Here is a 72,089-nt window from a genome sequence, read left to right on the forward strand (position 1 = left end):
GATATATGTCCCATGTTACTGAGACAGGGAAACTGAAGGACTCCATAAAAATCTGCTTTTTGCTCCTTTTCTTGTTTCTGTTCTCACTAGGACCTGCACCCCAACCCCACTTTACATATGCCTTGTAATACAGATGGCATGTGTCCTCCCTGTGAGGGACAAGGAGCTAATGATTCTCTAAAATAAATAGCATCTAAGGAAGGACCAGTTGAGAATGATAGGACGAACCTATCATATGCAAATTCCAGACCACCTAAGCTAGACATCTCTACACCAAGGCGCCCTTGGCTCCAAGAAATAGCACCTGGGTCCTCATCTTTGTTCTAACTGGTTCCTGGATGCCTGAGAGGATGCATCCACCAGGCCACCATAAGCCGCAGACCCTAGACAAAGATGAGATCCCTTCCTTTTCCAAATCTCCCAGATCCTCTGAGTGTCTATTTCATATATCTTCAGTAAACTCTGCTTTCACCTCCTGCTGGCTTTCATTTGATTTCCACCCTGCAAGAAAGCCACGTACCCTCTTGGCGGGTCCTGCAGGACCCCCTCTGGGTCCTTGGACCCAGCCTGCTGGCATCATCACCAGAAATGACTTTGCTTCATACTTTGTTTTATGGATGAGAAAGCCAAAACCCTCAGACACTGCCCAAGGCTGCACTGCTTAGTGGTTCCAGGACAGTCTTCCATACTGCCATTCACAAATTCTCACAAGGTATTAGGCAGATAAGAGCAAATCGTTTTTCTACCACATTTCCAGAGGGAACTCTTAACATTGGAATACCATAGAGGATATAGATAAATAAATGTCCACTGATAAAATTCTGAACACAAGTGAGTGAATATTACATGACATTTAATTACAGGCATTATAATGAACCACAAATGCCACATGGCATAAAGAAGAAAACAAAGTCAGGCCAACTTCCTATAATTTTTCTGTTCAGAATCTCAGAGGGACAAAAAAAGTGAGCACACAAACCCAGTTCTGGTTTTCATGTGGCGAAATTTGTGATGGCACATTATAGGAAATACCTATTGTCACTAGGATAGATCTGGGAGGTTTTCTTCTTTCCTTTAGATGAACAACCAATATGGTGGGTATCCTTTGGAGAAGATAGCAATGGCATGGTTTTAAACAGCTGATACCTCAGATGCTACAAATGAGGACAAAAAAGGCTGGTAAGATTTTGGAATTGTGGCTAATCAATAGGCCTGGCCTTGCTAATCATAGTGAGTGTCAAACTGCAAATTTTGCTGATTGCAGGGCCTGTCTGGGAACTACACACCCCATCTCATAATGAGTGGGAACAGCATTAATAATCTTCGGACAAACACCTTCACCCAGCTCTTTGTTTTTCTGTTCAATTCCTATAGCTCTTTTCCCTGGCTTTTCTCTCTGGAGTTGGAGTTAGGAAGCTAGATGATAAACACTGAATACTAATTATTCACTAGTCACTGTGAAACATGTATTATTTCATTTCATTATTAAACAAGCTACAATAAAGCCCATACTCTCATCTACAGATGTGGAGACTGAGGCAAAGTAAGTTTAAATAATTTGTCAGAGATCATAACAACTAGTAAGCACATCGCCACATCTTTGACAAGCCTTTTTTCCCTTAATTTGGAGATACAGGTGTGTAGTGGGTAGGACCTTCAGTTCCCAAACTCAGGTGGGCGAGAAACATAACTTCGGGTTTCCACACAGAACACAATTTCGACTATAAATCCTCCATCTGACCAGTTGATAGAACCTTCGGCTCCATCAATTCTGGATTCCTCCTCTTTGCCCTTTCCTTGGTAGAAATTTATTTTGGTCAATTCTTTCTCTCTTGCCTATTTCTTGGAGTGCTGTCTAATTCCTGGAGGGCTTGTGTCACAATATCAGTGCTTCAAAGGAAACACAGAGGGTGGGCCATCAACTCTCCAAGCTGGCACCCACTAGGATGGCTTCATTCCGGCCTGTCTTTGGGTGCTGATCCAGGCAGGTCCTTCCTGAGTTGGTCTTAATAACCAGGCTCAATACCCATAGCCAGGTTCCTTTGGATCCAGCCCTCTCTCCTTTAACTCTCAGAACCTTCTTGGGATTTGGAGTCATTTCCCAAATCCAGACTACCCTGGGATTAGGAAATTTGGTTTGATCACCTATGGCTCTCCCGTTATTTCCATGTTCGTTTTGGATGCTTGCACACCTCCACAGTGCCTGTGTCACAATGGAGCAGTGGGCAGATTTTGAAGCTGTCAGTGCCTCGTGCCTGGACAGTCCACACAGCCATTTCTATTCAGACATCTTGCTATTACCCTGAGCTTGGTCTGTGAAAGGGAGCATAGGTTTCCCCTGCACTGGAATCTCTAAAATTATCTCAGGTGACTTGCATATCTGTATCCCCCAAACTGATGCCAGAAAAGGGCAGGCTCCAGCCCAACCCATACCTCCATGGCTTATACCACCATTCCACCCCTTGTTAACTCTTTCAATCCTTTCTTCTACCTCACCAGGGTGGTTTTTGTTTGGGGAGGGTAGTGTATCCTGATTCTTATTCAGAGTAAATCCATCTTTTGTCCCAATTCTTCTATATATTTTACACGTATACTTCTTTTCTCTTGAAAAATCTAGATTTTTGAAAGAGAAAATGCAATCTATTCCTTTGTTTTATCTGTTAGCATTTCCACCTTTCCTTGAGGCAATGACCATAGACCTCTCTAAACATCTGCGTGAAAAGAAGGATCGCGAAGTAACAAGAAATCTATAAGATGGGAAGCACATTGGTTAATTTTTCAAAAATATTATTTGACCACATTCCAACACGGAGGAATTAGTCATAAAGAGTTAAGGCTGGACTGTGATTGGAAACGGAAGAGAACACAGGTGGTATAGCACAAATTAAATGAAAGTAGATTCTGGAAAATAATCAATGGTATAATGTAAACCTAGAGAAGCACCTGTTTTGTGTCAGGCTCACTGCTCTGTACTTTTAAGAAATTCCCTTTTATCTTCTTCACAAATCTACTGGCAGGTTTCATGGTCTTCATTTTACAGATGATGAAAATTGAAGTTTAGAGAGAGAAAATGACTTGTACAAACTCATCTTGCATAGCATTTTCCACAGTTAGAAAGGACTAGAAGCACAGATACTAGTCATGTACAAATTCTTCCAAAAAATATGAATAAAAAGTAAATTATCCCTTTCTTTTTAAGATACTAGAATTCCAAAACTGGATGAGGACTATAAAAGAGAGATAAGTATCAGGTCACTTCATTTATGATAATAGATGTAGACATTTTAACTAAAATATTAACTAACTGAATTTAATAAAATATTAAAATACATCATGATCAATTAGGGCTTCTTCAAGGAGTGCAAAGAAAGTTTAGCATTAGAAGATCTGTTTATGTTAATCACCTCCAGGATTGGGCCCAAGTGAGGTATGTGAGGGATCTAGGGTGTACTATTTAAGCACTCCCAGGCTGAGAACTTGCTTACATTTTGTGCCCTACACTCTCGGTTTGCCTTCTTTAGTCCTGGCTCTGATGACCATACGAGGGATTGAAGAAAAAATTCACATCTGCTACATAAACAGCATTAAACAGCATTAAACGTCAACCAATTTGTATCAGAGACTCTCAGAAAATGATTTTGAAAAGGGAACTACTTTCATTCATAAAAGCTGGACATCCAAAACTTAGATAAACATCAAATATGGGAGAAACTTTAGATGCATTTTAAAATCCAGAAAAAGGTGAAGGACCTTGTATCGCCATTATTGTTCAACATAATTTTTAAGAGTCTGTCCAATTAAAGCACTAAATGTTTCAAACTCAGGAAGAGAAAAGATAAAACTGTTATTATTTGTAGATGACTTAATCATCTGCATAGAACCATTAAAAATCACAAATTATTAGAATTAATAAGAGAGTTAGCAGGGTTGCCAAAGATAATATAGATAGAAATTGATAGTGTTCTTTTCACAGTAATAATCCAGGAGAAATTATAAACAAAAATAGGATAACATTCTCAATGTGCTACAATATTTAGCAATAAACTTAACAAAGACAATAAAAGAACCATAGAAAGGAAATATTTAAGCTCTATTATAGGACATTGGTAAGAAATTTGAATAAATGGAGAGCTATACATTGTTTATATTTGCAAAGACCTGTAAAGATGTCAATTCTATAATGTCAACCTATAAAGATGTCAGTTCTCCCAACGTTGGCTTATACATTCAATAAAATTCCAGAAAGATATTTTTGAATAAAATGGCAAACTTATTTTAAAATTCATATTGAAGAATGGAGGTCTAGCCAATTTGAAAAATAAGAACAAAGAAGAAGGGCTCCAGCGATCAAAGTCTTTGAGGCAGTGTGGTGGGAAAGGATTTTATAAATCAACACTACGCCCTCTTTCACGAATCATAAGGCAAAGATTAATGAACTTGACGAGTCAAAATTACTACTACAGCAAGTTTGTGTTTAGTGCAGGTCACACCGAACAAAGCTGACAGATGTCATCCTGGAAGATGATATTTGAAAAAAAAAATGGCAGTTGTTAGTCCGAATATATCAGGAGTATTCTAATCAACAGGACGAAAAGACAAAGGTTAGTAGGAGAGATTAGAATCAGCAATTGCCCAAAGGGTCAATAAGGATACAATATTGGAAGTAGGCACTGAATTTGGAGCAAAAGCCAAGGATAAAAGGAGCTAGAAGCACAAATTTAATTTGTCTTGAAACTCTGACATGGAGCTGGCATGTTGATGTTTAAATGATTAATGTTTGCAGCTGCTTCCCATGGCATGTGCTGCTGTGATAGGATTTGTAGGCAACTCCTACCACATGGGAGGGTCGAATTTGGAATTCACAGATTGGACCGTGATGCACTCAGCACCTCCCCCCACCATGAGGGGCCTACTTCTCTTTTATTTACAATCGTGTTTCCCATTTGTATAAGGGATTTCATTAAGGGTGGGGACTACCGTTTACCATTACAATTGCCCTATGGACACAGCATAGCATTTGGCACATTGGGTGTATGATCAACATTTGAAACACCACAAAATTCAGTATTGGCTAAGGATGACGGTGGAAAGGAGCCCTCTAGAATGGCCTTTGATTCTGCAAGTGTTGTACACCTCTTTTAATAAAAGAACTATTTTTACAATTTACCCTTAAAGAGGATCATTCCCTATCTCATTGCTTTTTTAAATTGACATATGTCAGATTAAAAGCTATATGAAATAGGCATGTAACGCATTCTCAGAAATAATCTGTTACCTGCCTTATATTTATTCAGTTTCCCAAGCTGTAGAAAAGTGTGTTAATTTCTACTTTAAACAGAAATCTAAGCAAGATACACATGCATTTAAAAGAGTTTTACAGGGCACCTGGGTGGCTCAGTCAATTGAACATCCGACTTCAGTCCAGGTCATGATGTCATGGTTCTGGAGTTTGAGCCCTGCATCAGGCTCAGTGTTGCCAGCTCAGAGCCTGCTTCTGATCCTCTGTCTCCCTCTCTCCCTGCCTTTCCCCATTCACTTCCTCTCTCTCAAAAATAAATAAAACATTTTTAAAAAACCCAGTTTTATAGTCTTTTTATTTCATCAGTTTATTTATAGATTTATTTATATATATGTACATATATAATATGTATTATAAATTATAATATTGTATAAAATATCTTACAAAACATTAAACTATATACTTTTTTTTTCCCTTTCAGCATTTCAGCTCCCAATATAGTTACTAGCTTTGAAATGGTGAATATATTGACTATTTCTCTCAGGGGAAAATACTAAGCAATTATCAGCTGCTTTGAGAGTCTGTTTTTATTTTTTAGTGCCTGACATGCTCTATCCATGAAACTATAGAACGTCTACAGTAAAAGGTGATGCTATGCTCATAATGAAATATCTTTATGTTTGAGTCTAAGCCAATTCATGTAGTAAACAATGTGAAGGGAACATAATTAACATTCTTGGTTTACTGTCAAGGCCTGAGTCATGGGAAAGAAGGTGGTGTATATGGCAATGTCTTTAGGGAAGCATGTTTGAAAAGTCAAAAAGACTAACAAGTAAAGCTAAAGGAAGGAAAAAGCAATATTTCATTGGTTAGCAGGTTTTGAGAATAAATTTGTATTCGGCACAGTCTTGCGTGGCTTGCTGAATACTAAACATATGGAGAATGATATTAACACAGATCCCACTTTCCCCTATATGTTAACCAAATAACCTAAAAAATGGAAAGTTATAACTGAAATACTAAAGCCATAACAATGTGTGAAGCAAACAAGCATCCCATTTTTAAAAGAAACTTGTGATTTTTAGGAAGGATGAAAGCTGTCCTAACACTGCAATCTGAAGGGGCTGGAACCCGCCCCAGGTGTGGCTTACTCCTTTCCATGTTAAACAAAAACTGAAAAAAATTGTTTAAAATAAATAGATCATCTTTTCTTCTCACATTTATTTTAGCTACCCTGTTTCACTATGTTTGCAAATGGGTTCACTTTTATTCAAAGACAAGATGCACTTCATGTCGGTTTCAGACATTATGAACAAAGCAAGAAGCATTTCTTAGCAATTCTATATTTTCTGTTCACCAAATAAATGTTTTCCTATTCTTTTATTTGTCAAAGAGGAAGTGTTTTCAGGAAAACTGGGTGTAAACTTGGATGGTCCAATTGACATCGATCTAAGACTTTGGTCTGGAAGACTGCACTGAGTATTTGGAAAGATTCGTACAATTCAAACCCAAACAAGGGGATTCTGACTCCTCACAAATCTGTTCCACTAGAGGACATTTGTCATTTGTTATTCAGATACAATTTTAAACCATGTCTTTGTGTTCACTGAGTTGTCTAAGATAAGGTGAATGGTTTATTTGTTGTGTCTTTATAATGAATATTGTTGCCACAATAATCATGAGGAATCCATTACTGGGTAATACTTTTCTATTAGTAGTAAGGCACTTCAAATTAATTTTTTAAAAATAAATTTCTTAGCAAATAATGCAAATATTTGTTCCACCTTTTCATTCCCTATAAGTAAAAAAGCAATTTGATTGGTAAGTCAAGTATCAGTGCTAGGATATGAGACTTTTCTCGTTGGGGAAAAGAATAGTAACTTGGATAATTAGACTTGAATTTTACCCTGGCCTGGCCCCTTATTAGCTGTGTGAACTGGACCATCACACTTCCCTTCTATGTGCCTCAGTTTCCTTTTCTGTACAATGCCCACCTCTTAGGGCATTTGTGAGGAGTGAATAAAATCACACTTGTAGAAGGCTCCAGTTGTTAATGTGCGAGCTGAATCCTGCCCATCAATATGGTTTGCCTCTTATACAAAGCTTAAAATTTTTTAAATTTGTTGATAATAGTTAAAAATTAGATCATTCAGATTTTTGCCAGTTTGCTTTTAAATCTAAACACTGCAAAACTGACAACTGGCTGGAACTGAGTGTTGGCTTAGACACATTCATACCACCATCTTTTGTGTTCACCCATAGTGCCTAATAGATGTTTCCCCATTATTATTATATATATATAATATATCATACAATATTATAATAATATAATTATATAATATATATATATATACACACACACATGCATACACACACACATACACACACATATATTTATTGGCTACCCTAGTGACATCCTATTAAAGAAAAATTTTTTAGACAAGGAGATCTCGAGCACAACAGGAAAGTAGTGACTATTCCAAAATAGGAGAGGAAAGAGATGTGTACCTAGATGACAGAATGTTCATACAAATCACTGGACGAGAAACACAGATACTGGCTTATTTCATAGAGCTGTAAAACCATCTCTTTTACAATTGGTGTGGATTACATTTTTAGGACATGTGTGATTTGAACCATCCACAGACATGAATTAGCTGTTCATCAGAAAAAAATAAGTCATCTGTGTCAGACATAATAAGTAAATTGATCTGTGGCTAGTAATTAGTAATAGCAAGCAACAAGGATTTATTCCTTATACAGTGAGTGAGCATGTATGCTGCAAAGAGTGTTAAGAACGGTTCAGCTAACAAAAACATGGGGTCCTGATTCCTCTCAACCAGCTATGAAAAGTTTATCCACATTGTGAATTAAATATGTAAGCACAGTTTGATTACTTCTCAATTCAGACATAAATGCATTTTTCAACATCTTCTATCACCCCAGAGATCAATATTTCTTTTTTTTCATATTTTCATCAAAGTATAAAATTATACAGAAAAGTGCACAGGTAAGTGTCCAATTCATTGAATTTTCACAAATTGAACACACCTATGATCAAAAGCCAGGATAGTTGTCCTGAATGTCTGCTACCTCTGTGTTCCCTCTGGACACTACCTGCCCACCCATTGCAAGGGTAACAGCTCTCATGACTTTAAATGCTTTTGCTTGCTTTTGAGCCTCATTTAAATAGAATCGTAAGATCTTTTCAATCTCTACTTTCTCACACATATCATCATATTTATAAGATTCAACCATATTTTCAAGTATAGCTGTAAACCCTCTATTTACATCGCTGACTAGGATTTCATTGTGTAAAACTGCCCCAATTTATTTATGCATCTACTGTTCATGGCCATTTGGGTAGTTTCCAGTATAAGAGCTGTTATCAGTAGTGTGTCTAGGAATATTATTGTATATCGTTTTTGGCGCACACATGAATGCGTATCCGCTGAGCTTTCCCAATTATTCCTACCATCCACTCTAAGAGATTCGCCATATGCAGAGTTCAGCAGAACTCCTGGATGTCATCACAAGGGCTGTCCTCATTATCCTCTCTGAGGTAGAGGCTCCTCTGGGTTTCAAGTGTTCTTAAATTGCTGCTCTTCTGACCCCCTGCCTTCCTGGAGCATCTTCATTGTCCTCCTCTCTGTCATCTGACTGTTTGCTGGTTCTGTTGTTCTGATGACATTTCTTGGGTCTGATCCCTCCTGTGTTTCCCTTCCCTTCTTGTCTTTCCTGTCCTTGTTTGCCATCTTTGTCTGAAGCACTCCTGTGCAGCCAATGATCCTAACACTGTTCTTTAGACTTTGCCATATTAAAAAAAAACACTTGCCCATTAAAATAAGTAGGAAGATTGTAGAGCAGAGAAACGAAGAGCACAGGCCCTGAAGCCAGACTTTCTGGGGGGAAAATTCTGGTTACCATTTACCAGCTGTGGAATAGTGGGGAAATTTGCTCAGTGCCTCACTTTTCATATTGTTACAGTTTGAGAACTTCTATCCAATGATGCTTATAATAAACTTATCTATCTCTCTATCTCTCTTTTTTTTTTTCTAAACTACTTTTATTCTTCTTGGCCCTATCTTGTGTTTCTGATGGTTTCATGTTAATAACTCTTTGTGCATTTTGCTTACCCAGTCCTGTGTTCACCTCATTTCTCTTTACATGCATATCTCAATTAGCATTATCTTGCATAGTGATTAATCTTTATAAAGCTTGTTAACCAGAACCACATCTGTCTTATGAACCAGACCGTGCGGGTCTCAGTTTAAAGCACCATGGCTTCATTCCTTTCCTGTTGTTGCTCCGACCAATTGCCTCACATGCAATGGCTTAAAACTACATAAGTGTATTATCTTACAGTTCTGGAGGTAAGAAGTACAAAATAGTCTTGTGGGTCAGCATTCGATCTGGAAACTCTTGGAAAGAATCTGTTTCCTTGTCTTTTTCAGATTCTAGAGGCATCCTGAATTTCTTGGCTTGTGGCCCCATCCTCCACCTTCAAAGCTCATCACCCCAACCTCTACTTCTGTCCTCTCTTTGATCTTAATCTTCTTGATTCCCTCTTAGACAGACCCCCATGATTAGATAGGCCCATCTGGATAATCCAGGGTAATTTCCCATCTTAAAATCCTTAATTTAGTCACATCCACAAGGTCCTTTTTGCCACACAGGCTAACATAGGTTTGGGGCTCTAGGATGTGGACATCTTTGGGAGGCCATTATTCAGTTTCCACAATGGTCAAACCATTTGTTTTAACTACCTAAGGTAGTCTTTGTTACTTTCTTTCCCTCAGGGAAGACTTATATTCACAGAAAATGATTCGCTTTCCAAAGGAATGAAAAACAAAAAACAGTATTATCCCAGTGACTAATGTGCTTGCTAGATATTAAAATTTAACTTTGTTATGCTCTGGCAGGTAAATATCAGGAGAATGTGGGTTATGCTCTGTGTCTGGCTGTGCCTACACTTGAATAATACCACCTAATCTCCAGATAATAAAGACATCAATCAATGAGCATGTAATTACATATATAATAAATTCAGCATGCGGAAATTCCTCTACATAAGGATTACATCACAATGGCTCTAATAGCCTTTATTCATTTAGCTCAAACAAATCCTCAGGGCTAAATGAGATGGGCCTGTGTCTTTTTGCTTTAACCTATTTACTATATATAGTCCTACCTCTTAGGAACATTTTTTAGGAAATGTGACTGCCCTAGGAGACCCAGAATGGGATAATCTCCACACATTTCCCATTTGTGACATATATTCATCTTTATATTTTAGAGCATCTTTTGGCTGAGGTATCAAAAAAGAGAAATATAATTAACTCCTTCCTAAATTTATCTCTGCTTCAGCTAAGACTAAGCTTCTGCTTTATTCCTACTATTCAGTAAAGCTCCAGAAGATTCCTTAGAGCATTGATCTGACCCAGCACTAGATGTATATCTGGTGGCCTTCAGAGAATTTAGTATCATACATAAAGGGTCTAACAAGTTATTAAAATATAGACTGTGGACACAGAATCGCCTCTTGCTCATTTATCCTCTTTGGGGCCTATTTGTTGCCCAAACAGAAAACTTCTTTCTGAATTTGTGGAGACACATTTTTTTTTAAATTTATATTCTTATATATGGAAGCCAATTGCATGGAGTATGATGCGACATTCTGGATAATAAACTGGTTCTGAGCATGGGGTTTGGACGTGCATTTAGGATATAATAGAATAGCAGGAAATGGATGTATTGGGAAAGGCGTGGGCCTTGTTCATGACAGGGACTGCCATTCTGACCCATGACTTACATGTGAAGCAAGTCCAAGGAGGTCATAGCAACAATTTTTTGAAGTCAAAAATGACTTTTTAGGGGCATCTGGGTGGCTCATTTAAGCATCTGACTTCAGCTCAGGTCATGATCTCGCGGTTTGTGGGTTTGAGTCCCGCATCAGACTCTGGGCTGACAGCTCAGAGCCAGCAACCTGCTTTGGATTCTGTGACTCCCTCTCTCTCTCTGCCCCTCCCCTGCTCGCATTCTGTCTCTCTCTTAGAGATAAATAAACATTAAAAAAATTTTTTTTGAAGGCATTTAAAACTAACACATGAAGGGAAGCAGCAAAATACCTCTTTGCACCAATCCTTTTCTCTCATCCACGTGCAAAGAGCTAAATAGAGACTTTAACAATTACTAAGATAATTCAGTTGCAAAACTTGATAATCAAACATGTTTTAAAGAATTGAACTTACAGATACAGAGAATATATTTGGTGGCTGCCAGAGGTGGGGTATGGGGTGAGTGAAGGGGGTCAAAAGGTATAAACTTCCAGCTGTAACACAAATGATGGGATGAAACGTACAGCATGGTGACTTTAGTTAGCAAAACTGCTGTGTATGTTTGAAAGTTACTAAGAGCAGATAACTAAAAGTTATCAACACAAGAAAAATAGTTTGTAACTGTATGTGGTCATGGATATTAATCAGACTTCCTGTGCTGATTATTTCACAGCATATGTAAATATTGATCTATGTTGGACACCTGAAATTAATATGTCAATTATATCTCAATTAAAAATAATAGCAAAGGAGGTTTTGATTTTTTTTCTGATCTTTTCTATTCAAAAAAATTGTCCTCAGGTTTGAGGTCTGGGCAGTACTGTAAGAAGAATGATATGGGATACTTGTTAAAAATGCAGATTCCTGGCTCATGACACACATATACATCTGGAGGCAGGTTTGGGGAATCCTCAGTTGTTCTGATATAAATTGACATTTGACACTTCCTGATTTAGGGGAAGGTGTAGGATTGTAAAGGTAGAGAAGTGAGTTTGAATTTTTTAAAATTAAATGACAATTTCCTCATTTGTAGTTTCAATGAAATATTTGTGACACTCCTACAGCAAACACAGTGGTTAAGTAATGGTATTGTTTCCACGTTAGACAAAATCTTCAATGGCCACAATTTGTGTCAGCACCAAAAATTGCTTTCCCACTTTGAAATGGCCTCACTAATTATGAACATATCAAGTCAATCTGCTTGTGTCTACTGAATGTGCACCCTATAGGAGGTATGTGATAACCACTGTGGGAATTATAAAAAAAGATAATTTTAAATGCCCTTTGTTATAATTCATTATTGCTAATACAGTACTACCAACAATGCTAATAATGATATTAATAATGATATCTATTTGCCTATGGGCTAATCATTTGCTATCTTTGTCTTATTTAGTTCTTACAAACCCAAAGGTAGGTACTATTAACATCAACACTTAATGATTAAATTAAATCTAAAGGATTGTAACTAAACTTGTAAATGTCACATAAGTGGTAATTCATGGAGCTGGTATTTATTTATTTTTATTTTTTATATTTTAATTTATGTTTTCATGGAGCTGATATTTAAATCTAAGTATGTCTAACTCTAGATTCCACAATCTTAACCAGGGTGTTATATTATTTCCAGATAAATTTCCACTTTAAGGATTGCCTGAGACATACTAAGGCTCTCTCCTTGACTGAGGCAGTCTTAGGAACAGAGTCCTTGGGGTCAAACAATGAGTACTCTAAGCAGCCTGAGGCCACAAACTTTGGAACCTAGAACCACATATTTGATAGTCATAAGGCCAAATCTATAGCTATGATTAAATTGTAATCAATCAAGTTGAAATCTTGGGGAAAGGGTGAAAAAATAGCAAAAAATGAGAACAGATGTGATAAAAATAAATATCAGAGAAGGAGTAAAAGGTGAGGACTGGGTTGGAGCTCAGGACTCAGGTCAAAGACTGTGGTCTGGGAGCAACCATGGAAGAGAATGTAGAGGACTCGCACTGGGCTAGACTGTGTGCCCTTCCCTGTGCCCCCCAACTGGGAAATCTTGCACTTCAGAGTTATTACAGGAGGATGTTTCCATCCGGGTGGTTACTGATTCTCACTCTGCTTGCCTGGGTGGGGGATGGGAAAAGAGAGAGATTTTGAAAACCCTGATGATTATCTTTAGAGTTAAACTGTATCCTTCCTTCTCATTGAAAACCTTCCTTCTTTTATGATGATCCACAAAGCATTGATGTCTGCAGTTTGGAGGGCTGTCTCTGTATAACTGGTGTTAGGAACAAGCCAGTTTGGAGCATTTTTATTAAGTATAGCATGAAGGTGGAGAATCTATTTTTCTGTACAGAAGTGATTGAACTGTGCGGAAAACAGAGCCCAGTTCAATCAGGCAGTGTTTGAAAAGTGAAGGCAATTAGCAAACTGGCCATTGTTCACACTACTAACAAATGTGTTTGTTATTCAGGACACTATCCAGAGATGAAAGTTAAAATAGCTTTGTGGCTTTTTCAGGGAAAATGCTAAGCTGTTAGAAGTGAGAGCTAAGTGTTCTGGGCATGGAGTCTGCTTCAAGAGCTTGGTTCAAGGCACACCTTAGATCATTGGCGAGCGTCAGGTTGATCTGAAAAGAAAAAAAATTACCTGAAATGAAGAGGGATAAAATTAGTTTTTCCTGGGTTGTATAAATAGGTCAAAACAGGCAAAAAGGATGTAATATTGTGAAGGCACATATCCACGTAAAGAAAAATAAAGATGTATGGAGCAAATACCCAATAACCCATTCTAAATTACTTGCCACTTTTGTATAAAGAGTTAGGAATTTGTCTCCACTATCTTAAATTTGTATGCAAACAGGTAGAAAAGCCAATAATGGATCAACAACAACCACAACGATGACAACAACAACATTGAACTTAAAAAGGGGAATTCATCTATTTTGTTCTCTCTCCACCACCCCCCCCCAACTTCTCCCCAGCTGTTGTGCATCTCACTGACTCTTGATTTAGATTTCTTTGACTCCAGGAAGGCTTCTGGACACTTTAAGCATAGATAGGTTCTTTCCTCATTTATAATTCATAGAAATATGAATGTATGTTTGAGTATACATATTACAGAATATGCATTATTATATACTATTATTTTATGTAAGTATCAGTTGGGCTTATCTCCCACTAGACTATGTGGGGCCAGGTGGCCTCTGGGGTTCTGTCAGTGAGTTTGGGTCTGTTTGTTGACTCTTACACTTTTTAATACCCTGTACAGAACCCAGAACTTAAGAGATGTTCCAGAAATATCTGACGAATACCAGAATGAAAGCAGATTATCTCCCTCTTTCATCAACAGAAGAAAATACGATTAAGAAGTCAGGTGCTTTGTCTGAAGACAGCAGGAAAGACAGAAAAAATAAAGGAATGTACATAGACATTCTTAGGAAAGAGTAAAAGAGAAACGACTCGAAAGAAAAGGTGTTGGTGCAATTAACTCTCTTCAACTTCTATTTCCCATTCTATGAAACTGGCCAGTGTACTCACTGGCATTCGCTGCCTCCAGTCCTGCCACCCCACATATTACCCTGGTTCTAGGGAACAGTCTCCAGGGAGGCTCTGTCCTCACTGAGCCAGCCATTCTTCGACAAGAAGGGGCTGTGAGAGAAACTTTCCAGGGCTCCTCAGGCTGCTGACATCTGAGACACAGGTTGCCATCCAGCAATGCTATTCCCCTCCTGGAGCTCTGGGGTTTAAAAATGTGTTCTACATTTCAGGCAGGTTGGCTTGAAGTTACGTTTAAATATATCCACACTAATGTCTAAAAATAGCATTCATCTAAAGCTGGACAATATTGGAATGAGTGAAAAGAAGTAGAAACATGAAAATCAAGAGCAAATAATGTCTTGAGGGCATCAAATTATAGAACTGGTATCTGGGCCTCGGCTTTCCTGTTTGGCCGTGTGACTTTATCTAGGAATTGACATTCACATTTAGTTTTACAGGGTTTTGAAACCATTACAGCTTTCTTCTCTCTTTTTAGAATCTACTGCCAATGATGGGGCGCCTGGGTGGCGCAGTCGGTTAAGTGTCCGACTTCAGCCAGGTCACGATCTTGCGGTCTGTGAGTTCGAGCCCTGCGTCAGGCTCTGGGCTGATGGCTCAGAGCCTGGAACCTGTTTCCGATTCTGTGTCTCCCTCTCTCTCTGCCCCTCCCCTGTTCATGCTCTGTCTCTCTCTGTCCCAAAAATAAATAAACGTTGAAAAAAAAAATTAAAAAAAAAAAAAAAGAATCTACCGCCAATGAATTAAGTGACTAGAAAACTTGGTCTCTCTGTTAGAGAAAAAATGTAAATTGTTGGCTTTGTGGCAGTTTTTAAAACTGTCCACAGAGTATTTTGACTCTTGTCTCATTGAGAATCAGGATCTGTGTTCCCTCTCCTTCACTCTGGCAGGCTGTGGCTGCCCCCGCCAATGAAGCAGGGTTTCTCAACCTTGACACCATTGGCACTTGGGGTGACAGCTTCTTTACTCTTGGGGGCTATCGTAACAGACAGGATCGTGCACTGTAGAATGTTTGGCGGCAGCTGGGGCTTGAGGCACCAGATGCCTCTGGTCTTGTCCCCTACCACTCCCAACTTGTACAAACCAAAACGTCCTGTGGGGGGCAAAATTGCCCCTGACTGAGAGCCACTGCAATAGGGTATAGTGGAAATGAGGTTACAGGATGTCTAAAGATAGATCGTAAAAGGCCACTCAGCATTCTGGTTCTCTTGGGACACTTGTTCTGGGAGAAACCAATTGCTATGGAAACCTTACTGCCCTGAAACTGCCATGCTGGAGAGGCAATATTCTGGGGGACCATTCCAGCTGAGCCCAGGTGATAGTCTCCCCTGCGTCCTAGCCAAACTGTTAACCCACAAAACCTGCGAAATGACGAAATTGTTGTTTTACCCCACTCTGGGAAGGGCAGTGCATTAATACAGCAATGGCAATTGAAAGAGAGTTATGGGGAAAAGGAAAAGAATACACAGTCAACTGCAGAGCCAGCTTTGACTTGCATCACATGTGTAGCTTATCAAATGAGGAACAGATACACCAGTACCCACAGACACGGATTCTGCGCCCTCGGTTATGTGGGTGTGTACTTGTGGTATGCTGAGAAAATAAGAATTGGCATCCGAAACTTGTTCTATTCCCTTTTTTTCCCTCTCTCAAGAGAAAATATTTTAAAGATGTAAGAGTTAAAGAAAACATCTGGTTTATGGGAAAATCGTAAGAACATGTTCTCCCCTCCCCCACTTCCTACTATTCCCTCAGTGGAGCATTAGCAGAGTCTCAGACCTTAGCAACAGAATCAATAACAACAGGCTAACATAATTACACTGTAGAGGGCAGATTGTGTCGGCTATTACTTTATTAAGAAAGAACAACATGTGTGAAAGAACAGCATCCTGCAAGGACGGAAGACTCGAGAGAATGCAGGAAAGAGGGCAAGGCGGTTCACAAATATGCTGAATTGAAAGAATCAGGATCACACCCTGAAATAGCAGGAAAATGAATGTTTGCTTTCTCTGGCTTATTATTTGCTTAGTGATACTTCAGCGTTTCTAAAAGATAAATGCCTTGGCTGTTGTTCTATCAGTCTCTCTGCTTTATTTAATTTTACAAAGAGGAATGCTCAGATGTTAAAATATTTGTTCTCTTTTCACTTAGGATTTGCTTCATTTTCTACTCAAAATGGAATGACCCTCCGAGGTAAGATTTCAAGCACAGAGATTACTTCGTGTTCATCTGGCGCTGTGATAAGTTCCTGGCATATTTTCACTATTTTACAAAACACCCCTGGGAGGTGTTTTGAAAGGAAATGATTTGTCCCCTTTCTCCTTGCTCGAGAAGGTCAAGATAAAATATTTAGAACCTCAAACCTTCCATACTAGCCCATTTTCCCTTCCGTTTTTTTCAACACCAAAGGTGAAGAAGCAATTCATATTGGGAGTGGACTGGTCATTTGCCCGTTTGCCCTCAAACCCTTTTCCTTGCTTTCCCCTGCTTTCCCTGCTGCTGTAGGGGCTGCACCCACCACGCCGCCTCTCCTGGACTCCTCTGCCCCCTGCTTCCACTACACTCAGCCACCAGGAGACACGGGAAGGACTGAGGTGGGGGGAGAAGGGAGACACAGCCATCCCTGCATGGTCCCAATCTCTCCAGACAACTCTAGTCTTGGAAGAGGTTTTAATCTAGCTCTGCTACAACATCTCCTCTGACTGTCCTTCCAGGCCTGGGGCAGGGAGTAGCTAATAGGTCCAGTATTAAATTTCATCTGCAGGACAACATGGCATAGGTTCTGTGTTTTTCTCCCCAGGCTCACTAATACCGGGAGAATCTCATTCCAAATGAAGTCCGGCTTGAGACGTAGATATTATATGTTGTGTTTTGAGAGAATGTAAAAAAAAGAAAAGCTTTGTGGGTTTTTAAAACTGTTTATTTATTTACTTTGAGAGAGAGAAGGAGAGAGAGCTTGACCAGGGGAGGAACAGAGAGAGGGAGAGGGAGAGAGAGAATCCCAAGCAGTCTCCTCACTCAGTGGCTCAGTGTGGAGCCTGACTTGGGTCTCCATCCCATGAACTGTGAGATCACGACCTGAGCCTAAATCAAGTCTCTTGCTTAACCAATTGAGCCACCCAGGGGCCCCAAGAAAACCTTTGTATTATCTCTTTGAGTTTATTCATTGAGTTTACAATTTAGGTCAGAATGCTTTTTAGAGTAACATAAATTAAAATTCTAGAGAAAGCCAAACTAATGCACAGTGACAGAGAATAGATTGGTGGTTGTCGTGACCCAGGGATAGGACAGATGAACTGCAACGTGCAGGCTGGGAACTTCTTCGCACGATAGAGATATTCCAAATCATGATTTTTGTGATAGCTCCATAGGTGTGTATATTAGTCAAAATTCATCAAGCTGTACACATAAAATGGGGCATTTTATTGTATGCAAATTATACTGGGGCGAGTAGCAACCAATATTCCCCAAATCTTGTCTGCATCATTTATTTCTACGGTCCTTTCTCCATTTATTATTAATTTGGACACTCCTGTGAGGAAAAGCTGTGTCTTCTCCCATATTTATTTATTTGTTTCATTATCTGTCTACCATTACGGACTCATGGATGTTTATTCACGGATTAAAATCCAGATTTGTTCCTAAAATTTTGTTGTCAATATTTTCCCAGTTGGGGCCATTAAGGCCTCCTTCAAGTGGGCTCCTGTGTGCTATTATCAAGACTCCACTGACTTTCTGAGCATATTGGCACCACACGATGTCACTGGGTCACTTGATACTTACGAGGCTCCACCCCTAGGATTAATCACTCTTGAAGGAGCTCTGGTTCTTTTTATTTGAATGTAGTGTTTAGAGCCAGTATCTGGGTGTTAGGTATTCTCATTGTTATTGGGGAGTCATTGCTCTGACCTTCAGGCAGACAGAGCTAGATTTTTTATGTATGTATACCTAATCCATATGTACATATTATATATTATGAATCTATATGAACATACATTAAAAATCTATATGGACATACATTAATACTGCTATCTCTGATTCTAAGTTTATACCATGAGGTTTATTTTTTTTAATCCTTTTTTAAAAAATTTATTTATTTTTGAGAGATAGAGCACAAACAGGGGAGGAACAGAGAGAAAGGGAGACACAGAATCCAAAGCAAGTTCCAGGCTCTGAGCTGTCAGCACAGAGCCCAATGCAGGGCTCGAACTCACAAACCGTGAGATCATGACCTGAGCCAAAGTCGGATGCTTAACTGACTTGAGCCACCCATGCACCCCCCGTAGGGTTTATGTTAGCTTCCCTTTTTCCTTATTTATAAATTCTTTTTCTGACATTAAGAAACCCTGGCTCTCATTATCTATGATCTATTCACTTTTTTTCCCCACTATAATCATGAAGTAATTTCAGAATTGCTAGACATTACTGCTGTTTAAAAACAAAAGCAAAAACTTAGTTCCTGACTAGGTTATAATTTTTATGTACAGTTATTTTTGTCTTTAGCCTTACAGTATCATCAAGGTATAGGTTTCCATAGCTACTTTGGATGGTTCTTTTCTTCCCATGCCCTTAGGTGTGGGTATGTTATTTGTTTGTAATATACTCAGGTTCATTTGCTAGTGTTTGCACTCCACTCTGAGTTACCCACATGTCCTGATTGCTTTTAATTATGTGTTTAATTTGGGGGTATGTAAAGGATAAATGAAACATTACTATGGTCTTAAGAGTCTAAGTTCTACCAAAAGTTATGTTCAAGGAAGCGTAACTCCTTCTTCAACCCTGATACCCTATTCCGTCATCTCTTTATTCCCAAACTTTTCACACAAACTCCTCTCGCTAACCATTTTCTTAGTCTCCAGTTTATCTTCCCAAAATTCCTTCAGAAATGTAGCAAACAGAAAATCACTGCTAGACAAATGAGGAGATACGGGTGTATTATCTTGCATGCCTTTCTTACATAAAGTGTTAACATACTGCAGACAATTTTTGAAGGTTTAGCATTTTTTTCTCTTGAAGCTATGTCTTGGAAATCCCTCGCTATTAGTTCAAAGAGATTTCCCTCGTCTTTACATTTTTTCATACCCGCATAATGTTCCATCAGGTTATGCCTGGAATTTTTTATTGACCTTGAGCTGCTGTAAAACTTATGTTATTAGAGCTGGATACTTTTGTATTCCTATATATATATATATATATATATATATATATATATATATATATCTGTAAGCTTTGTACTGAGATTGCAATGAAGTTCCTTGGAAACAGTCTGATCTTTTAGAGTCTGGCTCTCAAGTTTTGCTGGGCAGGAAGATGAAAGGCACTAGTGGGGCAAGACCCATTGGCCATCTACCCAAAGCCCCAGGAATCAGGAACGTTTCCACTCTGGCCAGTGGGAAATGGCACAGTTTCTAGACCTGTGTGAGTGCTGGGAACTACTACCTCTAATTCTTTGTGTGACTCTTTCCTGGCTTCTGGTAGTTTCCTCGCATGCACTGAGCAGTATTCTATTATATACCCTGCATAAATCCTATGTTCTCTCTTTATGCAGTTGTCTCCACTCCAGTAGGCTGTCCAGTAAATTCTGTCTGCCATGGTTCTTCTGGACGTCTAACTCCGTCTCCTTAACTCAGGGAGTCCTTTCCCTGGGCTCCCTGCAACCCGCCCCGTCTCTTCAGTACAGCCTGGAAACGCTCTTCTGACGACAGTAAGATGAAGCCATTATGACTCATCTCATTTTCTTCTGTCTCTCGGGGATCACCGCCCTTCTTTATCTGATTTCAAATATCTTGAACACTTTGGTTTTATGTACTTTGTCGTTTTAAAAAAAATTGTTTCGGGAGGAAGGGTAAATCTGGTCTGTCTCATTCTGCTAAAAGTGGATGTCTTTGCTGTTGTAAATAAAATTTATTTCTCAATTTCAATCTCCACTTGTTCACTGCTAATATATAAAAGCACAGTAGGTTTTTGTGAGTTGACTATTTATTTTGCAAAATAGCGAAATAGTTATAGTAGCTTCCTTTTGGTAGATCATGTTAGGGCTTTTTCTATGATCATGTTGTCAGTGAATAAAGACAGTTTTACTTCATCCTTTTATTTATTTTTGTCGCCTTATCTATGATCTGTAGCACAATGATGAATAGAAATGGAAAGTGGATATCCTTGCCTTGTTCTTGATTTTAGGAATAAAGCATTCAGGATTTCACCTTCAAGGATGATGCTATCTGTAGTTTCTTTGTTAGATCTTATCAGGTTGAGCTTCTAATTGTAGTTTTTTTTCTGAGTTTTTATCATGAATAGGGGATGAATTTTGCTAAATACTTCTCAGTCCTCTTTTAAGATAATCATGAGTCTTCTTTCTTTTTCTGTTAATTTGGTGATTTACACTAATTGAAAGTTTTATAATAGCTTTATTGAGATATAATTCACACGCCATTAAAGTTCATCATTTTTAAGTATACAATTCAGTGATTTTTAGTGTATTCATTAGGTTTTGCAACCATTACCAATATCTAATTTCAGAACATTTTCTATTAATTGATTTTTGAATGTTAATCCAATTTTGCATTCCTGACAAAAATTCACTTGGCCATGATGCATTATCCTATTTATAAATGGATTCAATTTGTTAATATTTTCTTAGGGATATTTGAATTTATGTTCTTGAGGGACATTAGTCTGGCTTTCTTTTCTTTTAATGTATTTCCTGGATATGGTATCTGAGCTATTCTGACCTTGTAAAATGAGTTTGGATATGTTTTTTCCTCCTCTATTTTCTGGAGGAGTTTGTATGGAATTTATATAATTTTCTCTTAACACTTTGATAGAATTCACCAGTGAAGTAAATCATCAGACCCTGGAATTTCTTTGTGTGAACACTTTAATTACAAATTCCATTTCTTTAATAGATATGAAGCTATTCACATATTCTATTTTTTCTTGTGACAGTTGTGATTATTTGTATGGCTGGAGGAATTTGTAATTTTTTCATTTAGGTTGTCAAATATATTGTCACTGAATAATTCCCAATTGCCTTAGTTATTTGATATTGTGTTTCTTAAAATGTCCTCAAACGTAGGGGCTGAAAGCAGCAAAAAATATATTTTTATACTGCTAACAGTGTCTGTGATCCAGGAATTCAGGAGTAGCTTGACCGGTCCTGGTTCAGAGTTTTTCATCAGCTTGTGGTTAGAAGTCCCTCATGCTGCAGTTAACCGAGAGTGTGACTGGGGTCAGCGGATCTGTTTCAACATAGCCCAACCACATGACCCGCAAGTTGGTGCTGGGTTTTGGTGGCCCGAGGGTGGGGGAGGTCTCAGTTTCCCCAACACGGCAGGCTTCTCTTAATGAGGTCTAAGAGACTAAGGTGGAGGCTCCAATGCTTTCCTGATCTAGCCTTAGAGGTCAAACCCTGTTACCTCCACAGTCTGCTAGTTGTCACACAGGGGAGCCGTGATCGACTATTTTGTTGTCTTTTCCAAAAGAGTGTTAGACTTTGTTCTCAAAGGAAATTAAATGACTTCAGAATCAGTCTGATCCTTCTGAAGCTTGTTTTCAAGTTTTGTGATGTTGCTATAGTGAGTCTAAGGTTGTGGCTAACGGGTAGAAGCTATGAGCCACATTCGGCTATTTAAATTTGTTAATACGGGGCACCTGGGTGGCTCAGTCGGTTAAGCATCCAACTTCAGCTCAGGTCATGATCTCACAGCTCGTGAGTTCAAGCCCCAAGTTGGGCTCTGTGCTGACAGCTCAGAGCCTGGAGCCTGCTTCAGATTCTGTGTCTCCCTCTCTCTCTCTGCCCCAACCCACTCGCATTCTATCTCTCTCTCTCAAAAATGAACGTTAAAAAATAAATAAATAAATAAATAAATAATAAATAAATAAATTTGTTAATACTAAATATGATTAAAAGTTAATTTCCTTAGTCACACGAGCCACATTTTGAGTACTCAAGGAGCCACCAATGTCTTTTGGCAAGTGCTTTGAGCAACACAAATGCAACCCATTTCCATAAATGTAGCAAGTTCTACAGGACAGAGCTGGCCTCAAGTAGCCTTTACTCTAGGACTGGTTTAGTCCTATTACTATACCGTTTACTCTTCTTCGGTCTCCACGGAATGCCCCGGCTTCAACCTTCACTAAGGACCCTCCCCACTGGTTTCGCAGAATTGCAGACTTCTGCCAGCTCTGTGAGATCTCCAGAGAAGCGTCAGTTTCCAGATCTCCAATCATTTTTGCCCAGCTTCATAGATTTTCGCCGTATATTATGTGGCTTAGAATTCAGCAACGCATTCAAGACCCCTATGTAGACCTCTGGAGCTATTTCTCTGCACGGCTTCCTCCTTTCCATTCTGCTCCGCAGATCCCAGCTGCCCCAGCCTCCCCCATCTCCGTTTCCTTAGCTCAGTCCAAATGCCGTAATATACTTGGATTGCCCTCCCTGCACGGTGGTCTGGAATATGCTATGAGGCAGAGAGCTGTGGTAATTCTAGGGCTCCCATCATTAGTCTCTTTGTCTCAAGGAGAATGTCCTGCTTTTTCCTGTAGCCCAATGTTTAAAAGATGTTACATGTATTTTTTCCAGCTTTCTAGTTTTTATGGTGGTAGTCTGGTTCTGCTTGCTCCATAAGGGCTGGCAGCAAGTTCGTTCCCTTCCCTTTGAAGATATATATAGATATGTGTGTGTGTGTGTGTGTGTGTGTGTGTGTGTGTGTAATTTTACTCTATTATTTGGCATGTTGACATAATTATCCCTGATCTACTTCTCAACTCTCATGATTGTTACTATATAAAAACACTGCTTCATAAAAATATGCTGTTTTGTGACAATTGTTTTGGTTTTTTTGGGGTAGAGGTGCTTTCATTTTGTGTATGATTTTTTTGTTGTTGTTTATTTAAGTTTTTGAATTTATCAAACCTGCCAAACATGCCAACCTATGCCAAAACCCAATAAATATGAGGAAAAAGTCAGTGAAAACTTTCACCTTTATCTGTTCTTTCATTTACTCAGTCACCAACCCCCAAACAGGTAACTATTCTTATTAGTTACTAGTGTATCTTCTTAGAAATACTTTTTGCTTATTCAAGGCAATAAAAATATAGGGTCATATTTTTCTTTTCTTTTTTTAATTTTTTTTAAAAATTAAAAGAATTTTATGTTTATGTATTTTTGAGGGAGAGAGACAAAGACAGAGCACAAGCAGGGGAGGGGTAGAGAGAGGGAGACACAGAATGTGAAGCAGGCTCCAGGCTCCGAGCTGTCAGCACAGAGCCCAACACGGGGCTTGAACTTATGAACTATGAGATCATGGCCTGAGATGAAGTTGGGTGCTCAACCAACTGAGCCGCCCAGGTGTCCCCTATTTTTCTTGTTTAAATAGAATATCTTAAAGATCTTTCTGTAACAGACAATAATATGGAATGAGAGGCAGAAGCATTAAAATGTTCAGAAAAACCTACTTTTTAGTAATTTTTCTCCTAAGTTATCAAGTAATCCCTAAATGGGGAAAAAAATGGAATTTTAAAACTTGAAAGATTGTGATAGATTGAGAAAATAACATCTTTTAAACCCAAAAGACTATGATAAATTTGCAAATAGAATATGGCTTCTCCATTCCTCACACCTGTGTCCTGGTCAAGATGGTGGTGCTTCTGAATCATAAGAACATTCGGTAACCAAACCAGTAATAGAGGCGATTCATGCCCTAGTAACTGTATACTCTACTTTCTTCCAGATATATATTTCAGAAGTTCAATGTGTGGCAATGCCACACATCATTGCAAGTTAAAATTAGGGCAAAAGGAGAGAGGTAGAACATAAAATTGGAATTAAGATGTAGGTGGAGATAAGATGAAAAATGCACTCTGGAGTCATAAATCTGGCTTTGCGTATTCTGAAAACCACATTTAAGCGTTTTTGTTTTTTTTGTTTTTTTTTGTTTTTTTTTTTTTTTTTACCTCCTTAGGGTAAAGACAGACAACTGCCCAGGGAAAGGATAGCTGATTTTGGAACAAGGCTCTGACGGGGACTTTTCCTCAGGGTGCTTCATAAAGAAGACACTGGGAGGTCGTGCTCAACTTCGTTGGCAGCAGGTATCCTAAATCCACTCCTGTGGCCTTAGCAGGCATGGCTGCCCAGTGACCAGCCTGTGTTTAATCATCAGCCTGCTGAGGTGATTTATTTTGTATCTTGTATTTTTTATTTTATTTGTTTGCTTTCTGCTGAGTTCTGACCAGGCAGCGATCCATGTAACAAAAAGATGATAACATTATGAGAAGAGAACACGTGTAGAATGTCAGCGGTCACTCAACAAGAGCTGGAGATTTCTAAAAGACAGGGTGAGAATACGTGATGTTTAGAAACCACAAATGAGACCCCTCTTCAGGTGGAAGCATATTTCCAATCAATCTGAACTATGTGCTGTTGCATGGGAATAGACTTTTGACAAGTATGGGATGAGGTGATGAAGAAAATTTACTGTGCTTAGGGAAGGCAAATGATTGGTAAAGCATCTTATCTAGGGTAGTTAAAATACATACACACGCCACACTGTGATGAATTCAGCCTAGGCACAGGGGCATAATTGACATACCAGAGTCAACGAGGTGAAGAGTAGAATAGGGGAATCAATTGTGGCATATTCATACAATGGCATACAGCCACGTGCCATAACATGAGTTAATCTCACAAGCATGTTGAGACCAAGAAAGAAGCCAGACATAAAGGACTATAGATTTTTGAATTCCATTTATATGGAGTTCCAAACGAAGTAAAACTTAACAAGAGTATTAGAAACTAGGATCATGGTTAACTTTGGGGAGAAGGGTGGGTGTTTTGACTCATAAAAGACATAAGCAATATTTCTGGGGGTGTCAGTAATATTCTCTCTCTACATCTTAGTGATGGTAACATTGGCATTTTCTCTGAGAAATTCATTGTGTGATTCACTGAACTTCACAGTTACGTTCTGTGTACTTTTCTATATGTGTGTTTTATTAAAAAACCAGCAAGAAAACTTTATTTAAAATTTTGAATAGTGAAAAATATTTTAAAGCTCAGTTTTTAAAATCAAAACATGTTTATTTTTAAAATTAAAAGTGTATAGAATTATCCTACAGACAATGGAAAGCAATGTTAACTATTTAACTAGAATTTTGGAGAACATTCTGCAAACACTCCCTTCACCTAAATATATATGTATAAAATGAATAGAATGTCAACTATAAGTAGTTTCTGGCTATTAATGGAACGACTTCAGGTTAATGGTATAACTTAGTGTATTTTTTTAGTGTTATAATGGGGAACTAAATGTGTTTCAGAGAGTAAAACACTGAAAGATTCATTCGGGACCCTTGGTGAATGAAGGGGTTTGCTTTGTGTTCAGTTCTATATCTCCAGTTCTCAGAACAATGTTTACGACATAATAGGTGCCAGGTAAATAGCTGTTGAAAAAGAGTAAATGTGTATTTGAGTATTTTGCTCTCTGAGAGGAGAAGATGGTGACCATACTAGGGTGTGGCTGACAATCTTACTTCATGTCTATTAAATGCAGTGTTGCAATTGTAAATAAGTCTTAGCCTACTGGACATTTTTGTCATTCTCGTTGCCTTGGGAACAGAGATGAGGCAGAAGAAAACAACACTGGCCAAAGGCAAGGGTGTGGAACAGCCTGGCTCTGTGTGGGGAAGAGTGAGTAAGGAATTCCTTTTGGCTGAAGGGTAAGGTTTGGGGGGAAGGGAGGGAGTTAAGGATGGAAGACGGTAGAAATCGTAAAGTTAGGATAAGGCCACTGTGTGACATTCAACATCAAATGATAGCTCCACCCTTTTCATTTGCGCTCACACATGCCTGCATGCCATCATTCCGGCCCCTAATGACACAGTGAAGGCCAATGAGATGAACGGGCCCCATGGTAGTTTATGTTCAATTTTCCTGAAACCTGCAAAGCTTTTTCTAGAATGTATCTGGGTGTCTAGAGAACATCAAGATAACTGGGAGAAAAAGGATCTGATTGCTGCTGTGTGGCACTAAATGCTTGATTCACTCTTTCATTCATTCAAAATGGGTCTACTTTTCAATGAGTAAATGTCTGAAGGTTGCAGGCATCTCCAAGACTCAGTCTTACCTCTGGCCATCGCTCAAAACCACAAGACTTTTGGGGCACCTGGGTGGCTCAGTTGGTTAAGCATCAAACTTCGGCTCAGGTCATGATCTCATGGCTCGTAGGTTCGAGCCCCGTGTCAGGCTCTGTGCTGACAGCTCAGCCTGGAGCCTGCTTCTGATTCTGTGTCTCCCTCTCTCTCTTTGCCCCTCCCTCGCCTACGCTCTGTCTCTGTCTCTCTCTCTCAAAAATGAATAAATGTTAAAATATAAACAAACAAACAAAAATACTGCAAGACTTTTGAGTCAGCCTGGTGGTATTCTAACTGGTTTGGCAAGGTCTTCTCTATGTGTCTTAACAACTATCAGAAATAACGCATAACCACAAGAGTGCCTCCTGGAATGCCTTGATTTCATGCATTGTAATAAAATGAATCATATACGCTTAAGGAAAGGATTTAAAAAATGTAAAGCAAGCAAGCAGTACAAGCCCAAATGACGCTGCTACCATTGAGCAGTGCTGAATACGCAATTACATGCTGAACAATAGGTATTAACAAATCAGGCCGAATGCTCGTGAGAAAATGGTCCTCTAATTAAATAAAAGGAGAATCCGAGTTTCTTGTTGCAGGGATTGTTGGTGGGATTAAAGGATTGTTCTGGAGCCCAGTTCACAGAATGAGAGACCTGGCGGCCTGCCTCAGAGCTCTGCAGCCCCCACCTGCTGAGATGCCCCAAGCCCTGAGACCAACTTGGTTTCACTAAGTGGGAGGATTAAGACAGATCTTGACCATCGCTCCCCCTTTGGTGAGGCTTTCATCATCCGGGCCACTTCGTGGCACAGTCCGAGCACTATACAAGAGTGCTGGGCAGGGGTCTGGGGGTGGGGCAGGAGTCTGGTCCACAGGCTGGTGCCAAGCCGTGTGCCTTGGGGCAGGGCTGTCTGCCAAAGTAGTACCTTGTTCGAATTCACTTAAGGATGCTCTGAATCCACAGGGCCTACCCATCTCTCATACTTGTTCTCTGGGGTTAGGGACTCTCCAGCTCTACACCAGGCCCAGCTTCACAGCTTCGCATACCCAGTGCTGGACCTTCTGAACTGATGACCTACATCATCCCTCGTAGCATGAGCCCAGCACCCATCACTGGTTATCTCCTGTCCTCAGCACCCTGCTTCTCCAGCTTTTGGAACCTATCAGACTGTGAAGGTTCTGCCCAGTCTCAGGGGCCCCCGGACACATTTCCAGTTGATTCTGTGTACTGACCCCATTTAGGCTGGATGTTAGGTTTCCTATAGGTACAGGGGAGTGCCATAATGTATACATTTAACATAAACCCCAACTCTTACAGGTCAGCAAAGAAAAAGAAAAAGAAAATGAGGAAAACAGCTCATTTTTCACTTGTCATTTCACGGAATGAGTCTAAGACCCAGGGTAAGCATACATCCCATAGTGAGAATATATTGTTTAACTGAGTATGATTCTGCTTTTCATTTTTCACGTTTTTAAAGTTTATTTATTTTGAGAGAGAGAACGCACAAGAAAGGGGAAGGGGCAGAGAGAAAGAGAGAGAAAGAATCTCAAGCAGGATCTGCGCTGAGCCAGACGCAAGGCTCAATCTCACGACCATGCTGAGATCATGACCTGAGAGGAAATCAAGAGTCGGACACTTAACCAACTGAAACACCCAGATGCCCCTAATTGTGCTTTTTAAAATAATATGCATATTTTTACATAACCCATCCCCTAAATGCAAGCCAATTGTCCACTCTGGAATTCAACTAAAGAATGATTTTTTTTTTCAGTGCTGAGAATTAAAGGGCTGGGGGTGGAAGGCATCTGTTGAATTTATACCATACTAGAAGCTATGGGAAGTCTTGGATATTCTCTAATGTTATTTTGACTATCCATGATTTTTGCCTTATTGCTTAGAGCCTACCCTGCAGTATAAAATATGAATCTGTTGCAAATATTTTTAGGTTTTTACTTACGTATTCTCCCAAAGGCTCATATGAAAGCCTTGCCTCTGACACTCTTGGCATGATGTGGGAAAGAATGATGCTTCTCCCATTCTCCAATCAGGGTCCTCCTGTTCCCAGTGGTTTGTGCGATAAAGCTTCACTCAGCAGGATGCAGAATGTGTATAGAATCCTTGTAAAACACCAGGAAATGTTTTCCTCAAAACGCTTTATTTGGGCTCAAGATTGTGGCCTTGTCTGAAATCCTGCAGCTGGAATGGGTCAGAAACCTGGTGAGCTGGGACTGCAGTAAACCACAGAGGGGCAATTAAGACACAGAAGCAGAAAGACAAGAGTCGAGTCCAGCAGGCAAGCCATGCACAACAGTCAACTGAAAGAAAAATCAAGCTTAGCCTAAAGTACTCTGGACTCAAGACCAGCCATAGAAGATTAGAGCTGGATTAACTTCAGTGAATCAAATTAACAATAAATTAAGTTTAATAATTGAGTACCTTCTGTATACCAAGCACTTGTCTAGCCTTCAAAAATTCATAGACAAGCAGCCTCATCCTACCTTGTCATTTTAGAAATAAGGACACTAAAGCCCAAGGTGGCCAAAACTTATTCAGTTATACATGAGACACCAATGTATAATTGAAGGCGAAGGCTTTGTTTCCTAGAAAGATATTGTTTTGGGGGACGTGGGTGGCTCCATCATTTAAGCATCCGACTTCAGCCCAGGTCACCATCTCACAGTTTGTGAGTTCAAGCCCCATGTCAGCTCTGTGTGGACATCTGGGAGCCTGGAGCCTGCTTCGGTTTCTGTGTCTCCCTCTCTCTCTCTCCCCCTCCCCCGCTCATGCTCTGTCTCTCTCTCTCTCTCTCTCTCTCTCTCTCTCAAAAATAAATAAACATTTTAAAAGCTTTTTGTTTTTTAAACAAAGATGTTGTTTTATTTCTACATGGAAACCTCTTTTTACATTTCTTCAGTTCGCTTTCATCCAGTGTTCTGTGTTACCACCATTTTTTTTTTAAAGACTTCTTTACTGTTATTTTTTTAGAGCAGTTTTGGGTTCACAGCATAATGGGGAGGAAAGCATAGAGATTTCCTATCTACTCCCTCCCCACCCACAGGCACAGCCTCCTCTACCTCCCCCACCACAGTGGCACTTTTGTTATAATTGATGGACCTCCATTGACACATCATTATCACCCAAAGTCCAGAGTTTACATGGAGATTCCCTCTTGGTGTTGTACATTCTATGGGTTTGGACAAATGTACAATGGCATCTATCCACCATTATACTATCATGCAAATTTTTTTCACTACCCTAAAACTCCTCTGTGCTCTGCCTATTCATCGCTCCCTCCTCCCTAACCCCTGGAAACCACTGATCTTCTCTCTCTCTCTCTCTCTCTCTCTCTCTCGCTCCCTCTTTTTAAGAGAGAGAAGGGGTGGGGAGAGGCAGAGAACGAGGGAGAGAGAATCCTAAGCAGGCTCCACGATGTCAGTGCAGAGCCCAACTCAGGGTTCGATCTGATGACCGTGAGATCATGACCTGAGCCGAAACCCAGAGGCAGACGCTTAACCGACTGAGCCATTCGTGTGCTCCAACCACCGGTCTTTTTATTGTCTCCGTAGTTTTGCCTTTTCCAGAATGTCATGACTATAATTTTCTTTAAATTATGAAATAATAAGATAAGTTGCTTTCAGTGTATTCAAGTGACAGAATTCCTCCTCCAGTTCACATAGGAATACGGCTTTCGTGCATCTTTAGAGCAGAACTGAGTAAATAATGATGTGTGTGTCATGGCCAAAAATGGCAGAGTAATCACAGAGCATGTATGTGTGCTCTACCCCATGCTGCCTCATACCAAAGTACTTTTAAAAACACTGTTTCTTAGAGTCAGTATTGAGAACATTTTATCATATACACAGAGTGTGGTCAAGTGGCTGTTTCAGAGAGACCCCTGACCATGCCCAGTCAGTCCTATCAGAAAGGAAGAAGCCCAGTGCTCTTAAAGCGCATAAATAAATCAAGCCCCAGCTTCATAGTCCAAGGTCCTCTAAGACTCCTGAGGAATATGCACATTTAGACAGATCGGAAGAACACGTGGTTGTCCCAAACTAGCTTCTGAGAGGCAGACTGTGCAGAGGAGGCCTCCCGGAGCCCAGGCCCTGCAGAGGCTTGGCTTGGGGGCACATACCCTGGGAGAGGCTTGCATGACTCCAGCCACTCATGCTCTCTAGCTGCCATGAGAGGTCAGGCTCGTCTCGGGAAGGGGAGCCAAGAATAGTTAGATGCTGTTCCACTGGGAGCCCAGGTCCCCAGAGAGGGCTATTCTGGGAGGGAATGCATAGTTTACAGCATCCAGGTCATGGGGGCTGGAGCGCTAGTTGGTCATACCCCCGGTGCCAGGGCGGGGGCTGCGTCCTGTGTGTTCAACTACCCTTAGCATCTCCCCCAGAATCTAGTCCACAATAGGCTTGCAGTGGATGCCTTCTGAGTAAATAAACAGCATTTTAGCTAATCCCCGAATACCAGATATCCTCTAAATGCTCAAAATCTTTCTTTGTCTGGAGTTCTTAATATAGTCAGCCACAGAGACTGCTTCTGTGTTCTAGCTGTCAGCAAAATTGGTCCTATTATTACTGTGGCTGTGTATCGTTTCACCTGGCACAGAGCTGGCACACTGTGGACCTTTAATTCAGCTCAGATAATAACTGCAGGAAGCAGTGTGCCTGCTAATGTGTACGGAAGGACGTGCTCAGGGCGGTGGCTTCTCCATGTGTGCGCTTTTTTTTTTTCCAAGTAGGATTTTTAAATTCAAAACATATGACTTGAATTAGAAACTTAATAAATAATATTACTTCTCTTTCTTTCTCGGTCATCTGTAAGAATAATGCCCTGAGATTATTTTCTTCTGGAATAGTTACCGTATTGCTATTTGGGTTAAACCCATATAAGTTATTTTGTCCTTTTTGTAGGTGATTCAATAAATAGATCATGGGACATTAACCATGGAGAGCTCTTTGGATTGCACATGGGAGTGCAATTACATTCACAATTATGAGAACATAAGTAGGCGTGTGTAAATTGTAGTAGCTTTTACCATAATTTTTGAGCAATTATAGCCCTATCGCATTTTGCTGAGAATGTTGCATTTTGCTTCTTGATTCAGATACACTAAATGGGCTTCCTTAGACCAGAGATTGGCAAACCTTTTCTGAAAGGCCTGGTGGTAAATATTTTATGGTTTGCAGGCCATGTGGTCTCTGTTGCTTGAGAGCAGACGTAGATAATCCATAATGAATGGCTGTGGCCGTGTTCCAATAAAACTTTATTTATGGTCACTGATATCGGGATTTCATATAATTTGCATGTGTCATGAAATATCATTCTTCCTTTGACTTTTTTTTTAACCATTCAAAAGCTGTCAAGTCATTTTTAGCTCATGGACTATACACAAACAAATGGCAGGGCACATTGGGCCTATTGGCCATAGTTGGTTGACGCCCACCTTAGACTCTCTCAACATCACTATCCAATGCCTCTCATTCACTCGCTTTTCCTCAGTGGCTGACTGATTCCATTCGGATCCGTCCATGGTGAGTTCTACCACCTGGGGCCAAGCACCTACTTGCACTGCCTTTGGCTACTACTGTAGAGCTAGCCTCACCAGTCACACACCTGGAACTCTTGTCTCCTCCTCCCATTTTTAGAATAGGGTTAAAAAACCTGCACTTCAGAGAATAAATCTGGCATGATAGAAGCCATGGAAGGAGCCAGATCATATAACTCAGAAGCATAGAGAGGTTAACTTCCAATGGGACAAACTTGGACCAGTGGGACCCAGTAGGTGGGAAAGAGTCAATCCCTCTCTTTCTTCCACCTGTGATAACACAGTTTCTTATAAAAATTGGCCTGTGACATCTCACAGGGCTGAGGGTTTGCACCTGCCAAGGTCAGTGCTATGCCCAGTGACATGATACATCTCCTAGCAGCTGATTCCTGTGATTTCCTCTCTCACTTTCCTCTTTCTGTACTCTTGTTGCCCTAGGTTTGCACCTCTCAAATAAAGCATCAGCACTTAATCCTTGCCTCAGGCTCTAATCTCTAGGGAACACAGCTAAGACATTCTTAAGAATATATATAAACATTTACTAAAAGTTTCCCAGTCAAAAAGAAAAATGTCTACCAGTGTGTTCAAAATACATGGCAAGGATTGCAAATTAAGCAAAGGCCAGGTAGCTAACATAAATGCACTAGACAGTCAGGGGTGGTGGTAAACTGGAGACCCAAGTTTCATATAAAGAGGGGAAATAAAATTTGGCTTTGGTCATGACAATGCCACACAGGAAAGAGGGCTCAGTAGTCCCAGATCTTTCTATTTTTCAAGACTAACTGTCAGGCATTTTTGTGTGAATTTTCCTTATTTTTATTTTATTGTTTTAAGTTAATTTATTTATTTTGAGAGAGAGGGAGGAGAGAATGTGAGAGAGGGAGGGGCAGAGAGAGAGAAAGAGAGAGAGAATCCCAAGCAGGCTCCTTGCTGTCAGCACAGAGCCTGATGCGGGGCTGGAACTCATGAACCATGAGACCCTGACCTGAGCTGAAACCAAGAGTTGAGTACTAAACTGACTGAGCCACCCAGGTGCCCCATTTTTTCTTGTTTTTAAATGTTGGAAACTGATTTTAAAACTATTAGTTCCAGGTAGGGTTAAGCATATCTATCTGTGGTTTGGAACTGGTTTGGGTAACCTCTAGTGGATAATCTAGGGAGGGAGATTGGAAGGATTATAAAATGTAGAAGCAGCCATCAAGGAGAATTGGGAGGGTGTCACTGAGTAAATGTGTCCCAGTAGGTGACTTTTTGCTTGTCAGCTCCCCAGACAAATGAACAAAGCGCCCAAGTATTCACATTTTGGGGCTCTGTCCTGTTTCTTAAGCCGTAAGGACTTGACCTCTGATTTTTGGAAAGAGCATGTACTACCAGTCCTGGGATGGTGTTTATGATATGGATTAAGACAGGAAATGACTGTTGACATCATCTCTTTTCAGCTTCATGCCCAGTGTTTGCCTCTTCTTGGTGACATCCCCAGAAAGGAGGAGCCTGACTTCCTTGAAGACCGCTGCTCAAAACCTCTCAAAACATTTTATTTCATGTTTACATTTTTTTGGATATCAATACTATATTCAGAATATACTTATTTCCTCTACCTTTAACTCTTTCACTTTATAATTCATCCCCAGGCAATTCATTTCAAATTTGCCCTATTCTATGTAGGAGCTCTTTATATTGAAAACAGTTATTCTGTCTCATAAAATCTCTCTTCTTTAGGTTGAAACCATTCAGCTTTTTCAGCCATTCTTCCCGAGGCACTATTTTAAGTCTTTTCACTATTTTGGTAATCTTCACTGAACGTTTTCCTGATTGCCTGGATCTTTTAGGACCTAGAACCATAAATGGAATAAATATTATAGAAAGGACCTGATTAATATACAGTAAAATTAAATGATCAATTTCCACATACAGGATACTAAATCTTTATTAATTTAGTCTAACCCTACATTTGTTTTTCAGGCCTTCATGCTGCTGTTATACCCAATAGCACAGGAATTAATTGCTTGTATTGTTTTAAATTTGTACATTATTTAAATTTTGCTTCAGACTAGCTCTGTTTTATATTTTGAGTCATATTTTTCCTCTGTTCTGCTTTCATCATCTGTTTTTATTTTATTTTATTTTGTTTTGTTTTATTTTATGTTATTTTATTTTAGTGTACTTATTTTGCAAGCTCCCTCAAAGACTTTTGGAAATGAAATGGAGTATAAACAAGTAATATATGAAACACTGTAGCCAATCATTCTTATTTCTCAAAGTTACAGAGAGCAATGTTATTTTCTTCAAGCCAGCCTGGATTAAAGGTTCACATTTCAGTATTCCTGTGGCGGCCTACCAATTCATATTTATTTACAGAAATGAGTCCCATGGAGATGTTTGCTCGTGAACATGTTGTTTTTCTAACTTTCTGTGTGTGTATATACACTCATATGTGTGTTTATAAATATATAGAGGTCTATACATATTAAATGAACATGCATTCCTTGCAACGTTATCTAATCCAGAATTCTCAAGGTTTTCAGCTGTCAGTTTCATTGCTTTAGAATAGAGTTTATTGCCATCTGCTCCTGTCCCATTCTTCAACTCTGTAATTATGTTTTCATGAGTTAATTTTATCCGAAAGCTCAAGAGCTCCATTTTGCCTTATATCAAATCATCTGGTAAATAACCAGGTCAATCCCAGCACCAAGAACACTGGTAAATTCTCTTCTGGAATTTAGATGGCGTCAGGCAGAGTCTGACCAGAGAAAAAGAACCACTAAGAGTGATATAGAAGAAACTGTCTTTTTACAGAAATTTAACCATTCACAGTTATGGGAGGAGATTAAGAGGTTTATGGGCAGCTGTTGTTTCTAACATTGTGGCCGGAGTCTGAAGCCAGCGAGGCGGGCAGTCAAGAAGGAAAGACAGACGTGAAGCAGGAGAGGGGGAAAAAAAGACCAACAAATGCAAGAGGATGAGTTGGAATCCCCAACGACAAACTGAAGGGCCCAGCAGCCTGTGTCTCGAGCCTCCAGCTTCAATGATGTGAACAACCCACCGGAGAAACCTGTGCTTCCTCGCGGTGCTAAGCACACATTGGCTTGGGAGCTGGGAAGCTAAAAGGGGCTGTGTTTGGGGACCTGAAGGGCCCATGTGCCTGGCTTCTGCCCAAACCCACTTGTGTATGTGCTGACCTTCAGAGCTTTAAAAGAATATGGTTTATGCTTAATTTCCAAATGCCACTATATGTATTTCTTGTGGCCCATGCTAACATGGAATTATGCAATGGAAACAATCCTGATAAACACAGTTCCTGCTCAGTTCAATTGACACAGCATCAATGTGCCACATAGATTATCCACCCAAGCCCATTTCTCCCTAGAGACAGTCTGAATTAAGAGTCTTAGAGTTTTGTCTTATTTATTTATTTTTTCCCCATCCTAAATCCTTGTCAGGTTCTTCTGGCCCAATTCCCAGCTGTGTCCTGGGGAGGACAGGCATGGTGGCTTCTTCCTGAGCACCGCAGTCCCAAGTTCAGAAAGAGATCATGTTGCGGAGGATGGGAGAAAGCCCTGGTGGGATCACAGCCTTTCCCAGATTGGGTTGTTTCTGCCCCCCTTGAGGTTGGGGCTGCCGCCTGGTTCTCATGGCAGTTCCCAAGTAAACAGCCCTTACTTCCTGGCTTTCTCTACTCAGGGTGGCAGGGGGATGTTTCCACCTCTGCAGCAGCCTTCCTGTGTTGACAACACTGTTTGTTCTTCCCGTCTCCCCAGGGAGAAGCTGCCTTATCTTTTCTGTGCAACATATTTGGGAAAAACACATTTTTCTCTCTTAAAGGAATTGATTATTGTTTCTTAAGACTAAAACGAAAAGCCTTTCTGGATCCAAACACTGACTTAAAAAGATAACCTAAATTCCACTTACAGAGCAAGAGAAAAATTTGTACTAGTGGTGACTGGTGGTACATTTTGGATCATGCTGTGCACTTAAAATATACTGTGTGTGTGTGTGTGTGTGTGTGTGTGTGAGAGAGAGAGAGAGAGAGAGAGAGAGAGAGAGAGAAAATTTGAAATATTTTTCAAACACCAGACCTACAGTTTTGGGTTTAAATAAACTGGGAATTTGTAGGTGTTCGTTGAGGTGTTTGTAACGATAACCTTTGTGAGACAAAAGTTTAAAAAATATATTTAATATAAACATATGTTAAAATATGTACATTTGCAATTATAAGAAAATTCATCACTACCTTTGTGTTTCAACTGTTTTTTTTTTCAGGTGGATTCCCATCTTTCATTTATTACAGAGAGCTACAGGAATTTCCTCTCCGCAATAGGATTCTATGTGCAGGACTATTGGTCTGTTTTCCTTCCTTGATGTTTTCTGTGAGGTTAATTAAGGCTACAGATTTGGGAAGAGGGTGGAGTTGCCTCTGTGTCTTTCATTGATTAGAATAATACATTGTTCCCTTCAAAATATTGCATTGTCCAGTGAAGCTATGTGTACATTTTCACTTTTGAGACAAGTTTGCTGAACTACAATAAGTTACCTGTGTGTGTGTGTGTGTGTGTGTGTTCAGTGTCTTATTGTCCAAGAAAAAAAATATTTTCTGGTCTCAGTATTAATTACATAGGCACAGTTAACATTATTTGCTGTGCTGAAAGCATTAGGCTCTATTTGGAATCAGAGATGAGTCCTCAAGAATTCCCTAAATTAGCTGTTGTTTCTAACAGCTAACTGGGGAGATGGTCAATGCAATTAACCACAGTACCAAGCAGAAAGAACTAAGTGATGCAAGTAGGGACAGAAACAATGCATTTTGGGAATTTAGAGAAAGGAGGAACGATTTCTCTGATTTTAGGTGCTGGAGCTTTATTAAGGTCAAGGTGAATTGAGCTCAGCCTTGAAAATAAATAGAAAGGAGATAGGAGATGGATAAACTGATTTAAAGGAACGCATAGCATTGGCTGGACCAAGACCTCTTGTTTCATTTTCTTATAGATATTTCTTCATCATCTTTTTCTTGTTTTGGAACATGTTGGAACACTGCTTAGGGGTGTTTTTTTAAACCAAGCTATAGTTCAGAGCAAAGATTCAGGTAATGAGCAGGATGTAATATTGAGAGCTAACGAACATTGAGTACCTACTCTTTGCCAAGCACTTGGCACGGACTTTTTAACCCCTGCCATCAACCTGCAAGAGAGGCCATTTGAGGCTTTGATGGATCAGGTAACTTTCAAAAGACATGGTCAGCAGGTGATGGGACAAGGATTCAAATCCTGGCCGTCTAAATCTGGGACTGAACTCTTCAATATGCTAAAATGCTGCCTTAACAGAGAACTTGATGGCCTACGATTCTAACGCAGGTGGATCTGAAATTTGCACTGGCCCAGCCTTGACTGCTCATTTTTGTCACCTAGCAGACTCATGTCCTGGGTGTGGCTGTGTACTAGAGTGAGTCACCATCCTCTCTCCTTCCATGCTCCACATTATCCCTGGAGCCCTTTTCTCCCCATCTTGCTACCATGCAGTAAGAACTTGATTCTTGTCCCAGCTCTTACCCTCAAAGCCATCTGCTTTTTTTTTCTGACTCACATTAGGAATCACTTGAGATTAATATCTCAGTGATTTTTATTTCAAATTTTATTTTCCAGCTAATAGACATATAATAGAAACATACAACTTCAACGAGCCAGAAATCCTCATCATAATAAACATTCTTTATGTTGTATCTGAGAATGACATCTTCAGGATACACTGTAATCCCAGAAAGATCTTCTAAGATGTTTTTTCAAAATAACACAACCTGCCTTTATAAACCTGTGTTTTTTAAAGGGTTAAATGAAACTGGCCAAGGCCTTAATTATTAATTTCCTAGGACGTGACATTCATTCATTTGATTTTATGCCCTGGATCCTGGGTACGTTAAGAAAAAAGTATGAGACTAGCATAAAGCAATCTGATTCTGCTGCTCATCATTAAGCTAACATCTTCAAGATATGATCAGAACATAGGTCAGTCTTACTACAAACAAAGCCTGTGTTCCCCCCACTAAACTGTAAACATCTTACTTTGAGAGGACCACACACTGTACTTTTCAAAATTCCAGGCAGGAACAGGAGTTTCTTTTTCTGTTGAGAAAGACCTCTGTTGATGAGCCTCAGATGATCCAACTCCATGTAAACATAAGGGACTGAGGCTTGAATACTTGTCCTTACAAAATAGCCCTGGGTACATGGCCTAGACACCTGGCCATATATTTCACTTCCTTTGGCGTAAGCTGTCCATTTTTCTTGCAGGTGGAAAATTACTAGTATTAATACAGTCTTGGCCCAGTTAATGAGGTGTACTTGAGCCCTCCCAGTGGGAGCAGGGCCTAATTGCATTTGCAAGCAGCCACCTGCAGGCATAAATTGTCAGTTCAGAGCTGCACATGGTGCTTCCAGTGCTGTTCAGTTGTCCCTATGGACACGCAGTTTGGTTCAGAATGCTGAATGTGTGTAGGGGTGTGTGTGAGCATTCGATTTGTATGTGCAAGAAGGGGCGTGTGGAGGAGTAGGCAAAGAACAGCAGAGAAAGGCAATTGTCTTTGATGTAGAATTTAACCTACTCAAAAAATCCAAGCCTTTTGAAAATACCTCTTTAAAAACATCACAAATGTTCGCTTCCACTGAGGAAGCATTGATGACCACTCCAGGGACCATCTCTTCCTTAGAGAAGTTCAGAACCAAGTTATTTACCCAAGGATTGCCATTGACCCATACAGAACTGGACTTCTGGGGACTGGTCTAGGCCATGTGCCCGCTTGCTTAGTTTCTTGGGAAGTCTTTCAAAATGAAGCTCATTTAGTAAATATAGTGTGAGAATAAATAAAGGAAGGTGAGATCTTTCCTTTATTTGGATATTTTCCTGTGCTCTACCATTTAAAAGGAATTTGCCCCAATTTAAAAAAAAAAAAAGCAAACTTGATTTTATTTTTATAGACTGGATTGTAATATTAACCAGAGATTTTAGTATGAGTTTTGGTAAAACATCTTGGGAAAGATCAAAACTGGAATTAAGTTGAACAAGGGTAAAATCGTGGTGACTCAATCAGCTGAACACGTTAGAAGTGGTCTGTAACACTAGGATGGAAACTCATCTCCTGTCAGAATTGATGTCCTTTAAATAATAAAAAAAAAATATTGTCTAGCAATTTGAAATTGGCAGTAGAGGTCATTTATTACAATGCAGGAAAAAAGAGAGAGCCTGTTTCAGTGCCAATCTTTTCTACCTGTACCCTTGACTTCATCTCTTGGTCTATCTTTTAAAAACTTTTCTCGGGGCGCCTGGGTGGCGCAGTCGGTTAAGCGTCCGACTTCAGCCAGGTCACGATCTCGCGGTCCGGGAGTTCGAGCCCCGCGTCGGGCTCTGGGCTGACGGCTCGGAGCCTGGAGCCTGTTTCCGATTCTGTGTCTCCCTCTCTCTCTGCCCCTCGCCCGTTCATGCTCTGTCTCTCTCTGTCCCAAAAATAAATAAAAACGTTGAAAAAAAAATTAAAAAAAAAAAACAAAACAAAAAACTTTTCTCTAACAGTTTCCTCCTCTTGCTTTCAGTAGCATTGGAGTCACGTGGAGCTGTGATGATGGCACTAAGAAAAACCCGGAGTTAAAAAAACTCACCTGGATCTAATGAACTACACTGCCACCTGCTAGGCTGTGACATTGGGAAAAATACTCAACCTCTCTGGTGTCGATTTCATCATGATAAACTGGGAATAATGGTCAATCTAATGTCATGAAGTTGTTGGGAGAATTCAGTGATTCGAATTATATAGGGCAATTAGCTACTGTAACACCTGCTCCATTGGAACTGCTTAGTACAGGACAAGAATTACTGTTAGTACTTTCAAGAGACCAAATGAATATTTTCTTCCTTAATAAAATGGTAACCTCTAAGCTATCCAGAGGTTTTAGTCAGGGAAGAGATAGGTGTTATGTCATTTGTAATTTTTTATCACAGTATCATTACCTGTCTATTTAAATATTCAGCATATAATATGTATATGTATATGTATATGTATATGTATATGTATATGTATACTTATGTGCACCTGTATATGTATGTGTGTGTATTGTTATGGCTGCAATGCTTGTACCCCCCAACCCCAAATTCAATTCTTTGGGGAAATCCTAACCCCAAAGATGATGATATTTGTAGGCAAAGCCTGTTGGGTGATTAGGTCATGAGTGGGGAACCCTCACAAATGGGATTAGTGCTAAAGAGACCCCACAGAGTTCCCTAGCCTCTTGAGTCTTCCAGGATACTACAAGAAGTCTACAACACAGAAGCTGGCTTTTTGACCTCTGACTTCCAGCCTCCAAAACTGTGAGCAATACAGTTGTTGTTTATAAGCTGCCCGGTCTGTGGTATTGTTATATACATCGCATATTTCTATAGCAGCCTGAATGGACTCACATATATGCATATGTGGATAGGTACTTAGGTAGCTAGCTAGCTAGCTAGTCAGACAGGTAGATAGATATCCATGTAACTAACACTCCGATCAAGATATGGAATATTGCCATCACCCCAATATTTCTTTCCAGTGTATTTCTTTCCAGTCTGTCATCCTCTCCTCTGGAGTCAAACCCTATTCTGACTTTTATCCCTGTGAACCAGTTTGTCTGTTCTTGAACTTCCATATAGATGGACTCATACAGAAAACACTTTTTGCTTTTGGCTTTTTTAGTTCTATGTAGTGTTTTTGAGATTCATCCATGTTGTTGCAGGCATTAGTCATCTGGTTTTTTTCATTCCTGGACTATTCCACTCTGTGAATATAACACGTTGTCTCTTGTTCATGGGCATTTGCGTTATTTCCAGTGTTGTTTGTAATTCGAAGTGCTTCAGTTGAGATGGCATGGTATATATGCGTTTGCATTAGATGACTTTATTCTACATCTTAGGATATGTCACATTTTATAGGCCTTTCCAAGCTTAAATGAATAGGGTTTAAGAATCCATTAAACCTAGATTGTATGCTTCAGAATGGAACTTTAGATTCTAAAGGAAAGATAGATGATAGACAGATAGATAGATAGATAGATAGACAGAGGTGTAGATAGATTCCAAAATAGCCCATTTACAGTTGTAGATTCCTAGGTTTTTTGTTTGCCTGACTCCTGCCAGTGAAATATTGTTGCATTTATCCTAAGGGGATCTTGCTGTCAGAGCATTTAGGACAGCGGGCTGACCCTTTTTGAGTTTACTTATTAGTTTATAAACTGTTACACCTGTTTGATAATAAATGCTTATATGTGTGAAAGAATTGGTTCTTAGACTTGTTTCCATTGCAACCTGGTCATGATAGTTGGGAAAGAGGCCAATGGCCCTCCTGTGTCACCAACAATTGGAAGTTCCTGATACTGCCCCCCAAAAAGCATGATGGTTTTGAATGGCTTGATACAAAACAATATATTTTAAGAAATTTAACTGTAAAACAGAATCATTATAAAGCAAATGCCATTTTGTTTTTCATTGAACTAACCATCTTTCCAATGGCACCAGGTGAGGGTTTTTGTTTATCAAGGGTTTAGAGTTTATACAAACTAATGCACCTTAGACATTAATTTCCCATTTCCAAGTCAAAAGAAGTTATGGTCAATGTGGACCAAGGGAGGCTCACATTTGGCTGATGCCCTTGTAGATATGATCTTTTAGGCCTCCGACTCCTCACCTACCACCATGGTCCGTTTCTTCATTGCCTGCCAAGGACTGTCTTGGGGATTATTTTGATCCTACTATTATGTTTAGAACCATGCCTTTACACGGTTTTCTGGTTTTTGTATGTCTGTTTGCTGGATATTTTGCTTGCTTATTTTTATTTGTTTTGCCCTCCTTTTTTTTTTTTTTTTTTTTTTGATACTTCAATACCAAATGGGACTGTTGGTTGAATTATATGCCTTTACCCATCTTATCATTACCTTTCCTTCAAATGAAAGTTTGCCATTCACATGCCCTTACTTCCTAATGATCTCATTCATGCAAAAAAAAAAAAAAAAAAAAGAAACCCACAAAAAAAAAAAAACCTGAAACTTGGAATCTGAGGCACAGATTTTTCTCTGACTCAGTTTCCTGTGTTCTGAAAGAAACTCCTTTTTCCTAAGTGAGTTGTCATTCTTCCTTTGTTAAGACTTAAGTGGTGTTAAGGTAAATTCTCATGTTATCCTCTAATGCCAATTTGAGCCTTTAAAAATATTGGAAGCACTCCCACCAATGAATTATGTTCCCACAATTTCCTAGCATCATTCGTTGCTCTCATTTCACAGATGCAAACACAAAAACACATCCTTTTGCACATAACAATCATAAATACTTTCCCAAGGTCAAGAATATTTGTGTCAGGAAAGCCTTATTTTACCAAAGAACAGGATGTCCTGATAAATTCAATATTCTGAGAATTATCATATGTGCCTATCAAGGTTCCCATTGTGAAACCTTCTGCTCTCTTCGCTGAGAAAGGGGTAAACCCTTGGTCCGTCCTCACTACCTTCCAAGGGATCCAAGTTTTAACTCAAGGGTTCACAAATTATGAGAGACAGATATTTATATCACAAGGGAAAAGAAGGAAGCTTTGATGATTGAGCATTTTTAAGGTTATCCCGATATATTAATCCTGGTACTATTTTTGCTTTGACCCTAATTTTATTTTGTTTGGTTTTGAGGGTTTTTTGTTTTTTTTTTTTTTGCTTTTGACTTTCATCTTGATGTTTATTTTTGTCAGCTCTAGAATTTCTGTTTTTCACTGTTGGCTGGACTCCTGTGCTAGTCAGTTTTTGGTTGCTTTTATTTTTGTTCCTTCTTTTGGTGGTTGGCAAGGCATAACTCCTTACCTCAGCCAAAAGCTGATCCTGACCCAAAGGATTGATCACTGGAGTCTAGGTCACTTTGTTATCATATCTCATGCATGTACTTAAGAGTGCTCTTGCTTTAGGGGCGCCTGGGTGGCTTAGTCAGTTAAGTGTCCGACTTCGGCTCAGGTCATGATCTCATGGTTTATGGGTTCGAGCCCTGCGTCAGGCTCTGTGCTGACAACTCAGAGCCTGCAGCCTGCTTCAGATTCTGTCTCCAGCCCTCTCTGCCACTCCCCTGCTTGTGCTCTCTCTCTGTGTGTTTGAAATAAAAATAAACATTAAAGGAATAATAAAACAAAAGAGTGCTCTTACTTTGTGAGAAGTTAATGGGTGTTTTGTAAACAAACAAAAACAATGCCAGCTGTTTTTTGCTTTAATAATCTAAATATATATTAACTATGAGAAAAAGAGAGCACACATAAATAGCTGTTATTACTCACAATAATTTACCTTTCAAAATGATAAGAAAACCAGGAAATTGCAAGTAGGTAATGTGATTGTGACATTATTATTCAGACAAGATTGCCTGACAAAGTGTGGATTTTCCCTAATTTGGAATCAGGCTTAGATAACTGATCTGTCCCTCCCAAGAGTGACTTGTTAGTGACTCTTAGAAGACACTAGCATGGAAAGGTTGGACCCCAGGGACTTTGGAGTCAAACGTATTAGCCCAAGTTTTTCGTCCAGCTGTGATATCCTGAGCGTATTCCTTACATGTTTGAGATTTGGTTATTTCTCTTGTAAACGAGGATCCAAAATCCATCTCGCAACATAGTTGTAAAGACCTAATAGCCTAATGTATACACACATGCATACAGCAGATAAAATGGAGTAAAATTGGCAGCTCTGATTATCCTGATAATGATCATAAGGCAGAATTTATAGGAAAAAAAAACATATCTGCTAAGAGGCTGAGAAATTTATAACTTGTAACTCACGTGAGTTAAATTTTATTTAGAACCTTTGTTGTGCAAACATTAAAGGGCAGAGGCAATCAAATCCAGTATGTAACTTTTACATGAGGCAGGTTATGATGACCCAAGGTTCCCATCTCACAGGATGAGGGTATCTGCATCCAGGACCACACAGGTGGAGACACAGAGAAGGGGCATTCTTGATTTGAGTGAGCATTGACAGCGTTTCCTTTCCGATCTCTCTGCACCCCTGTGCCAGGACACGTTCTTGCATTCGTGAAGACCTTCAGTCTAGGTCTAGGCACACTTTGCTGGTCTTTGATAAGCTCTCTCACTAAAATAGTGCTACATTCCTTTTCTGATCTATTTTGGGAAAGTACACCTCTCTTTACACTTACGTGCTTAATAGTTGGGAGACTCAAGGTGGCAATTAGGTTTCTTATTGAATAATAAGAAAAAGTGCAGTGACTAAGGAGGGTGTGGGAAGGTTCTCACATCACATCCACTCAAGAGGGAAGGGAGTAGCATGGCTGATAAGTGATGGGTGGGTGAAGGGCTGGGCAGGGTTCAGGGTGGTGGCTGAATGCAGAACATTTGTTGACACTGCTTTAGATCCTACACTACAGCCTGGGCCCTTTGCATGTCTGATAATTATTTGCCTAAACCCTTTTCTTATGAAAGTGGGAGGCAGAATATGCACTATCATCTTTCATTTTGGCGGCCTCCATCTTCCCTCTCAGCTTACCCCTTGTCAACTTTCTTTGTACTTCCAGATGCAAGCCAACTTCCAGAAGCCGATTCACTGAATGCCCAAGTCAAATACATTCAGTGTGACCGATCCACAAAACTTCCACTTTCTAAAGCTATTTTTGATGGACTACTTTTCATTTTTGCCTTCGTAACGGTGGGCTAAGGCATCTTCAATACGTTTCTGCCCTGCTTTCTGCTGCTACTAGCTGGAGAATGAGAGAGACAGAGACAGAGACATGGAGATGGGAGACATAAGGAAGATATTTCACCGGGGTAATTATTGAATATGAAAATGGCTACGCATATATCATTATGCACGAGGAGATTATATTGGTAGGGATTCTTTACATTAAAAAGATACACATTCTGGAATATTTTCTTGAATATCAGGAACGATTACCATTGTCTGCTTGTATGAGTAAGGATATATTCTTGAAAAATATATTCATAGGAATGCTTCATATTTGAGAATATAGTCTTATAATATGTCCCTCTTACCTCTGTAGTGTTTCTCTTCTGCCCCGGGGCTTCCTTTTCCCAGTTCTCATTCCTCCCCTGTTCCTTTGGGTTCTTCCTCTCTTTGCCCTTTGGCTCCAGCGAGAGCAGTGGTGACTATGACAAAAACAAGTTAAGCATTCCTTAAAATGCTGTAACGAGGACAAAAACAAAACCCATGAGCCACGGCTAAATAGTTGAAAAGTCTAAGTAAATTCGATGTATCAGCCCTTTGGCGAATTCTCTTTTCTACTAACTGGCTTTAGGCGAATTGTCCACTCAGCAAATGGACTTCTAGTGACTTCATCCAGATGCTGGGTTTTGTGAAAAGAGGTCGCCTGGTGAACACACGGAGCTTGGAAGAGATCAGTTTTTTGTTTTGTTTTTTTTTTAACATAAATTGCCGTGGGAACCTACAGTAAAATGTAGTTCTGTCTAAGCAATAGTGGCATGGCTCAGCTGATCCCCGGCCTGGATATGTAGGTGCTCTAGTCATGTCCAGCGCTGATGATTGAACATGACTTAGTATCTCTGTGTTCACTGGGAACCTCATCAATTGTATCGAATTCAGGAAATAAGGAGAATGAGCACAGCAAAGTTTCTGTGATGTGTATAACCAAAATTGCTTTAAAAATAATTGGCAACACGGGGCACCTGGGCGGCTTAGTTGGTTAAGTGTCCGACTCTTGTTTTCAGCTCAGGTCATGGTCTCCTGGTTCGTGGGATCAAGCCCCAAGTCCAGCTCTCTGCCGACAGTGCTTGGGATTCCCTCTCTCCTCCCCCTGCCCCTCTACGGCTCACACTTCCACTCCTACTCTCTCGATAAATAAATAAACTGTTTAAAAAAATGGCAACAAAATTACTAAAGTGCCTAATTACTTCATTTGGCATAATTTAAAAATACAAAGCGTCAAATGATTTTTGTTTGGTGGTCCTTGTTGAAATGCCCATACTATAGCTCAACTTCAAAGAGTCATCATGGTAACTCTAGGAAGAAAACACTTTTACTATTCCCCGTTTGCAAGGGAAAACTGAACTCGGCGAATTTGATCTGATCACAATCTTTTTGCCAGTAAATAGGGATTCAGAATCTGAACAAAGTAGCATTACTCAACCTAGACCAGCACTCTCCAATAAAAATAGAATACGAGCCACATATGTAATTTTACATTTAAAAAGTAAAAAGAGGGGCGCCTGGGTGGCTCAGTCGGTTAGGCGTCCGAATTCGGCTCAGGTCATGATCTCGCAGTTTGTGTGTTTGAGCCCCGCGTGGGGCTCTGTGCTGACAGCTGGGAGCCTGGAGCCTGCTGCCGATTCTGTGTCTCCCTCTCTGCCCCTCCCCCACTTGTGCTCTGTCTCTCTCTATCAAAAATAAATAAAATATAAAAAATAAATTAAAAAAAGTAAAAAGAAATAAGTGAAATTAATTTAATTTTAATAGCATATCTTGTTTAATCCAGTATAACCAAAATGCTATAAAAATATTAATGAGATATTTTATATTCTTTTTTTCATACTAACTCTTTGAAATCCCTTGTGGATTGTACATTTACTGCACAGTATGGGTCAATTCAGAGTAGCCACCTTTCTTGTTTTTTTTTTTTTTCCAACGTGTATTTATTTTGGGGACAGAGAGAGACAGAGCATGAACGGGGGAGGGGCAGAGAGAGAGGGAGACACAGAATCGGAAACAGGCTCTAGGCTCTGAGCCATCAGCCCAGAGCCCGACGCGGGGGTCGAACTCACAGACCGTGAGATCGTGACCTGGCTGAAGTCGGACGCTTAACCGACTGCGCCACCCAGGTGCCCCGTGACCTTTCAAGTATACTGGATAGTGCAAGTCTGTTTCTCAGAGTGTTCCATGGACCAGCAGCTTAGCTATTACCTACAAGCTTGTTAGAAATACAGGCTCTCAGACTTACCCCATTTCTACTGAATCGGAATCTTCATTTTAACGAGATGCGGAGGTCATGTGCACATTGGAGTTTGACAAGAACAGCTCACGAGACGGTGCTTTTCACCATTTTGCTGCTGGTGGTCCAAGGCGCTCACTGCTACCTCACTGCACAAACGGGTACTGAATATCTACTACCTGGCAACTGTTTGCAAGGTAACATTGATGACAGTGTGTTACACTGTGAAAAGTGCTTTGGCTTAGGAATAACTGGACCACTGGCTGTAATATCTTATGATATGCACAACTTTTTAACCACAACAAACCTTAATGTCTGCATCTGTAACATGGAGGTGACATTGACATCAGTTGCCTATTAAATATCATTCTTCTCTTCTTTGGCTACAGGCTCTCAATTTTTTAAGCCAGCACACGGTCTCCAGGAATACATGTGTTTCTCAGTGTCCTTGTAACTAAGTTCTCACCAATAAGATGTTAGCTTAAGTGTTCCTTCCGAACTTCTGAAAAAGGTTCTTTAAAGTTTCTGACACAGTTGAGAGTTGTATCCCCTTTCCCTTCTTCTTTTCTCTTTCGTTCTGGAACAAGAATGTAATAGCTGGAGCTCCAGCAGCCATACTGAACCCTGGGACGGTCTGGAGGCTGGAAGTCACACACCAGGATGGTAAAGCAGAAAGATAGAATGCTCCCAGATTCCTGGCATCCTCACAGTGGAACATCCGTACAAGCCTAACTGCCTTCTTTGTACTTCTTTTCTGTGTTGCACAGGTAAAATAAGTTACTGTATGTACATAGCCTTAGTAAGCGGTAAATAAATGTCTTATAGACACGAGAGACATGGTACTGGCCCTCAAGGAGCTCAAAACAGAGGGTGGACAATAAAGTAAATAAAAATTTACAATAAATGCTTATCTGGCATGCTGTGAACTATTTCTTGCCCTGGACATGTAAATGTAAGTGCATATCTAGTGACCTACTAAAATTGATAATAGTTTAATGTTGTCGCTGATGCCAAACATATCTGTGTCTAGGTAAGCGTCCTTCCTCGAATTAATAATGAGATATTGCCAGTAGCAATGATGCATCTTAGTTAAATCTGTCTCTATTGAATTGCTTTAACGTTTTTATGTGGTATCTGCTACCTTAGCAACATTGCAAAGATTACAAGACTCTGGAATCACATACTCTGGATTGCTCCTGGTCATCTATGAGGAAATAGATCTATATTTTATGATCAGTTGCCATAGAACAAGGAAACAGAGCCTTTATTTAGGTGTACTTATCATCCATTGTTTGAGGTTGACGGATATACTTGGGAGAGAATGGACACTTGGATTTACGGAAACCTTAGAAAAAGTTTTTAGGTCACGAAGAAACCTTGTAGTAAGCTCATCCAACCATGTTACAATATAGGTGAGGAAATTGCAATCCACAGATGGAAAAGGGCTTATGTGTGTTCATGGCAAGCTGCTTATAAGGAGCAGAGCTGGCACCAGAGCGCAGCATCCCTGCTTCCTAGTGCAACGTGCCTTCTAGAGCGCTAGTCCATGTGCACATACGTACAAATGTTCCTGTGCACATATATGTGGTGGCCGATGTTTATTATACACGGGCAGTGCATTACAGCTTAACAAAGTGCTTTTACAAACATGGTAACATGGGTTCTGAGAAGTAGAAATTCTTTTCCTATTCTACAGATGAGGAAACTGAGATATAAAAACTTAAGTCACTGCGAAAGGCCATCACACCCTGTGGCAGACCTGGCCTTGCAAGGGGCTCTCCGATGTTAAGAGAATAAAGCCCTGAGTATTTTGCAGCACATAGCATGGTTTTTGAAGACATCTCCAAAATCATCAAATTTTGGTTTTTGTATATACACATGGATCATCATACTGCCTAATTTTCTCTCATTATGACTCACATAAGACAGTTACTAAAGGAAATCTTAGAGTATATCCTGGGATAGAAAACAGGATCTGTCTACTCCATCAAGTCTCAGAAATATTAGGAGAGGATACATATACGTATTTCAGGGGTAAAAGTTTATAGTTTTAGAATATATATTCAAAATATGTGAAAAAACATCCAAAATGTTTTTATGATATGAAACTCAAAATAACATAAAACCTTGGTTTGCGAGCATAGCTTGTTCCAGAAACATGCTTGTAATCCAAAGCACTCGTATGTCAAAGTGAGTTTCCCCATACGAAATAATGGAAATTCAGACAATTCATTCCACAGTCCAAAAGTACTCATATAAAAATGATTACAATACTGTAATATAATACAAAATAATAAAGAAAATACAAAATATAAAGACAAACAAATTAACCTGCACTTACCTTTGAAAACCTTTATGGCTAGTGTGAGAGGGCAAGACAGAAGAGGGTTATTGAGTAGGACGGCTTTCACAATCACCAAGGGAATCACCACTGTCTATTGGCTCAATGGAATGTTTTTCTTTTCATGCAAACAGGAAACTATCCAATGATACTTGCCTTTGCCTCCTTTCGAGGATTTCGCAGAAATGTGACATTGGATTGAGGATCACCCACAATCCCACAGTGAGGAACAGAGAACCATTGGCTCAGTTGGGATCATGTGATGTTCGGCATCACCTACTAGTCATATTGCAAGACGTTGCTTGTTTATCAACTTACAATTTATTAGAAATATTTGCTCATCTTGTGGAATACTCGCAGAACAAGTTACTCACAATGCAAAGTTTTACTGTACCTTCTTAATGGAGAGTCAGAGAAGATACGATGATTTTGTAACAAGAATATAGTCCCTTTAGGAGGCCAAACCGTAATATTTGAAGAGGGAGGTCTGAGGTTTTCGAATTAGGGAAATAGGTGAAAACAACTGAAGTATCGATCAAGATGTTGCATGGCTTGAAAGATCTAAGTAGCACCAAAGAACTGAAAGTTCACCTTTCTTCTTCCCAAAGAAACTTCAACATTGACGCTGGCACTTTTGGAGTGGGGGGTAAATGCGTGGAGTTAGACCCCTTGAGGGAGGGCCGCGCACCGCGTAGTCTGGGTGAATGAATGGTGCCTCCAGGAAGGGTACAGAACCCAGCTGGCACGTGTAGGGGGCATCCCCAGGCACCTTAGATGTCTCTTTTCAACACAAAGACTGAGAACACAAGGAAGGAACAAGGATGGACTTTGTAGCAGGTTTTCACATGTGAGACTTGACTTCTTTCAGTGGTAAAGGAGAATAATAAAACTTATCGCTCAAGGCTCCTCCAGGTTGCTCTGTAGAGATTAAGGCTTTTAAGAACAGCAAACATTTCAATGTAGAGGCAAAATCATTCACAGAAATGATGTTACTTGGTCACTGAAAATGAGAAAACAAAAGAGACATTTGTGGTCACTGAAGTGAGGTCAGGTCCTTCGTCCTCTGGGGCGAGCTGTGACACAGAGTTAAAACAAGGAAGTATCGTGGTCACTGTAGCAGACCCTTCATGCTCACCCATATCCCCAGGGTCCCTTTTACTCAGCATCCTTCCTCCAGCTTCTGTGTGCCTTTGCTTCCAGTGTGGGGGAGGAGGGGCTCCTACAGCTCCCTTCAGAGGATGCCCCTTAGGCTAATGGTGCCACTTTTCCACTTTGCGTGGAAATCTGGAGGTGCTTGGGAGAGGACAATCTCTAGGGAAGACCCCCACGCTAGGACTGACTCCCGCAGTTGTGCGAAAGCCTAACTCTTGTGCCTTGAGGCCAGACAATGGTGAGACGTAAGTTGGTCTCCAGAGTTCCTGTAGTCTCAGTTTGACTGGGACTTTGCCTGAAGTCACACTCTCTTTTAGACTCTTCCTTTCCCTGTCCTGTTTCCCCATGCCATTACAGGATTCTCCTGGAAGCTTCCTTGATAAACTGCTAGCACACAAGCTCATGTCTCCAAGGCTGCATCTAGAGAACTGGACTGGACACAAACATCCACTAGGGAGAGGTATGATTAGAATGGACACGTGGGTGATGTGATGACTATGGAATGTTCCCACTTGCTAAGAATCCAGTGTTGGAGATCACTGGATAAATCATTGTCAATTTCAAAATAAAGTCCATTCTGCCACAAAATCTGGATGCTCTTGCACAATTAGATTCTTTTTTAGGTTACTGGTTTGGGGATTTCTATATAAAGTTATAGGCTAGGGAGAAAAGTTAATTGCTCATGCAATCCAGATGTCACCTGGAGCCCTGCTGTGCAGGGAAATTAGGTTCAACTTGGCTGAACCCCAAGTCTGAGTCCTGAGAAAATGAAGTCCAGCCAACCATCTCTGCGTGAGTCAGGCTCCACTTCCATGGGCTTCTCTTCTTTTCCTTCCACCCACATCACTTGCCTCATCCTGCTGATAATTTCAACACTCTCAGTGGCTTTTGAATTATTGGAGAAAATGGAATCATAAGCTTTGTAGAATACCTCAGAAAGAAACACAACCGTAGCAGAACTCCTGCAGGCTAAAAAAAAAGAAGGAAAGGAAAGGAAAGGAAAGGAAAGGAAAGGAGGAAGGAAGGAAGGAAGGAAAATGGAAGGAAAGAAAGAAAGAAAAAAATAAAGAAAAAGAGACAACGAAATAGAAAAAGAAAAAGAGAGAAAGGAAAGGAATAGAAAAAAAGAAAGAAAAGAGAAAGGAAAAGGAAAAGAAAACAAAAAAAAGGCCTTCTTGAATAGAATCATGACTCAAGAGAGCTAACAGCTCTCAGTGAGAGCAGAGGTGGTAGCCATTCATTCTGCACAGAGCTTTGTTTTATCTATGAATATTTTCAAGTTGAAAGTTATTGAGTATGCAGATATATTTTAGGTAAAAATAGAAGAATTCCAGACCAAGTGCATGAGTGCATGCTATATGTCATACACACACACACACACACACACACACACACACACAGGCAGATATGAAGGAAATATTCCAAAATGTAAAGGTAGCGCTGAGTTTTGAGGTGATGAATGATTTTAAAAGCTCAGTATTTATTGAGGTACAGTGTAAAGTGTTTAAACTATATCATTTAATTAATTTTTTAAACATGTGTTCCCTATGTCGTCATCACCCACAGGTTGAGCTACCTGGAAGTCTCCATTGTGTCTCTTTTAGTCAACATAACCCCCTACATTCCTCTATACCCTTTCTGAGAGACTTACTCTCTGACTTTTATCATGCAAGGCAATTTTTAACGTCTATATACTTGTGGTAATATTTTCAGGATTTTCTACCGTAGACGTGGGTTGTTTTAATAATTACTACATAGAGCAAAGTGGATAAAAGGATAGCTTTATCTAACAGTCTAGGTGTCTCATATTAGGGAGGAAAGTGATTTCCAGAATTCCGAAACACGGGCCGCTAGCAAGGAGGAGCATAGGACAGTAGGATGTATTTGCCAATGGGGTAAAGGGAGCAGAAGACGGTTCACAGCCAGAGGGATCTTGTCGAATGAGGCCTGCGTTTCCACCCCTGTGCTTTTGTTGTGAGGAGAGGCTCTCGGTGCTCATGGCGTCATCACTCTTACGGACCTTTTGCTTTCTAAGCAGTAAAATGGGATTACAGGTTTCAAGGATCCGGTTCTTACTGATCTACCTCAGACCCATGTATTTGCAGCCTGTCATTATTCAGTCGAAGAGTCTGATGTTCCTGAGGAGAGGCAAATGATTGCCTCTGAAGAGCTTTGCTGGCAGAAAGGAGCACATCACTGCTAGGGTGGGCCACTAATTATCTTCAGGTCTGTGCTGAGGTCTACAGCGGCAAGACCGAGAGAAAACTTCATTACACCTGTAAAGCCCTTCATTTTGGAAGGGGTCTGATGACGGGGAAGTGACCATCCTGCCACAATTGAAAAGCTATTGCTCTGCTTCAGAGCGCCTTCTCTGGAAGCTTTCAAAGTTGGGAAGAATTTCTGAGACTCTGAGATGAGATTTTTCAAAGAATCGCATTCGGCCAGCCTGCCGCCATTTTCAAACTCGGACAATTCTTAAATAGGAGTTTTTGTGCTGATTCCTGAGGGCATTTTCTATTAAGATTGTTCATTTGTCCCCAAATTTTAGAGGCAGAAGGGGAAAAGTGTGTGTTCTGGTACAGTGAGAAAATAAATTATTCATTCAGTAAAGTCCCATGTTAGCACCTTGGCCTGGGAAATTACATGTCCTTAAAATTTTGTGACACCCTTCTTAACATAATGAAACAATATTTAATAGAATAAACAAGAGATTTGGAGTCAAGCAAGGTCCAATTCAAACCACATGGAAAATTATCTCGGACAAACTGCGTTTAGTCAGCACCTAAGCCTAACAGATTTATTATTTTTTTCAGCTGTAAGTCAGAAGTAATACAATTTTCTCACAAAATTATTGTGGGGATTAAATTTAAAAAAACAGAAAAAGAATCTAAAGCATCAAACGGAGACTCTAGAAGTGTTGGTTTCATCTCTCTCTATCTTTAATGAGATATCCTCAGAAAGAGATATTAAGGGAAGTAGAAGACTGACAAAGCTGGTAACACATTTTTTATTTAGGCACAAATAGTTTGAAAAATTATCTTCCAAATTCTCGCTGTACAAACTTGGACAGGTTACTTATCCTCTCTGATCTTTGGTATCCTCATTTGAAAAAGGGGATTGGGATTAACTACTAATTTGTAGGTTAAGAGAATACATAAGATAAACATCTATGAAGTTCTTAGTGCAATGCCTCACACTTGGAAAAAATCAATAAAAAACAGTTTTGTTATTTAGATTAGACTTTAGCTGCTACCTATTGTTCACACAAGTGGAGAGGGATACTAATATTTTCATGTTACATTAAATGAAACTTCTTATATATAAATATGATGATTTCTGTAAATATGAGAACATTTCTTAAGGGTGGTATTAGAACCTGAGCCACAGTACTCAAAACCTCTGCTCAGTGTTTACCCCATTGACTCCTTAGATTTACATTTCCTTCTTAATTTGGCATTGTCTTATTAAGAATCTCTTAATTGGAGGGCGTCTGGGTGTCTCCTTTGGTTGAGCGTCCGACTTTGGCTCAGGTCATGATCTCACAGTTTGGGAGTTTGCGAGTTTGAGCCCTGCATTGGGGTCTGTGCTGACAGCTCGGAGCCTGGAGCCAGCTTCAGATTCTGTGTCTCCCTCTCTCTCTGTCCCTCCTCTGCTTGTGCTCACTTACTCTCTCAAAAACAATTAAACATTTATATTTTTTAAAAAAAGAATCTCTTATTTCAGTAAGGACATAGAATTCTTAACATTAGCTGGAAATAATAGATATTCCTATATAGAACGGAACTCCTTAGAATTATGTGTACATGTGTAAGTCTGTAACCAGTCCAGTCTCAAGGAGAGGAAACCTCTATTTGTTAAACCATGAAGGGAAATTAAAGGTTCAGTGAGAAGGACAGTGATGACAACATCCAATTCCAAAGGCAAATGCTGTGCCCTTTAATCTTGAAATGCCTTTATTAAAAGAAGAGTTCATTCCTACATCCATTATCACTCCTTGGAATCCATTTGTCTCGTGGTGACCTATGTAATACATCATATTCTACAATTCATAAAAATACTTCATTCTCTCTTTTGGCACATATCAGTTCGTGATCTGAAAGGATGAATACTTCAATAATATGTCTATGCTGATAATTTTGTTTTGTTTTATTTTGTTTTAAGTACACTATTTTTAGAGCAGTTTTAGGCTCATGGCAACATTGAGCAGAAGACATAGCCTGCCCCATTATCGACATTGTGTTCTATGGCGATACACTTGTTACAGTCTATGAACCTGCACTGACACATCATTATCACCCACAGTCCGTAGATTACATCAGCGTTCACTCTTGGTGTTATATAAACTGTGGGTTTTGACAAATACATAATGACAGGTTTCCATTCTTGTAGTATCATACAGACCAGTCTCACTAAAAATCCCCTGAGTTCTACCTATTCATCCTTCCCTCCACTTTAATTCTTGGCAATAACCGTATTTTCACAGGCAACGTAGTTTATCTTCTCCAGAATATCATATGGTTGGAATCACATAGTAAGTAGCCTTTTCAGATTGTTTTTTTTTTTTCACTTAGTAATATGTATTTAAGTTTCTTCCATGTCTTTTCATGCCTTGACAGCTCAGTTCTTTTTAGCTCTGAATAATGTTTCATTGTCTGGACATTCCACAGTTTATCAACTCACCTACTGAAGGATATCTTTGTTGCTTCCAAGTTTTGGTAACTCTGAATAAATTGCAGGTGCAGGATTTTGTACGGACATAAGTTCTCAACTCATTTGGGTAAATACTGAGAAGTGAAATTGCTGGATTGTGTAAGAATATTTTTAGTTTTGTGAGAAACCACAACTGTCTTCCAAAGTATCTGTACCATTTTTTATTCCCACCAGCACTGACTGAGAGTTCTTGTTGCTCCATATCCACACCAGCATTTGTCAGTATTTGTCTAGAACACGTCTTCGTGTAGTGACATATCGGTTCCTATCAGTTTTCCTTTTAATTTGTGTAGTTTTCCATTCATTTTAGGAATATATTCTATTTTGACTATTTTTTAAATTTTATTTTTTATTTTTTAAAATTTACATCCAAATTAACATATACTGCAACAATGATTTCAGGAGTAGATTCCTTTGTACCCCTTATCCATTTAGCCCATCCCCCCCCACAACCCCTCCAGTAGCTCTCAGTTTGTTCTCCATATTTATGAGTCTCTTCTGTTTTGTCCCCCTCCCTGTTTTTATATTATTTTTGTTTCCCTTCCCTTATGTTCATCTGTTTTGTCTCTTAAAGTCCTCATATGAGTGAAGTCATATGATTTTTGTCAGACTAATTTCACTTAGCATAATGCCCTTCAGTTCCATCCACGCAGTTGCAAATGCCAAGATTTCATTCTTTTTGATTGCTGAGTAATACTCCATTGTATATATATACCACTTCTTCTTTATCCATTCATCCGTTGATGGACATTTGGGCTCTTTCCATACTTTGGCTATTGTTGATAGTGCTGCTAGAAACATGGAGGTGCATGTGTCCCTTCGAAACAACAAACCTGTATCCCTTGGATAAATACCTAGTAGTGCAATTGCTGGGTCGTAGGGTAGTTCTATTTTTAGTTTTTTGAGGAACCTCCATACTATTTTCCAGAGTGGCCGCACCAGCTTCCATTGCCACCAACAATGCAAAAGAGATCCTCTTTCTCCACATCCTCGCCAACATCTGTTGTTGCCTGAGTTGTTAATGTCAGCCACTCTGACAGGTGTGAGGTGGTATCTCATTGTGGTTTTGATTTGTATTTCCCTGATGATGAGAGATGGTGAGCATTTTTTCATGTGTTGGTTGGCCATCTGGATGTCTTCCTTGCAGAAGTGTCTATTCATGTCTTTTGCCCATTTCTTCACTGGATTTTTTGGTTGGGAGGTGTTGAGTTTGGTAAGTTCTTTATAGATCTTGGATACTAACCCTTTATCTGATATGTCATTTGTAAATATCTTCTCCCATTCTGTCGGTTGCCTTTTAGTTTTGCTGATTGTTTCCTTCGCTGTGCAGAAGCTTTTTATTTTGATGAGGTCCCAGTAGTTCATTTTTGGGTTTTTTTCCCTCCCTCCAGAGACGTGTTGAGTAAGAAGTTGCTGTGGCCAAGATCAAAGAGGTTTTTGTCTGCTTTCTCCTTGAGGATTTTGATGGCTTTCTGTCTTACATTGAGGTCTTTGATCCATTTGAGTTTATTTTTGTGGATGGTGTAAGAAAGTGGTCCAGGTTCATTCTTCTGCATGTTGCTGTCCAGTTTTCCCAGCACCACTTGCTGAAGAGACTGTCTTTATTCCACTGGATATTCTTTCCTGCTTTGTCAAAGATTAGTTGGCCATACGTTTGTGGGTCCATTTCTGGGTTCTCTATATTCTTCCACTGATCTGAGTGCCTGTTTTTGTGCCAGTAGCATACTGTCTTGATGATTACAGCTTTGTAGTACAGTTTGAAGTCCAGGTTTGTGATGCCTCCTGTTTTGGTTTTCTTTTTCAAGATTGCTTTGGCTATTCGGGGTCTTTTCTGGTTCCATACAAATTTTAGGATTATTTGTTCTAGCTCTGTGAAGAATGCTGGTGTTATTTTGATAGGGATTGCATTGAATATGTAAATTGCTTTGGGTAGTATCGACATTTTAACAATATTTGTTCTTCCCATCCAGGAACATAGAATATTTTTCCTTTTTTGTGTGTGTGTCTTCTTCAGTTTCTTTCATAAGCTTTCTGTAGTTTTCAGTGTATAGATTTTTTTTTACCTCTTTGGTTAGATTTAGCCCTAGGTATTTTATGGTTTTTGGTACAACTGTAAATGGGACTGATTCCTTGATTTCTCTTTCTGTCACTTCATTGTTGGTGTACAGGAATGCAACCAATTTCTATGCATTGATTTTATATCCTGCAACATTGCTGAATTCATGAATAAGTTCTAGCAGTTTTTGGTGGAATCTTTTGGGTTTTCCATATAGAGTATCATGTCATCTGTGAAGAGTGAAAGTTTGACCTCCTCCTGGCCGATTTGGATGCCTTTAATTTCTTTGTGTTGTCTGATTACAAAGGCTAAGACTTCCAATACTACGTTGAATAACAGTGGCAAGAGTGGACATCCCTGCCTTGTTCCTGACCTTAGGGGGAACGCTCTCAGTGTTTCCCCATCGAGGATGATATCAGCATGGGGTCCTTCATTGATGGCTTTTATGATCTCGAGGTATGCTCCTTCTATCCCTACTTTCTTGAGGGTTTTTATCAAGAAAGGATGCTGTATTTTTGTCAAATGCTTTCTCTGCATCTATTGAGAGGACCATATGGTTCTTGTCCTTTCTTTCATTGATGTGATGAATCACGTTAATTGTTTTGCAAATATTGAACCAGCCCTGCATTCTACTTGGTCGTGGTGAATAATTTTTTTCGTGTGTTGTTGGATCTGGTTGGCTAATATCTTGCTGAGGATTTTTGCATCCATGTTCATCAGGGAAATTGGTCTATAGTTCTCCTTTTTAGTGGGGTCTCTGTCTGGTTTTGGAATCAAGGTAATGCTGGCTTCATAGAAAGACTTTGGAAGTTTTCCTTACATTTGTATTTTTTGGAACAGCTTCAAGAGAATAGGTGTTAACTCTTCCTTAAATGTTTGGTAGAATTCCCCCGGAAAGCTATCTGGCCCTGGACTCTTGTTTTTTGGCAGATTTTTGATTACTAATTCTATTTCCTTACTGGTTATGGGTCTATTCAAATTTTGTATTTCTTCCTGTTTCAGTTTTGGTAGTGTATGTGTTTCTAGGAATTTGTCCATTTCTTCCAGATTGACCATTTTATTGGCATATAATTGCTCGTAATATTCTCTTATTATTGTTTTTATTTCTGCTGTGTTGGTTGTGATCTCTCCTCTTTCATTCTTGATTTTGGTTTTTTGGTGTCCTTTCCTTTTTCTTTTTGATCAAACTGGCTAGTGGTTTATCAATTTTGTTAATTCTTTCCAAGAACCGGCTTCTGGTTACATTGATCTGTTTTGTTTTTTTGGTTTTGATAGCATTGATTTCTGCTTTAATCTTTATTATTTCCTGTTTTCTGATGTTTTGGGGTTTTATTTGCTCTTATTTTTCCAGCTCCTTAAGGCATAAGGTTAGGTTGTATATCTGAGATCTTTCTCCTGGATTGCTATATACTTACTCTTATGACTGCCTTTGCTGCGTCCCAGAGGTTTTGGGCTGTGGTGTTATCATTTTAATTGACTTCCATATACTTTTTAATGTCCTCTTTAACTGCTTGGTTAGCCCATTCATTCTTTAGTAGGAAGTTCTTCAGTCTCCAAGTATTTGTTACATTTCCAAATTTTTTCTTGTAGTTGATTTTGAGTTTCATAGCGTTGTGGTCTGAAAATATGCACGGTATGACCTCGATATTTTTGTACTTACTGAGGGCTGATTTGTGTCCCAGTATGTGGTCTATTCTGCAGAACATTCCATGTGCACTGGAAAAGAATGGGTATTCCACTGCTTTAGGATGAAATGTTCTGAATATATCTGTTAAGTCCATCTGGTCCAGTGTGTCATTCAAAACCATTGTTTCCTTGTTGATTTGTTGATTAGATGATCTCTCCATTGCGGTGAGGGGGGTGTTGAAGTCTCCTACTATTATGGTATTACTATCGATGAGTTTCTTTATGTTTGTGATTAATTGATTTATATATTTGGGTGCTCCACATTTGGCACATAAATGTTTACAATTGTTAGGTCTTCTTGGTTGATAGACCCCTTGATTATGATATAATTCCCTTCTGCATCTTTTGATACAGTCTATTTTAAAGTCTAGATTGCCTGATATAAGTATGGCTACTTGGGCTTTCTCTTGTTGTCCATTAGCATGATAGATGGTTCTCCATCCACTTACTTTCAATATGAAGGTGTCTTTAGGTCTAAAGTGGGTCTCTTGTAAACAGCATATAGATGGATCTTGTTTTCTTATCCATTCTGTTACCCTGTGTCTTTTGATTGGAGCGTTGAGTCCATCGACATTTAGAGTGAGTACTGAAAGATATGAATTTATTGCTATTATGATGCTTGTCGAGTTGGAGTTTCTGGTGGTGTTCTCTGGTCCTTTCTAATCTTTGTTGCTTTTGGTATTTATTTATTTATTTCCTTATTTATGTATTTACTTATTTATTTATTTTTTCATCTTTTCTCCCCTCAGAGAGTCTCCCCTTAAAATTTCTTGCAGGGCTGGTTTAGTGGTCACAAACTCCTTTAATTTTTGTTTCTCTGGGAAACTTTTAGTCTCTCCTTCTATTTTGAATGACAGTGAAGTAGACTAAAATAAAATGCAAGTAAAATAGAATTTCAAAAAATTTACACAAAAGTAAATACTATAATAAGAAAAATTAAAGAAAAATATATTTAATAAACATTGGAAATAAAAATGAATTTTTTCTCTTTCTGTATTCAAGAAAAAGAAGTAAAAAAGAGAAAAAAGAAAGAACGAAAATTGAATAGATGGACCTGCTAACAGATTGAAGTAGGACTGAAATGATTTCGTTTTGCCCTAGAAGTCAGTCTATGTAGCGCTTTAGTGTCCATAAACTAAGCAGGCGGTGAGACTTGTCTTCTTGAAGAGCAAGGTTGGCCCAGTTGGGCGGGGCTCAGTGTAACAGCTCCGCTCTCCACTAGATGGCGGAGCTGGCCTACTGGGGCGGAGCGTTGTGGCGTTTGTAGGTGCGTATGCGCATCCGCCGGAGCGGTTAAAATGGCGTCACCCAGCCACCCAGGCTGTTCTCCTGGGTCAGCAATCACACACCCGTCCTCTGTCTTCAGCTTTCGTCCACTTCCCGCTCTTTCACTCTCCGTGACCAGGTCCCAGGCAGTACCTCTCTCCTGAGTTTGTCTCAGATGCGGCTGTTTTCCCCGGCCCCTTACTTCTGAAGGACTGCGGCTTTGACCCTTTCCGTCCCTCTGCGGGAGGGTCTCACCGAGCAGTGGCCGAATGAGCAAGGGCCGAATGTCGGCCACAGCCAGGAACGCTTGCTGGGCCCTGCTGCTGCCGGTGACCCGAGACTGCGGCCAGGTGCCACCCGCCCCAGAAAAAGTTCACGAGACAGTGTAGCAGCAGCGTTTCAGGGATTATGGAAAATCACAACACACATCCGGCAGCAGGCTTCACCCTTAAGGACCTTGTTCCAGCACCAGCGAATGTGGCCGCCTTCCGGGGTCTGCCGGGACCAGGTGGCTTCAACAGTCTCTACCAAATGTCCTTCCAGCAGTGGAGCCGCTTTTCCCTGTGTGGCCCAGACTCCACTCTGCTCCTGGGGATTCGCCCTTCCCACCAGAGCACCACCAGGTATGGAGCCGCGGAGTTGCAGCTTCTGCGCTCCCCTTGTTTACAGTCTTAATGGAATTTAAACCCTCTCCTTTCTCCTTTCTCCCTTTTTAGTTTAGTCCCTGCGGCTGTTTCCAATTTTCCACTTTCTCTCCAGCTCTTTTTGGGGGGAGGGGTGCTTTTCCCATATTCCACACTCTCCCCCCTGTGTCCAACCTCTCTCCGCCCTCTCTCCGTACCTCCCTGCCAGCTTCAGCTTCTTGCTCCCCAAGTTCACCTCGCCGCACCGCATACCTGCTGAATTCTGTGGTTCAGGTTGTGCAGATTGTTGTGTGAATCCTCAGATCAGTTTTCTACGTGTGCAGGATGGTTTAGTGTTGGTCTGGCTGTATGTCATGGACGCGAGACACACAAAGAACTTCCATGCTGTTCCGCCATCTTCACTCCCTATTCTATTTTGACTTTAATGATATTTTCTCTTTCATTTTGGGGACTTTTTTTCACTAAGGACACCAATTAGGTTTTTGGTGGACACCTTTATCCACTGTGATATCTATTTTCTGTAGTTATATTGATATATGAGTATTTTTTTTCTCTGTATCTTATATTCTGCACGTTAGCATTTTCTTCGTGTCAGCAGTTTGGTTGCCATCCATGTTTATTTATTTATGTTTGTCTAAAAATATATCTAATTTTTTTTATAACTGTAAAATTTTGTCCTCATTTTTTTTCTTTAATACTAAAATCTCCATCTTAATCTCATCTTGTTCATTTTTCTTTCTCTGAATTTTTGTCTTATCTTTGAACCCTTATTTCTTAAATTCATGGTCTCACTTAGTTTACTTATAGTCTGAAGCACTTCTAGGAACTTTTGCTTTCTTATGAAGCTTATATTTTCACCTTTCAACAGAGGCTTCATCTATTTTTGCCATACTATAGGTCTCGTCCTCAGTATTTTAGTGCCCATGCTTGGAGAGATGCATTATGGCCCCCTCTCTTTTTTATGTCTCTTTTATACTGGAAACACTTAACTAAGCAGTAGTGTCTGAGTTTAAAACAGTGGGAGAATTCTCATTGACTCCCTTTCCAATCCAGTTGAAAACTGTTTTTATTTTTTTAGAATTTAAAACTTAAAGGTCCTGTTTGTTTAGCCAGAGGGGTAGAATAGAGTGGGAAACATTGGGATGTTGGAGCCTGCTCATACCAGCCATGAGAATAGGTTATTAAATATTCAGTATTTTTTGTGAGACAGCTGTTAAGCAACATGGCCATCATGAAAAATTAAATTATATTAGTTTACATATAAATATCTTACATTATATAAAAAAAAGGTAACACATCCTCAAAACTCATCTTTCCTGATGACTTTATTTACTACCATCTATGCTATTGAGGTTATTTAGGACAGTTTTTTGCATTTCATGACATCACATTCGTTGCTTGAAATTGGCCACGATCAGAGTTTTTCCATCGTGGAAATTGGCAAATGCTACAGATCAGGCCCTGACTTACTGTTTTGTTGATGATCTAGACTCAATGAAGTGATGGAAAGAATGTTAACAATGCAGGTAAGATTTCAATGTGTTGTGTCTTTTACCATTACATTGTGATTAGCAAGATAATTGAGAAAATATTTTTTGGTTTGTTCTGGTTTGTTCTAGTTTGGTTTCAGGAGTAGAATTTAGTGATTCGTCACATACATACAACACCCAGTACTCATCATACCATGTGCCTTCCTTGATACCCATTACCCATTTAGCCAATCCCCTAACCACCTCCCTCCAGCAACCTTCAGTTTGCTGTCTGTAGTTAAGAGTCTCTTACGGTTTGCCTCCCTCTCTGTTTTCAGTATTTGGAAACTACTATCCTATTCAGAAAGAAGTTGTTTGCTTTACTTACAAATGATGAATATCTTTGTGGCTTCACTTTATTCGTATTTAACAAAATAAAGAAAAATATCAATGAACATTCATGTGGGAACTATACTTGTTTATTAATTGCAACCATAGTTTAGTCATGGGTACAAGAGTTCAGCAAAGTTCAACGAAAACATATTATGAGAACCAACTGACTCTATGGAATGTGTGGCATAATCTATTATTACTTGTAAAATCATAATTGTAAATTTATCATTTTTAACTTCATGAGTGTCTCTTCCCCCTGCTGCCTGCTCCCCTGAAAATCTTATTGTGGTTGTCTCTTCCCTCCTCCCTCTTCCTCCTCCTCCTTCTCCTCCTCCTCCTTAGCCTCCTCCTTGTCCTTCCTCTCATCTTTCTTCCCTTTCTCCTTCTTGCCACCTCTTTGTCTAAACCTCTATATACTGCTGGAGACAATTAGATTGGGAAATAATAATCCTTTTGTCTTTCTATTTTCCTATCTTCTAAAATTAAAACCTTGAAGTCTTGTTCTTAGCTCTGCTTGGACTGAGAGGTGGTCAGGGTGGAGTTTTCATGGAAATTGTTACTTCTTCTGGAACTGACTACAGTAACTGTCCTACCCCTTTCCAAGTTGGATATGTGTTTTAAGTTTTGTGTGTTTATGTGTGTGTGTGTCAGGAGAGAAGGGTGGGGTATGTTTACCTTCTTTTCTTCTTACATTGCCCCTTGCGTGTCTTCCGTGGAAGGTAGGTTTGGAATCGCTTGGATGCTTGCCAAGTCCAGTATATTAGCTTTCTATTAGCAAATAACAAATTACTACAAACTTAGTGCCTCACAACAATGTACATATTTCATCTCTTACAATGTCCATGGGCCAGGACCCAGGGCTTTGCTGGATCCTCGGATCACCTCTGATGAACTTGGAAAAAGTTGTTCATTTTATTGATTGATTGGCAGCTTTAATTTCTTTGTGGTTGTATGACTGAGTTCCCTCTCCTTTTTATTAGCTCCCAACCAGGGGCCACTCTTAGCAACCAGAAGCCATGCTTAGGTCCTTGCCCCCAAACTCTGTAGGTGGTTTACAAGATGGTTGTTCATTTTCTTCAAGACCCCTTCTTCCACTTGATCAAATCAGGTCAATCCAGGATAACCTCTCTTTTGATTAACTTCAAGTCAACTGGTTAGTAACCTAATCACAGGTGTGATATTCCCTCATATTTATAGGTTCTACCCACACTTAACTGGGGTGGGGTCATTATATAATGCATGTACATACACAACGGGCTGGGAATTGTGGGCGTGGAGTCGTTTATAATCCTGCCTACCATACTCAGACTCGCTGATTGTTAATACTCTCGAAGTTTCTTACTGGCAACCAACTTATTCTAAATTCTTATGATTGCTACTAGTTTATTATAGCTGCATTTTTTTGTTTGCTTGCTTGCTTTTTCCTCTTGGGAAGGAAAAGGAAAAAAAGAAAGGAAAAGGAAGATTTTGAGGTTTGGCTTTACTGTGCTATTTTAATCTTGAATAAATAACTGCTTCTATTTATTATTTGCTATATTTTAATGTTCCAAATAGTTTTTGCATATAATGGAATAATATTTATGCAAAACCTCCTAACAGATATTTTATAATCCCTCTTACTTCCTTCTTCTGCACCCCTTCATAAATTGACATCTAAGTCATGAATACTATCACGTGAAGAAAAGAAAAGAGGGCTAACCCTAGAATAAAGAATTCCAAGGGAGGTATGATATAGGGAGCGTTCCAAGAGAGAAAGAGCAAATAGTACCTTTTCAGAAGGGCGGAGTAGAGAGATTTGGAAGGATAAAATGAAATAAAGATAAAGCCTGAGACTCAGTAACAGAGTGTTCCCTGCCATAGGCTCCAGATACACTGAGAAGTAAACCAAGGGCAAGATGGGCAGTGGCTGAGAGGGTGTCCATGGTGAGAAGTGAGCTGACTGCTGAGTCCCTGGAAGTCTGAACTATAATAGCTGAACAGGTACCAAGGCAGCGATGTGAGGAAACCAAGTCTTTACTGTGCCAAGAGGCCAACCCATGAGTTGCAGCATCCGTGAACACTTCAGAAGTGAATGCAAGGAAGGCAGAGCCCGATGCCTAGAGAACAGGCACAAGGAGCTACACTTCACCTGTGGGTCAACAGACGCCGTGGGGAGTGGCAGCATGGAGACGGGAGATTCCCTGAGGCTATGTGAACTCTCCCTGTGTCTAGATGCCATCTTTGGAAGAAGGTGGGAGAGGAAGAGGACTTTCAGAAAGAAATGCAAACCTTGTCTTACCTTAACCCTAAATGAGACTGCTTACAATAGGAGAAACTTTATCAGCTGTAATTAGAAAGTTTGCCATTATTTCTGCCATCATTGGAAAGAAGAATGGCAAAAAAGTTTGTATTTGTTACAGAGGGAATCTAAATTCCATGTACATTCTAGGTTGTATCGCACTAAACTGTGACCATATTCTTCATGCATTATCTCACTTAACCATTCCACAAACTCCATTACTATTCTCATTTTAGAGGAGATTATACTGAAATGAAAGGAATCTTGATAATTTGGGCCACATCAAACAGCTAGTAAGTCAGAGATGTGAAATACTGTTCGACCCCAAAGCGGCCTAACTTAATCATCTTGATTTGTAACACAGGATGCATATTGTTTCAGCAACAATTTGAGTGACATCATTGTGGGCTTCAGTTCTGGATTCAGTACATTCACTTCTCATTTGGACTCACAGATACTCACAAAATATAGTAATAGTTAAAGTTTAAAGGAGAATACTGAACTGCCAGATGGTTATCTTTATATCTTTGCCCACATCAGGACTTGGTTATTGGCTCTGCTTGAAGAGAAAAAAGTCAGGCTACATTAAAGATGCTTTCTTCAGAATCCTTCTAACTCTTCCAAATGGTACTACACGTCTCTTTTAGTATTTCCCCAGTGCTTGGTTCCAGATAGTTCCTTTTACCTAGACCTATCACTGCAAGAACACAAGCCTAAGGAGACAGAATTGGGGTCAAATTTAGTCTACTTCCATTTGCCACCTTCAGCACAGACAACATTCATCTTAAGATCCAGTGGTGGCCCTGGATTGCACATTTCTGGTTGCCCAAACTCCTGTAGACTCTGGATCCTGAAGGGCTGAAACTGTCTTGGCCTTGCTTAACTATCCTGACTTCAATTACCTCATTTCTGTGTGTTTTTCATACTCCATTCTATGTCATTCTTTTTGCTCCTTCTCTGAATGTCATTTTACCCATAGGCAAAGGGTTTGATTTACTAGACTGAATCATGGTTATGTATATGCTAACTGCTGCCTTTTAAATTTGGTGGGAATGAGTGGAAAAAGATTCTGATGTTTTCTGAACTGCACCCAAATACAAAATAGAAATCCCAAATGTTCTGGGAAAATATACTTTCTTATGTCTGAAAATTTAGCCATCTCCCAATGGAAACTCTTTAGGGATGCATCAGTATTTGGCTCTGACCTAGATATTTGGACAAAATGTTTAGTCTTGGCCTCAACATTGGCCTTTGAAAGATTCAGGCTGAAGACTCGTGCAATTTCATAACTTTTTTGGTATCCTTAACCATGTGATAGAGCCATGTGATGACACAAGTTACCATCATCCATAGAACAACATAACCAGAGCAATAAAATGATCAAGGGATTGCATTCTAATTCATTGTTCATTTATGGATATTCACTTTCAAATATAAGTACATATTTTAGATGTAACTTGAGGTGAAAAATCTTATGTACTTTACATATGATAAAACATAGCAGTCACTTGCACGTAAATGTACATTTATTATTCCAACTGTAAAATGCTATAATAATGATCTTGTAAATTGTTAATATTGTATGCTAAACATTATTAAGACATTTTAAGTAATTAGATGAGTGGAAAGTGATTGGCAGAAAATACTAACACTATGAAGGAGTATGTTAGCTACCTTAGAAGAATGTTATATTCTTTTCAGATCAAACTATATTTATGAAAGTTAAATAACAATGCAAGGCAGAAAAATAAAATTTAAGTTAAATCATGCTTTTAATCCTTACAGGATTATTTGGTGTATTCGTATTCACAACATTAAACAAGGTAGTTTTTAAGAATTGTATTTAGTTTTCATTTATTGAATTATACTTAAGCCCTAAGTCAGGCAAGAAAAAGTCCTATTGAGGAATTGTTCCCATTTTGTGAGAATGAGTCAAAAGAAGAATGTCAACTTATCCAACTTTTTATAGAATGGAAAATCAGAAAAATGTCATGCAATTGTCATTGCCAACGGAACAAACACGAAGGCTCTGAATGATTCAGGCATCACATGCATTCAACTTTTTCACACTCTCAGCTGTGTGTTTGGAAAGTAATTATAGCAATGTGTAATAGAACAGATTTACTGGCTGTGAGCAGAAAGATAGTAGCTGTTTTCCTTTCTCTTTGAGCCATAGAAAAGCTCCATGACATAGTAGAAATGCTGAAACTTCTTGTCTGCACTTCTACAAAATGTTCAAACAAGATGGAATAGCAACTATGGAGTGTTTAAAACAAAAATGCTTGTGGAGCACCTGGGTGGCTCAGTTGGTTAAGCGTCTGACTTCAGCTCAGGTCACGATCTCACGGCTGGCAAGTTCAGGCCGTGACAGGCTCTGTGCTAACAGCTCAGACCCTTGAGCCTGCTTTGAATTCTGTCTCCCCGTCTCTCTCTCTCTGCCCCTCCCCTGCTTGTGCACTGTCTCTCCCTCTGTCTCTAGAGACAGAGGGAGAGTGGGGGAGAGGCAGAGAGAGAGGGAGACAGAATCCAAAGCAGGCTCCACGTTCTGAGCTGTCAGCACGAACCGGACAGGGGGACTCGAACTCAGGAAAAGCGAGATCATGATCTGAGCCGAACTCGGATGCTTAACTGACTGAGCCACCCACGAGCCCCTAAAACATTAAAAAATATTTTAAAACAAAAATGCTTGAAATAAAGGAAATCTTAATGCTGAACTTTGCAAAGAAGAAAAGCAAATGAACAACAGATCAGTGCTTAAGAGAACAGGTTATTTATTGGACTCTCCTAAAGAATAAAACCAATTCATGTTTCTAGAGAGTGAAAGCATTTCTTACGTGTATCATACAAGAATAAAGAATAATCATTTCATTATTCTATCCTAGGAAAGGTGCATGGATTGAGGGCAACTTCACAGAGAACCAGAGTGGTTAGTCCCAAGCAACGTGCCAAGGTTTATGCCAGCCACTACCTCCATGAAACTTAAGCAATTTCCAGCAACACTTCATTCCTCTCTTCTCAACAAAGCTGTCCCTGATGATCTGTATTGACCTGTTCAATTAGTTATTCAGCATAAGAGCAAACACATTTCTGACTGAGTGACAGGATCCACCAATTATGTTAACTTGTGAGGAAAGGACACTGGGAATTTGTGGAGTACACACTAGTGTTATTTGCATAAACAAGTTATTACCATAAAAAATGTTTCTGTAAGTGTTCAAAAATGCCCCGTGTCTCTTTCTTCCCCAAGAAGCTGCCCAAGACAACAGACACCCCAAGGAAAGTCAGTTACCTGAAGTTTTCATTTTGAGTGTAAGGAAAAGGAATTCTTCATCTTGAAAAGCCTGAGGTTTAGCAAATTTCAATTGGTTCTAATTGAACCCTTCCTTTCCAAAATGATCAAGAACAAAAGAGCAAGGAGAGGGATGTCCACACGAATCTATGGCAAAACATGTCCGAGTTTGAATTACCAGACATTTGGGTTTGCAATCCTAACTCTTGTATTTGCGTGCTGTGTGACCTTAAAACTTTCTGAGTCTTTGTTTCCTCTTCTATAAAATGGGAATAGTATTCTATTTCTAAAAAATAGAATCTACTGTGTAAGATCATTAGGAGGGTTAAATAAACTAATCTTTATAAAATGCTTGCCAGTTAGCTATCTTTGCATGACCAACATCCCAACACTCACAGAATAAAATGAAAACTAATCCTCATTTCTCTTGAGACTGTGGGCCACTCAATCTTGCTGCTGCCTGTATCAGTTTGGTTGATGCCAATTGGTTCACACACATTTCTGTCGTCAGGTGGAGGCTGGCTGGTCTAGATGGCCTCATTCACCAGCCAGGAGATTTACCAGATGTTGGCTGGCTGTTAGTGTGATTCAGTTAAGTGGGCCACATACCTCTCATCTTCCAGATTGTTGACTCAGGCTTGTTCTCATAGCAGAGACAGAAGTTTAAGAGATTACGTGCATAGGGGCCCCTGGGTGGCTCAGTTGGTTGAGCATCCGGCTTCCGCTCAGGTCATGATCTCTCGGTTTGTGGGTTTTAGCCCCGCGTGGGGCTCTGTGCTGACCACCCAGAGCCTGGAGGCTGCTTCAGATTCTGTGTCTCCCTCTCTCTCTCTGCCCACCACCCCCCCCACAATCTGTCTCTCTCTCCTTCAAAAATAAACATTAATTGTTTTTTAAAAAGAGATAACGAGCATATACTCAGGGCTTCTTGAGACCTATGCTTGAAAGTGGTATGTTACTTACACCATATTCTGTCCATCAAAGCAAAGCCTATGACCAAACCCAATATCAGCGGGGGAAGGGCATTCTGCCTCCAAGACAGGAACTACAAAGTCATATGGCAAAAGTCATGGAAACCATGGGTATCTAGAGGTGTGAATAATTGTGATTATTTATGCAACATGGCACAATGGTTGGCACATGGTAAGCTTTAGGGAAGAGATGACTCATACTTTGTGCAGTAGATTGGAGAGGGTAGGGGGAGAGGGGAGGGAGAGAGGGTAGGGAGAGAGGGAGGTAATCTATGAGGGTGGGACGCTGGCTTAAGAATGAGGGTGCAGCTGAGAAACCATAATGGTGCTCTGGTCTTTGGAAGCAATCCTGAGCTCTCGGGGTGTGCTGGACACCAGCTCCCCCCGTATCTTTGCCTTATCAAAGTAATCAAATAGGATGTTTATATCATTCTTTTCAACTACAGGGCACTGTTCAAATATTAAGAAATCCTCAAATTCTGACTCTGGAGCTGAGCAGAAAATGAATAATCCTATATTCCCCAAAGAGCCTCCTTTGTCACAATGGCAAAGTGATTCATCCACCCAAGGTCACTGGTAAATTGAAATCTGAGCCAGGACTTTAAGGGAGTTACTATCTCACAGCTAAGTGTTTTGACAAGGTGGGATGAGCCAGGTTAATAGAAAAAGCCACTTATAAAGGGGATATTCTTTATCCACACACTTTGCTGGAAACCTTAGCATGAAGATTGATAGCAAGTTGGAAAAATTGCAGGGGAAAAGGGAAAGGCATTACTGAATGTAAGAAGTATAATTTGGTTTTAAAACACCTCATGAGATATCAACGGGACCTACTGAAAGGGCCAGAGGGCGTTGTAGTGGAACGGAGCAAATGGAAGAGTTATTTCAGGAGAAGGGAAACAGGGACCAAAATTTGGGTTAGGAAAATTCATTATAAACATGTCACTCATTACAAATGAGAAACATTGCAATCTTCTACCAGCCAAGCCCCAAGCAGGTGTGTATCAGCTTCACACACACACAGACCGAAGGCGCATGCACAGATCTTTTATTTATTATTCCTATTTTTTTAATGCCAAACAGACCCTTCCTTCTCTCTTTGGGATATCCCTTGGAGACTTGTTTTATGGACCCTTATATTTTCCCCCACAATTATTTTATATTTAAGGAGGCATAGAAGAGGCCATGTTGTTAATATTGTTGTACAACTACCTCTTATAACCTCCTCACCTCCTTCCGAAAGGGGTCTAAGGAAGCTAGGTGGTCCCCTTGCGATTCTCTACCACTTGTGGCCTCCGATCGTTTATTGGACTGCAGATCGCCAGAAATAATACAGATCTACCCCTTGTACCAGTCTCCATCAAGCAACGTGAGATTTCCAGGATCCTCAGTGCATGTGGCATGCTCAGGCCTAAATGCTCAGGGCTCTGTAGGGTGGGGGAGCATCTCAGCTCCTGGCCTCCAGCATTCTCTACCACCTTCCAGGTCTTACTTTCTCCTTACCTATCACCATGTGTCTTCATATTTTACTAACTTTGATTAACTAAGTCATCTGTTTAATGTGTTTATTTTGTCTCCCTGGTAGAATGTAAGTCCTAATAGCTAAGATAGTGTATGGCTAATAGGAGGCATTGATAAATATTTCTTAAACTAGTAAATGTCGACCCATGCCTGTGTAAATTTAGAGTTTGGGTGAAAAAGACCTAGGAGGTACACTATAATATTAATATGGACATATTGCATAATTATGAATGCTGGTAGAATTATAATGGGTATAGAGTCAGATAGAAGTGGGTTTCAATCCCGATAATGAGATGTAAAGGTGATTTGTGTCACTTCTGGAGGAAGCATATTATAGACTATTATAGCATATTATAGCATAGGAAATGCTGTAATACTCTTCTGTCAGTGCATGGTGGTCAAAATACCTTCTGCCAGCTTGGTTACTTGAGCTACTAAAGAAGACAATGACCCCAGTAACCTACAGTGAACATGAAACGTAAACAAGAAATAAACAAATGTCATGTTAAGCCATTGAGATGTGGGAATTGCTTTTTACTGAAGCATAACCTGGCCTACTCTGACTCATACACAGTGTGGCTTCAGAAGTTTCTATGAAGATATTGATGCTATACAACAGAAATAATAAGGCTACCCCCACAAAACTGTAATCAAATTAAATAATGTGTATAAAGCACTTATTATGACCGTTTGTTTCACAGTATGTCCTCAATAAAGTGTAAAAAGATAACAACTACATACGGCAGAGATCAAATATCCGTAACCTGTCACCAAGTTTTCCAGCCTTCTGAAATCACATTTGCGTTCAATATCCAAGGAAAATCGTTCCAATCTTTATACTGTGGCACTTCATACTATCGAATTTTATACAGTGAATGCAGAAGGCAATGCCTTCCCCAGTATTCTTTCAGGAAAATAAGAACGGGAGAGATTGGGCTATGATTGCATTGTTTTGGTTGCTACCATCATTGCTCTCTTCAAAGTAATTTCCAGCTTTGCGTTTGCTTTGGTCCCCTCTGCTCACGTCCTCTTTGATTTACCACCTGTCCCATCTCAGTGAGGTCCATT

At 39.8% G+C, this 72,089-nt stretch overlaps 2 long non-coding RNA genes across 4 annotated transcripts; both read left to right on the forward strand.

Annotated features, from left to right (window-relative positions):
* The first annotated feature begins 16,420 nt into the window (after positions 1 to 16,420).
* On the forward strand, positions 16,421 to 26,785 carry LOC125175738 (uncharacterized). Its single transcript, XR_007155948.1, has 3 exons — positions 16,421 to 16,811; positions 20,167 to 20,322; positions 24,581 to 26,785. It is a non-coding gene; the product is annotated as an uncharacterized LOC125175738 (long non-coding RNA).
* A 146-nt stretch (positions 26,786 to 26,931) lies between these two features.
* On the forward strand, positions 26,932 to 41,548 carry LOC125175739 (uncharacterized). Of its 3 annotated transcripts, none has more exons than XR_007155950.1 (4): positions 26,932 to 27,522; positions 28,066 to 28,148; positions 36,557 to 36,636; positions 39,874 to 41,548. It is a non-coding gene; the product is annotated as an uncharacterized LOC125175739 (long non-coding RNA). The 3 variants fall into 3 exon arrangements; XR_007155949.1 differs by having other exon boundaries at positions 39,877 to 41,548; XR_007155951.1 differs by lacking the exons at positions 36,557 to 36,636; positions 39,874 to 41,548 and adding an exon at positions 33,736 to 34,498.
* Positions 41,549 to 72,089: the final 30,541 nt, after the last annotated feature.

The sequence above is a fragment of the Prionailurus viverrinus genome, chromosome C2 (genome assembly GCF_022837055.1).
Source record: "Prionailurus viverrinus isolate Anna chromosome C2, UM_Priviv_1.0, whole genome shotgun sequence".
NCBI lineage: Eukaryota > Metazoa > Chordata > Mammalia > Carnivora > Felidae > Prionailurus > Prionailurus viverrinus.